The following is a 57,501-nucleotide window of genomic DNA, read 5'->3' on the forward strand; positions in this document are numbered from 1 at the left end:
GATTTTTTTGGATTTTTGCCATCTCCTTGCTGTAACGAAGCCCATTATTTAATGCTTATGATGAGACCTACCGTGTCTCGCGCGAATTACACGCGCAGCGCGAGATCGCGCGTGTTATATTTACGCGAGCGGACACAGTTGTAATATATATTATTTATATTTATATACTTCCGTCTTGTGAAAGCTGGCAAAGTCGTCAGACTTGTTGCAGCCGCTGGAATTGTCGCAGCCGCAACACCCGTAGTTGTCATGGCCGCAGCACCCGTAGTTGTCGCAGCCGCAGCACCCGTAGTTTTCGCAGCCGCAGCACCCGTAGTTGTCGCTGCTGCAGTACCCGTTAGGTCCCGATCCCGTAGTTGTCGCGCCGCAGCACCCTTAGCTTTCGCAGCCGCAGCCTCCTTAACTTTCGCAGCCGCAGCATCCTTAGCTTTCGCAGCCGCATCCACATCTAGCTGAATCTTATCTGCCGCCAGGGCCAACTCCCTGTCCTCGTCCTCCTGTAAATAAAAAGGATTATATACAAAATTATTATATTTCGAACCCAATAGACACTGTTAATGTCTCGCACCAAGTATACGCGAAGCGAGATCGCACCATGGATCTTTTACGCGATACGACGAGTTGCGAGTACCCGAGATTTTAAGATTTTAAGATAATACTACATTCATTGTCTCCATTGGTTGCATCATCGTCGGTAGCCACCACGCGGATAATATAACCGTGAAGGTGAAACACTCGCACGCTCGTCCGCGTGAGAAACAAAACGCGAGAACCGAGGGCGCCCAGGCTTGACTGGGATCTTCGTCGCGCACTAGGTCGTACTGTCGGCGTCGGCAACGCTCGCCGCTCATCCGCGCGAGAATCCGCGCGAGAAACAAAACGCGAGGACCCAGGATCGCCCAGGCTGACTGGGATCCTCGTCGCGCACTAGGAAACGCACGCAGGGACGCGTATATGTACGTACGTACGTACGCGCGCGTGCACTAACGTCGGGGAGAAAAGGAGATTACGCGGACTTTTACGCGGACTTCGAGACGAATCTCCGGCGGGTTCCCGGACGTCAACAAATTTGAACAAATACGACGGCGCGATTGCAGCGGCTAAGTAACAATAGAGATTGTGTTCGGGGAGCGCGCTTTTAGCGCTAATAGCTTTTTCGAACGCACACAGAATGTGATTGTTCTTATCTTGGATCCAACCAATCATATTAATTTTAAGCGGGGAGCACAGACTTTTGCATAATGCATAATGCGTAAAGGCCATCGCACACAAAATTGCATAGCTTAGCTTAGCACAAGCGTAACATAAGACCCGCTAAACCATGAGCATCGCATAAAGTCGCCATATATTTATTGATTTACATAAGATGCTCATTGGTCCAGCGGTCTTATGCTATATTTATGCAGCCTATGCAAGTTTGTGTGCGATGACCTTAAGCGTAAAAAATTGATTGGTCCATATACATGTGCATAAAGAAATAGACCAATCAATTTTCTTATGCTTACGCATTATGCGTTATGTAAAAGTCTGTTTCCGCTTTACTTAGCTGCTCATCCACGGTTTATGTATTATACACAATTTCTTTTCTTATACGATCGGTAACATTATCGACGATACGCGAAATGGAATTACGATGGGATCCCTGGTGGAAATAATTTACAACAATTTACGTATTTCTATGAAAAATTACAATCTTCTACAACAAATCACAAATTTCTACAAATTTGTGAAAATTGTAGAAATTCATGGTGAATTGTAGTAAATTGTAGTAAGTTGTAAAAAGTAATAGAAAATTGTAACAACTTTTTTACGAACATTTTATGAGACGTAGTAAATCGTAGAAGTTGTAGATTATTGTAAAAATCATAACTATTTAAACTATCTACAACATTCTGCGAATATTTTTATGAGAACGTAGTAAATTGTAGAAGTGTAGATTATTGTAAAAATCACAACTATTTACAACTTTCTACAACGTTCTAACAAAATTTTTTATAAAAATTTAGTAATTAGTAGAAGTTGCAAATTATTGTAAAAATTACAACTATTACAACTTTCTACAATATTCTAAAAATATTTTTATGATTAAATGTAAGATATAAACAAAGTATACTTGTCCCACTCTAACTTATACTGCATCAGTGTGCACTAGTTTAGCAGTGCAGGAATAGAAACAGATCTTATTGAAAGTTGTAGATTTCAGCATAGCCTGATGTAAAAATGTCGAACATGTCGCATATTTAGTATGTTTTCCAGTGAGAAGGTTGATGTCGAATCGACGTCAATTCAACGTCGATTCACCGGAAACTCATTGACATCGAAATTAACATAAAAAAATCAGCTGATTTCAATCAAATTGTTTTGGCATCAAGAGTTGCTTCTTTCTAAGTCCTGTGTTCAAAACTCTAAAAATTTTGTCTAAAATTAAGAGACTAATGGCCGGTATTCATAGTCGGATCTTATTTCAAGACCGTCTTAAGTTATGTCTTAAGACGCTAAAGCCCTTACACAATGTCAGGCAACAGGCAATAGGAACAGGGAATAGAAATCAGAAATCATGTATAAATACATGTATAAATACAGAATAAACAGTGACACAGGCAATAGACACAGAGTTTCCGTCACGTTGGAAATTCTGTGCCTATTGCTGTTGCAACCAATCATAGTATTCGAATTTTTAGGTTGTAATTAACGATTTTTTGTTATTTCCTGTTCCTATTGCCTGTTGCCTGCATTGGCAAGAGGCTTAATACGGCTATGCGATTGGTTTCATGACATTTTAAGATTCAACTTAAGACGGACTTGAATATAAGACCGACTATGAATATCGGCCTGTCACCATATGAGAGTATGCATAGTCATCGGTTCGATATCGATCGACATCGAATCGATGACTATCTGCATACTATATGGTGATAGTCTCTTAATTTTAGACAAAATTTTTAGAGTTTTGAACACAAGTAACTAGAAAGAAGCAACTTAATGCCAAAACAATTTGATTAAAATCGGCTGATTTTCAATGTCAAATTCGATGTCGATAAGTCATCGATTCGATATCGAATAGATGACCGACATCATTTTGTAAGAAATATATATATATATAAGAGCCGACCCTATTAAGAGCTGACACCTTCCGTACATCTGCTAACAATAAGTGTAACATATATAGACAATACGAAACGTCTTCATCAATCAATGTTGTAGCACAGTGCGGAAGGTGACTAACTCAAGAGCCAGGGTTTCAGGTTCAATCCAGCGTGGTAACAAATTTTCTAATACAAATAAATTTATTTAATTAAGCTTGCACGTAATCAAGATTTTCAGCATAAAATAATGTTCAACGAGAGAATTTAAGTAAATTTTATATTTTTTTTTAGTATATTCAAAAAGTTGTAGTTATTCATAAAAATTTCTACGTAAATTTATGAAAAATTACAACATGGCTCAAATCGCGTACTTTTGACGTAAAAATTACGTGAAAATAGCGTGAAAAGTTGTAATTATATTATAAGAAATTGTAGTTTTCGCATAATTTTTGCGTGAAAATTTGTAAAATTATTTCCACCAGGTTGTTTATGGTAATATCATGATTTATTTGTTTATGGTGGTATAGATTTACATAGATAGAACTTCATGTCAGTGAAGCGATAACCGTGTTTCTTGAAAGAAATATATATAAAAAAAAAGGGAAGTAACGTATACAGTAATTTGGTAAGTATTAACGATAATTTACAAGTAAAGTATTTGCTGTTTCTTTTAGCTTATAGATTTATGTGTTTAATAGGATTCTTGATTCGGGCACCGCCGCGTGGATTCATACGCATTCTGTGTTTGTGTGCCTCGAGGTAGGTTATATACATATTAAATTATTATTATATATAACAAAATGTTTACTTTTTTTTCACAAACATTGGTTACTTTTAATTTAGGTTAATTCACATCTTCGTCCTCTTTCTAAGGGGGACGTTAGAAAGAGATAAAGATTAACCAATGTTTGTGAAATTGGGTCTTACTTTTCACGTTGACGCTCGATCGGCTCGACGCTCATCTTCAGTGAGCAAAAATTTTTAGAAATAATATTTTTTATTTATATATATATTCGTAAAATATTATTACTTGAAGATATTACTTGAAAATAATTAATATTTACATATTTCGAAGCCTATTTTTGATTGTACTGAGACGATCAACGACGATTCAGCGTCAACGCTGGATGTTGAATAAATTCAGCTTTATTTCTTGACGCTAGCGTCAAAGCGAAACCACGTGACCCTAGAAATAATATTTTTTACTTATTTATATTATATAAGTAAATTTATATATATATATATATAAATAAAATATATTATATTTGAAGATTTTGCTCGCTGAAAATGAGCGTCGAGCGTCAACGTGAAATGGCAGGGAACTACTTTATAATAATTTATTTTGTAACAATAGTCTCTATCGTGTCATGAGTCATAGTCCTCAACTCCTATTAATGTAGACAAATTAATTCATAACATCTGTAACGTGCACAAATGCGTTGAGTATTACAAACGAGGAATATATTTAGCGTATAAGATATTGGAAGTGCTTGTGTAATTATGCGTTGCGGGTAATCTTATAATATGTATTAATAATTTTTAGGTTGCAATTTTATTTATGGTGTTATATTTATTATTCTATTCTACTTACAAATTATAATATTAATATGAATTTCTTATTACAGATGTACTTGTCTTTTGGAAGTTGTTGTACAGGATGTTCTAAGAACTAAATTTTGTGACAACAGTAAATGAGTCTCCTCAAATCATTTTGTGATAAAATTATTATATGAAGTTAAGAAGCTTATATATATATTAGGTATATACAGGGTGAGTTTGTTAATGCGTTACAAACTTATATCTCGGAAACAAAGCATTTTAGACAAAAGTGTTTTATTGAGGGGGACATAAGATTCTAGCTGACTTCAATACCTTTCAAAAACATTATAATATAGCTATCTTTTGTTAAGATATTTTAAATTTTGTCTTCACCTCTTTATGAAATATATTGTTAAGTAATCATTTTTTTCGACAACTTTACTTTAATTTTACTTTTATATGTAGAATAAGAAATCGATTGTTGTGAAAAAAAAGAAGAAATTATTTCAACATGTAAATGCACTCTATTTTGCAAAATTACGTAAAATGTATTAAGGTAAAGTTATCGAAAAGTGAAACTTTATAAGATATTTCATATTTTTTATTAAAAATATCAAAACAAAATTTAAAATATCTCAGGAAATTCTTAACGAAAGATAGCTGTATTATAATGTTTTGAAAAGGTCTTCAAGTCAGCTACAAGAATTTGATTTAAAAGAAATTGGAGGATACCTTCATGTAATCTTCATCTTCAAACGACTATCCAAGATCAATCAAATCAATGACACTATTTTATGTTCCCCTTCAAGTCACATTTTTCTTTAAAATGTTTTGTTTCTGAGATATAAGTTTTTAACACTTTAACAAATTCAGCCTGTATATACCTAATATATGTATATAAAAGCTTTTTAACTTTATATAATGGTGTGTGTGTATATGTGTGTGTGTATGTGTGCGTATATATGTGTGTGTGTATGTATATATATGCATAATTCTACATATATCTTTAGTTATTATTGTCACACAAAGCTTACAATATTCTGTATAACGATTCAGTTTCTAAAAAACAAATACATTTGTAATAAACAATTATAATTTACATTTTTATTAGCAAGTGGAATAGAATAATATTTATAATATTTATTGAGTAACATTATATTTTATTAAATAATAAATAGTCGCGATACGTTGGAATTACAATATTTTTCTGAAAACGTTTGAGTTGGTAATTAATTTTATTGTCATGCGATATTTAAGATATCTTTATAATCATTGAGATATATTTGAAGTTACCAATATTTATTATTTTACTTGAAAACGAATATAAATATTAAATATAATTTAAAGTTTATCAATCAAGATACACATTTGTAAATATTAAACTTATTTTCTTACAATTCTATTTCAGATATTAATATTAATATAATATTTATTATAATATATATATATATATATATATAATTTATTATTATAAAGGTTTCATCACAAAATGATCTCACGATATTATTATTATTATATATTATAATAGATTATAATAGATTCTGAAAAAAATACATCTGTAATAAAAATATTTAATATTTTACACCAAAATATATATCAACTAGCTGGTTACCCAGGCTTCGCCCGGGAGTCGTTTTTCTTAAAATGACTTTATTTATGTTTTAATATCTTTATTGTGGACAAAGATAAGGAATGTTCATGGATTAAACATGTCGTAACCAATCTTTTTCTACTCGGTCAATTATTTCCAGAAAAATTGGAAAAATTTCTGATACCGGTTTCCCAAAAGATCAGTAATGAAAAATTATACACTTTATGGCACTCCCCGGAAAATTCTACCCGTTTTATATATAATTCTTTAAAATTCGGTTATTTCCCGAAAAATTGGGAAAATTTCGGATACTGGTTCCCAAAAAGATCGGTAACGAAAAACTATACACTCTATAACACTCTCCGGAAAATTCTACCCCTATTTTATATACTTTTGGTAAAAATTCGGTTGAATAGTTTAAGAGTGTATAAAGAACATACATACATACATATATACATGCAGACATTCGATTAGATATATATAGATATTATAAAGGTGTTCCAAATATCGCGTGATAATAAAAAATTCTGAATATCAATTATTCTTACAAGATAAAATTATGTCTCGTTATCTTAATATTCCAGTATCTTTTTAAAAAACGCGGAGTTACTACAATTAATTATTGTGGCCAAGGTGGTGGTAGTGGCTGCGATTATATTAATAAAACTATAATTGTGCATATACATTGATGTTGCTTTTTAAATAAATCCTGTAAACTTTTTAATTAAATTATACAAATGGTGTATATTAATTTTCTTAAAAAGGCCATGAATTGAATCGAATTTATTGTTTCTTTTTTACGATGCAAAACAAACAAAATTAGTCTATCTGTAATATCAGTCAAAATACAGGAAGTAAAATAATTCTTGTTTTAAAATGTTTCTTGATTAATGTGTTCTCGAAATATGCACAATGAAATTTTCATTATCCTCTTCGATCGACCAGAACGTGAGCACCTCATACGTACAAGAGTAAAGTACCAGTTAAAATATAGGTAGCAAATTGGTTTTAGTCTTAAAATATTCCTCAATTTATGTGCTTTCGAAATATGCACAATGAGATTTCCGTGCTCATCCCCTTCAGCCTACCCGAACATGAGCATCTCATATGTACAAGAGTAAAGTACCAGTTAAAATATAGATAGCGAATTGGTTTTAGTTTTAAAATGTTCCTCAATTTATGTGCTTTTAAAATATGCACAATGAGATTTCCGTGCTTATCCCCTTTGGCCAAGCTGAACGTGAATACCCCATACGTACAAGAGTAAAGTATCACTTCAATACAGATAGCGAATTGGTTTCAGTCTTAAAATGTTCCATAATTTATGTGCTTTTAAAATATGCACAATGAGATTTCCGTGCTTATTCCCTTTCGCGACCTGACGTGAATACCCCATACGTACAAGAGTAAAGTACCAGTTCAATACAGATAGCGAATTGGTTTTAGTCTTAAAATGTTCCACAATTTAGATGCTTTTAAAATATGCACAATGAGATTTCTGTGCTCATCTCCTTCAGGCGACCCAAAACGTAAGCACCCTATACATACAAGAGTAAAGTACCAATTCAAATACAGATAGCAAATTGGTTTTAGTCTTAAAATGTTCCACAATTTATATGCTTTTAAAATATGCACAATGAGATTTCCGTGCTTATCCCCTTTGGCCGAGCTGAACGTGAGTACCCCGTACGTACAAGAGTAAAGTACCAGTTCAAATACAGATAGCGAATTGGTTTTAGTTTTAAAATGTTCCTCAATTTATATGTTTCCGAAATATGTACAATGAGATTTCCATGCTTATTCCCTTTCACCGACCTGAACGTGAATACCCCATATGTACAAGAGTAAAGTACCAGTTCAAATACAGATAGCAAATTGGTTTCAGTCTTAAAATGTTCCATAATTTATGTGCTTTTAAAATATGCACAATGAGATTTCCATGCTTATTCCCTTTCGCCGACCTGAACGTGAATACCCCATACGTACAAGAGTAAAGTACCAGTTTAAATACAGATAGCGAATTGTTTTTAGTCTTAAAATGTTCCACAATTTATATGCTTTTTAAAATATGCACAATGAGATTTCTGTGCTCATCCCCTTTGGCTGGTATTCTTGTAAGTATAGTGGTGCGTTCGGGGAAATTTATCGATCAAAAGAGATGAACACAAAAATATCATTTGTGCAATATTTCAAAAGCATATGAATTAAGGAACATTTTAAGACAAAAACCAAATCGCTATCTGTAATTTAACTAGTACGTTACTCTTGTACATATGGGGTGTTCATGTTTCAAGTTTATCGAAGGGGATAAGCACGAACATTTCATTGTGCATATTTCGAGAACATATTAATCGAGAACATTTAAGATAAGAATTATTTTGCTTTCTATATTTTAATATACTTACTCTTATATCAGTAGTATTATAGAGACTAATTTTGTTTGATATGTAATTTTAATGATGGGGTACTAGCTTACATTAAGCCAGCATATCCAATTTTAATTGTGATTTTCTGTGAAACCGCTCAAGCATAACAAATCGTGGAATAGAGCACATAATTGGCAGATAAAGAGCACTTAATTTCTGCATATGTGTTTATCTATTTACTAGTCGATTTACTAGTCTACTTATCAGTTTGGTCATAGGTAGTGATGCCAACGTTACATCACCTTGAATTTTTAAATGGAAACTTCTACTTTTTATTGCGTATTTTAAATTTTGTATTTTTAATAAAAAATATGAAATATTTTGTAAAGTATTTACTTTTCAATTTACTTTAATACTTTTATACGCAGAATAATGTAAGAAATCGATTGTTGAAAAAGAAATAGATAACATTATTCACAAAATTTGATTGCATTTTGTAGACGTATTAATATTATATCGATTTCTTTTTTTATTCCATGTATAAAATTTTAGTTATTGTCCATTTTGAAAAAATTACAAAATGGATTTTTTGTTTTGTATACAATAGGATTTACAAGGATTCCAGAAGAATTCTCTGTAAGAGAATTTTAGTAAGGTAAGTATTTTTTTTTTATTTTTTACTTTTAGATAAGACTGCTGTATCTGCATAGAACGAGTGTTGTGTGCGGATACAAAGGTGCTGTGTGCCTACAAAGAACGGGTGCTGTGCGTCTAAAAAAAACGGGTACTGTGCGCTTTTTAAAAAACGGGTGTTGTGTGCCTGCAAAGAACGGGTGCTGTGCGTCTACAAGAAACGGGTGCTGTGCGCCTCCAAAGAACGGGTGCTGTGCGTCTACAAGAAACGGGTACTGTGCGCCTAGAAGAAACGGGTGCTGTGCGCCTCCGAAGAACGGGTGCTGTGCGCTTGCGAAGAACGGGTGCTGTGCGCCTGCGAGGAACGGGTGCTGTGCGCCTGCGAGGAACGGGTGCTGTGCGCCTGCAAGGAATAGGTGCTGTGCGCCTGCAAGGAACAGGTGCTGTGCGCCTACAAGAAACGGTGCTGTGCGCCTCCAAAGAACGGGTGCTGTGCGCCTACAAGAAACGGGTGCTGTGCGCCTGAGGGGAGCGGCTGCTGTGCGCTTGCAAGGAACGGGTGCTGTGCGCCTGCGAGGAACGGGTGCTGTGCGCCTGCAAGGAACGGGTGCTGTGCGCCTGCAAGGAATAGGTGCTGTGCGCCTGCAAGGAACAGGTGCTGTGCGCCTACAAAGAACGGGTGCTGTGCGCTTGCGAAAAAGGCTGTTAGACATTTTTCAATCCGCTTATTTTTAATAAAATGTCGGTGAAAAAAAATATTATTTTACGGCCTGTTGAAAGAGATATAATTAACAGTGGCGAATGGCTTACGGATCCTCATATAGATCACTTCCACCAACTTTTAATTAATTGTTCGGACTATAGACCTGTCGTAACATGGGAAATACAATTGCCTGATATGATTCAACCTGTATCACAAGATAAAAAACACATTCAAATATTGTATAGTTCGTCACATTGGGTGTGTAGCTATTATGATACAAAAAATATATTTATATATGATTCTTCAAGTAATAAAACATTGTGTAAAGATCATGAGCAATTCTTGGAAAAATTATTTCCAACACATGACTTTAAAAAACATCCCGTCAAATTTCCTACTGTGCAACATCAATTGAACAGTAGAGATTGTGGTGTTTTTGCTATAGCTTTTGCTACTTCGTTGTTATTCAATATTAAACCTGACAAAGTAAAGTATGAACATAAGTTTATGCGTTCACATTTGATACAAATTTTGGAAAATAATGTTATTGAACATTTTCCTCAGGATTGCAATGTGCTAATCCTCAAAGGTACTTCCATTAGCAGTGATAAAGATAGAGAGGCTAAAGCGACTGCTCAACGTATGAAAAGACATTTTAAAAGTAATTATGCTATAAACGTCGTGCAGAGGAACAGGATTTAGAAAATCGGCTACAGAGCGGCAACGATGCAAACAGATTTTACCAAATAATCGTGCTCAAGATTCACAATGTGCTATTTCTCAAAGAGTACTTCCATTAGCGACAATAAAAGCGACAGAAACTGAAGCAATTGCTAAAGTGCAAAGACACATCTGAAACTAATATGCTACAAAATCTCGTGCAGAGCAACAGGATTTAAACAATCGCGCTATTATAAAGCGACAGCGATCCAAACAGAATTTCGAAAAGAAAATAATTTTAAAGCCTGAAGAAAAAGATATAATTATTCAAGGCAAATGGATTATGGACGTTCATATGGATCATTTCCATACACTTTTGCGAAGTTGTTCAGATTATGAACCTGTCGGAACATGGCGAATCCAAATGCCTCAATTTATTCAACGTATACCAGAACATAGAAAACATATACAAATATTGCACAGTTCGTCAGCTCCATTCAATTGTGCAGATCCAAAACTTATAGATAGAAATGCACATTGGGTATGTAGTTATTACGATACAACAAAAATATATATCTATGATTCACAAAATAACAAGAATTGCATGAACATCACGAGATATTCTTGAGAAAATTATTTCCAAAATACGACTTTGAGATTAATCCTGTCGAATTTCCTACTGCTACAATATCAACCAAACTGTAATGATTGCGGAGTTTTTGCTATAGCTTTTGCGATTTCATTATTGTTTGATATTAAACCTGACGAAGTTAGATATGATCATAGAGTAATGCGTTCACATTTGTTGAAGATTTTTGAATCGAATACAATTGAACATTTTCCTCAAGATCCACAAAGTGATGCTCAGACAGTGCTTCCATTAGCAGTAATAAGAGATAGAGAAGCTAAAGCGACAGATCTACGTATAAATAGACATTTATCTCAGAAAGATTCCTGTGAAAACATTAGTAATACTGGAAATAATTGCGCTGAGAAACGTTGTCGAGAGGAACAGGACTCGTCAGAAAATGATCGTGCTAAAAAAAGGCGTCGATATCAGAATTCAGAAAACAATTGTGTTAATAATACTAAAATTAATCGCGCTAAGAAACGTTGTCGAGAGGAACAAGACTCGTCAGAAAATGATTGTGCTAAAAAACGGCGTCGATATCAGAATTTAGAAGACAATCGTGCTAAGAAACGACGTCAGTATAAAGACAACTTAGCAAATAATCGTCTTAATAAGCGAAAACGATATCTTATACATTCTCAGCAAGAACAAGATAGACAAAGAAAATATTATAAAGACAACTTACAAAAGTGTCGTCTTAATAAGCAAAAACATTATAAAGACAACTTACAAAAGTGTCGTCTTAATAAGCGAAAACATTATAAAGACAACTTACAAAAGTGTCGTCTTAATAAGCGAAAACATTATAAAGACAACTTACAAAAGTATCGTCTTAATAAGCGAAAACGATATCTTATACATTCTCAGCAAGAAAAAGATAGACAAAGAAAATATTCTGATCGTAAATGGCTTTATAATAAGCGATATTACGAGAGAAAGAATTCTAAATACGTACCTGCAAACAAAAATCACGATATTGCCAAAAATATTACTAGAAAATATGCAAAGTTTTGGTCACAAAATTACATACAATATCTTATTCCTATGGCAATTGAAGACATCGAAAACAAACTTAATATTAAAAATCCTACTGAAAGACGATTAGAAGCAGAAAGAATCTTACGTTGGTGTATGCGTATTCGAGATAGTTTTGTCAGCAAGATCTCTAAAATATTAGCTTTACTTAAAAAGAAATCAGACGTGTGCTTGACTCTTGCCGCTGAATGCTCTATAAATGACGATAAAATACGTGCATTATGTGGCACATCGGGACATACAGCTTCATCCGAAAATTATTTTATCGACACATATCGTAACATTACTTCATTACAACTGTTGGTAATTAACGAGAAAGGTAAAACTATGAATGTATTACCTTTGCAACAAGCACGAGTCAAAAAATCATGGTTATGCAATGCTTTGTGTAAAATTTATGATGATCCGTTGATGAAGATTCTAATCGATCGTTATGAAAAATTCCTCAAAACGATATTTACCTGTACTTTAAAGAAAATACCACAATTGTTAACAGATATTCATACATGTACAATAAAGAATTCTGATAGAAAGGGTCACACACATGCCTGTTACATTGATGCAACTCTTTGCAAAGCTCTATTTCTTCCTGTTTTATTATTATCACCTCATTTTCCAATGGTGAGATATATTAAACGTTTAATTTATCAAATGACAAGTTTATACGACAAAATGTTAAATCTGGAGAAGGCTTTAACTTCTGTTGATTTAGACACGTTAAACGAAATTATAATTTCGGCACAACAAAAAGCATATATGTACAAACATCAGCAGAATCGTACTACTTTGAGTGAAGATGAAATCGTGTCTCGCTTTAAAAACGCATTTAAGGCTTTTACTAAACGCTCCATGGACACACCTCAATATGTTTGTGCATCATGTGAGAGACTTTTATATAAAAGAAGTGTCTATGAATTTAATAAGCTTAAAGCACGACTAGATATTCCAATTTGGAGAGATTTAATGGCGCATTTAGAAAAACATAATATTACTCCGCAATACATATGTCATTACTGTGAAAAAAAATTCCGTGACGGATTAATGACTGCGTATTGCGTTTTAAATGATCGTTTTGTACATGATTCACCTGAAGTAATATCATGTTTTAACCAGTTTGAAAAAATTCTCATACAAAGAGCTAAAGCTTTTCAAACTGTCGTTTCAATGAAACCTATTAGTAACAAGAAATTGCCTCACAGACAAATAGCACAAAAAGTAAAAGGTAGAACGTTTCATTTACCATTACCTTTACAAGAAACATTGAACAAAATATGTCCTGATACTGATCCAATTAATACCAATCACGAACTGTACTTTGTACGTGTTAGAGGTATTCCGATAAAATAAAAAATGATCTGGGAAGAAATGGTAGATGTTAACAAAGTTTTTGACGCTTTAGTGTGGTTAAAAGAACATAATCCTTTATATTCTCATATTGTATTGCCAAATACTTGTAAAGGAGTTTTATTTACAAACGTCATTATTATTCGATCCAGAGTTTGAAGTACAGGAGACAGAAAATGCTACTGAATCTGATTTGGATGACAACGCGAATCGAGCCCAAAAAGTCCAACGCAAGAAAACAATGTAGACGCTACTTTAAATAATGAGCGTAAGGCAATGTTAACTTAGGTTCTTGACGAAAATAATGATTATTACGAGCAATATACTATTTATCCTTTATATGAAAAAAATTATGTAAAACTGATACCGCCTTATATCAAATGTTAAAAATAGCCGATTTGCCCTTGGACAATCGTGAGGCATCTTTAGATCTATTGTGTTTTCCAGATTTATTTCCTCTTGGTATTAATGGACGACACCAAGCTAGACGGGTTAAACTTCACGACCATGAATTTGATGAATGTTGTTTGATGTCCAAACATTCACAATTCAGATTAAATATACAATTCGTATTTTTTCTGTATAATCTATACACTTTTCGTCAAATAAATCGTGGTATTTATAGCAAACTATGTACAACTAAGCGGTATACGGCTTCAGAATATTTAGAAGCACTACATACAGATGTATTAGAATCTGACTTAAGTACAATATTCGCCACTATAAGAAATACGGAACAATACTGGCGTATACCAAGGAGTAATTTAAGATGTATGACGCAAGAATACGGACCTGCGACATGGTTCGTAACATGGAGTCCTGCTGAATGGCTGATGCCTGACTTAGCTGCGTATCTTCGTGAAGTAAATGGATGGCCTGACGACTCGACGCCCATTAGTGTACTCGTTGCTAAGGATCCCGTGTCAACGTCAAGGTTTCTTGATAATAAATTTAAAGCATTCCTTGATTTTATTTGTTCCAAAGATAACCCGATCGGAAAAGTAGCGCATTACTTCTGGCGACGAGAATACCAAGGTAGAGGTATACAACATTTTCATTTATTAATTTGGATTGAAGGTGCGCCAATTATCGGGAAATCTTCTGTTGAAGAAGTTTCTCAATTTATTTTGCAACACATAACTTGTGAAATGCCAGATCCAAAGATTTCACCATTGTTATACAGGCGAGTCAATACGCATCAACGACACAAACATAACGATTATTGTCTTCGTTCTAAAAAAGTAGGACGCAAAACGATTCGTGTGTGTCGTTTCGGGTTTCCTCGTCCTGTCACGGAAACGTTGATTTTGAAAGATGTCATAAGTTTGATAGCAGGTAGGAAACGATTGAAACATAGAAGTAGGCTTTATCATGTTCCTCGAAAACATGATGAGATCAATATAAATGATTATCATCCTGTTCTTCTTACGGTATTAGAAGGAAATGTCGATATACAATACGTAAGTGAAACATCCACGTTGCTTACTTGGTATATTACTAAGTACGTAAATAAACCAGGAAAATGTGAAATATCTGATGCTGTCCTTGATAGTAAAAATAAGAAAAAGAAATCATTGCGTCAAGAACTTTGGAATTTTACTTTGCGAGCCACAAGTAATAGGGAATGTGGATCTCTTGAAGCCTGTGATGGAATGTGTGGTATTCCTTTATAGGGGACTGATTCAAAAACGACTATAAAATGGTTAGATGTTAATCAGATAAGACGTAGAAAAGTTAAAACTTATAAGGAAATTGAAGCTCTTGACGGAGATTCTACAAATATATTTTGTCCATCTATAATAGATGAACATTATCCACGGAGACCGAAAGAATTGGAATCTATGTTTTTATATGAGTTTGTACAGTGGTATGATATTTTGAAAAATAAACCACGAGGTAAAAATATTGAATACTACACGATGGAGAATGGTTATTATCTAAAACGGCGACAGCGTGGATGTCTTATTAATCACTATAAATATAATGTCAATACGCAGCCGGAAAATTATTTCTTTTCATTACTGCTCATGTTTAAACCGTGGCGGAAAATAGAAGATCTTAAAGATGGATGTGATACATATACAGAAGCATTTCACAAGGGAAAGTTATATCTTACGGAAGCATTGCAATATCATGAAAAATTAGAGGAAGTGCAAAAAGCATTTGAAACTGCGAAGCAATTAGTTGACCAATATTTAAATGATTTGGAAAAACAGCATGAGTCTCAAGATGATCCCGATAATCCAATAGGTGTTCAAAATATTGAGGCTGGTGAAGCGATGCAAGATTTTAAGGATCTTGGTGACAAATTAGATCAGGAAATCGATGTATCTGAAATGATTTCAAATATGAACGCAGATCAAAGAAGAATATTTGACAGAGTGATCAACGCCGTAACGATATTGCCGGATGATGAACAATTTAAACAATTACTATTATACGTTAGCGGAGAAGGAGGTACTGGTAAAAGTTTCTTAATTAAAACAATTAAATGCTGGATAAAACAAAATCTCAACAAGGATACTGCTGTAACAGCACCTACTGGTATAGCGGCGTTTAATATCGCTGCTTTAACAAATCACAGGCAATACCAGTTACCTGTTGAACATGGTGATCAGTCTCCTAAGTATACACTATTATTTGATCACGTTTTGAAAGTTTTACGGGCAGATCTTAAAGATGTTAGTCTTATTATAATTGATGAAGTGTCAATGATATCTAATTTAACTTTCATGTATATACATTTACGACTATGTCAAATATTTGATACCATGGATGACGATTTCTTTGGTGGAAAGCATGTTCTTTTATTTGGAGATCTGCTTCAATTACCTCCTGTACGTGAAAATTTTATCTTTGTTCCACTATTAAAAGCAGAATTTGATAAATATATTGGCAGTGTGGGGACTACTCCTGAGGAATGGTTGTGGCAAAAATTTCAATATGATGAATTGACGATCAATATGTGTCAGCAAGGAGATAGATCTTATCGTGAATTACTCTCGAGAGTTCGTATTGGTTTATTGACAACTTCTGATTCTGAGATTCTCGAGAAAAGAAAAATATCATTGAAAGGTCAGTCTTTCGATGCAAGATTATACAAATTGTGTAATTTTATTGATAATTTGCCGCCTGATACTGTTTGTTTACTGCCTACTCGTTATTTGTGCGATGTTCTTAACACTGCAATGCTAAGTCGTATTGCTTCGAAAGAAATATTATTAATTGCTGAAGATACGGTTGACTGTGATAAATATATTAAACGAACAGTACAAAAGCGATTGACGGATAATGAAGACGATGATACTAATACAGCTGGGCTTTTGAAACAAATTACAATTAAAATTGGAGCAAAAGTTATGATAAGACGCAATATTGATGTCACTTTGGGCCTCGTAAATGGTACAATTGCTACAGTTATTTCTGTTGTGCAGGATATATCTACCGATTCTGTAGAAAAGATTAAACTTCTCTTACCGTCTGGTTTGGAGTATTCTATTGAAAGAGTAAGTGTCAAGTTTAAAGTAATGGAGAAAGCATATGTTATCAGAAAACAATTTCCCATAACTCTCAGTTATGGCATAACCGTTCATAAAAGTCAAGGATTAATCTTGCGAAACGCTGTTATGGATATAGGCAATTCTATATTTAGTTGTGGTCAGGTATATGTTGCGTTATCCCGAGTAACCTCTTTGGATGGATTGCATTTAATTAACTTTGATCCTTCATCTGTAACGGCAAGTGAAAGAGCTATTACCGAATATAATCGGCTAAAACGAAAATTTCTACCGCAAGCACAAACGATTACTATTTCGAAAAAACGTTTTCGAAAAGTAAAAGATGTTCCGTGGACATTGTCGAAAATAATCAATGCCGGTCAAGAGTCAGACCAACAAGCTGGAAAAAGTACTGCTGAGCCGATACCTGCTTTGCAAAATAAAGATGGAGTTTCATGTTACGCAAATTCAGTAATACAATGTTTCTTGCAGTCAAGTATTATTAGGAAAGTGTTGCTTAAAGTTGATAAAGATGATTTAAGTATATTAGCGCATAAATATGACAAACGATTACCTAATTTGAATGCTGATGCGATACGGACAGATTTAGGAGAGCGCTTTACGAGTCGTGATGAAAAACCGGCAAAACGAGACGCTCTTGAATTTCTTATTGCCATTTGCACAAAATATAATTACATAAGAAATTTGGTCGGACATCAAGTTACTTGTACTACTAAGTGCATTAGCAACTCATGTGGTTATACGACAAAAATTATTACTGATAACAACATAGTTGTTCCAATTTCTATTAATAATTTGAAGAAGAAAAGTTATAATCTTAATAATTTATTAAAGGATACATTTTTAAATTGGGGTCCATTATACGGAAAAACATGCCAATCTTGTGCAAAAAATCTAGTATTTAGAAATGAATTAACGTTGACGAAAGAAATAGTTATCATTCATTTAATTTTGTTCTCGTCACAGGATAATAAATTAGTGAAAATACCACAGACATTTAATTTAACTGCCATACCAACGACTAAGATATCGATAGCTAAACAGCAGTATAAAGTAATAAATACTATATTTCATCAGGGTACATCTATTGAAGATGGTCATTATACAAGTATGTGTAGAGAAAAGACATTTTGGATTGAATTTGATGATGGAAAAATTATAGAAAGGAAACGATGGCCTACAGGTGCTAAAGGTATTTATATATTATTTTTGGAAAAAGTTGATAAGAAATAATTTATACAAGCAACATAATATAGATGCATATTTTACATAAAAGCAATGTCCGGCAATGTATATATATATATATATATATTAACAACTTCAGACACATTTCTTTATAAGGTGTAATTTTTTTCTGTTAAGATTAAGATGCGTAACACTACAAAAAGGCGTGATATCCGTACAAAATTACCTTTTTCAAAAAAAGGTAAAAAAATGCGCCAAGTACACGCATAGTAGTATATATGTATTATGTTGTTACCTCGAAAAAAACATAGTGCTAGTATTATACCTCGAAATAACACCCTGTACATACTGTTTATAAAATGCGTAATACTACAAAAAGGCGTGATATCTGTACAAAATTACCTTTTTTAAAAAAAAGGTAAAGAAAGGCGCCAAGTACACGCATAGTAGTGTATATGTTGTTACCTCGAAAAAAAACAGTGGTAATATTATACCTCAAAAAAATCTAAGTAACAAGTGGTAGACGTATGATCTTTGTATCTCGAAAAATCTCGAAAAAACCTAAGCAGTAGTATCTTTACCTCGAAAAAACCGAAGTAACAAGTGGTAGACGTAATTTTTGTACCTCGAAAAATCTCGAAAAAACCTAAGCAGTAGCATTTTTATTTCCAAATAATTATAACTCAAGTGATACACATCACAAAATTACGTTACCTTATCAAAGATGAGTCGCGCTTCAAGTGATCTATTTTACAATTACAAAAAAGAAATGATCTCTTTTTAAATTATATGTTGTTACCTCGAAAAAAAACAGTGGTAATATTATACCTCAAAAAAATCTAAGTAACAAGTGGTAGACGTAATCTTTGTATCTCGAAAAATCTCGAAAAAACCTAAGCAGTAGTATCTTTACTTCGAAAAAACCGAAGTAACAAGTGGTAGACGTAATCTTTGTATCTCGAAAAATCTCGAAAAAACCTAAGCAGTAGCATTTTTATTTCCAAAAAATTATAACTCAAATGATACACATGACAAAATAATTACGTTACTTTATCAAAGATGAGTCGCGCTTCAAGTGATCTATTACAATTACAAAAAAGAAATGATATCTCTTTTTAAATTACAGCGCCAATTACAGAGAACATACACTGAGAAAAAAAATGTGTCAATCCCAAGAAATATTTAGTCCGATACGTTCAACTAAACATTTTAGTTACTTAACTAAACATTAGGTGAATTAATTAATTCTTGATTAAGGAAACGAAATAAATTGTTGAAACAACTAATATTTAGTTAACTAACTAAAATGTTTAGTTGAACGTATCGGACTAAATATTTCTTGGGATTAACAATTTTTTTTTCTCAGTGTATTTTTCGAGATACAAAGATTACGTCTACCTCTTGTTACTTAGGTTTTTTCGAGGTATAACATTACCACTGTTTTTTTTCGAGTTTAAATACAAAGTTTATTTTCAATAGAATAAAAGATTGAATCATGAAGAATTACAGAGGTAACAGTACAAAATACAAATATTTTATTAAAATATTTAAACCCAACGAGGGAATACAAGGTATTTAAATACAAAGTTTATATATGTATTTTAAAAGATTTAATCGCATCGCAAAGAATTACAGAGGTAACAGTACAAAATAAAAATATTTTATTAAAATACATAACTTTTTCTTGTCAAAAAACTTGGCGCTGCTAGACCTGAAAATTAGGTCAGTGTGGTGTGTATATGCGACCGAGTGATGTGGGTGTGGGTGTGGATGTGTGTGTGTGTGTGTGTGTGTGTGTGTGTGTGTGTGTGTGTGTGTGTGTGTGTGTGTGTGTGTGTGTGTGTGTGTGTGTGTGTGTGTGTGTGTGACGGTGAATAATGCGGCTTATGATTAAGTATAGGATAAGTTTAGATTCTTAAAGCGATTAGAATTAAGTATAGAATAAGTATAGAATAATATTTTTACATTTGTAAAAGGTCTCTCTCTCTCTCTCTCTCTCTCTCTCTCTCTCTCTCTCGAATAATGCGGCTTATGATTAAGTATAGGATAAGTTTAGATTCTTAAAGCGATTATAGGAATAGTAAAGTATAGGATAAGGTCTCTCTCTCTCTCTCTCTCTCTCTCTCTCTCTCTCTCTCTCTCTCTCTCTCTCTCTCTCTCTCTCTCTCTCTAGCAGCGCCAAGTTTTTTGACAAGAAAAAGTTATGTATTTTAATAAAATATTTTTATTTTGTACTGTTACCTCTGTAATTCTTTGCGATGCGATTAAATCTTTTAAAATACATATATAAACTTTGTATTTAAATACCTTGTATTCCCTCGTTGGGTTTAAATATTTTAATAAAATATTTGTATTTTGTACTGTTACCTCTGTAATTCTTCATGATTCAATCTTTTATTCTATTGAAAATAAACTTTGTATTTAAACTCGAAAAAAAACAGTGGTAATATTATACCTCGAAAAAACCTAAGTAACAAGAGGTAGACGTAATCTTTGTATCTCGAAAAATACACTGAGAAAAAAAAATTGTTAATCCCAAGAAATATTTAGTCCGATACGTTCAACTAAACATTTTAGTTAGTTAACTAAATATTAGTTGTTTCAACAATTTATTTCGTTTCCTTAATCAAGAATTAATTAATTCACCTAATGTTTAGTTAAGTAACTAAAATGTTTAGTTGAACGTATCGGACTAAATATTTCTTGGGATTGACACTTTTTTTTTCTCAGTGTATGTTCTCTGTAATTGGCGCTGTAATTTAAAAAGAGATATCATTTCTTTTTTGTAATTGTAATAGATCACTTGAAGGGCGACTCATCTTTGATAAGGTAACGTAATTATTTTGTCATGTGTATCATTTGAGTTATAATTTTTTGGAAATAAAAATGCTACTGCTTAGGTTTTTTCGAGATTTTTCGAGATACAAAGATTACGTCTACCACTTGTTACTTCGGTTTTTTCGAAGTAAAGATACTACTGCTTAGGTTTTTTCGAGATTTTTCGAGATACAAAGATTACGTCTACCACTTGTTACTTAGATTTTTTTGAGGTATAATATTACCACTGTTTTTTTTTCGAGGTAACAACATATAATTTAAAAAGAGATCATTTCTTTTTTGTAATTGTAAAATAGATCACTTGAAGCGCGACTCATCTTTGATAAGGTAACGTAATTTTGTGATGTGTATCACTTGAGTTATAATTATTTGGAAATAAAAATGCTACTGCTTAGGTTTTTTCGAGATTTTTCGAGGTACAAAAATTACGTCTACCACTTGTTACTTCGGTTTTTTCGAGGTAAAGATACTACTGCTTAGGTTTTTTCGAGATTTTTCGAGATACAAAGATCATACGTCTACCACTTGTTACTTAGATTTTTTTGAGGTATAATATTACCACTGTTTTTTTTTTCGAGGTAACAACATATACACTACTATGCGTGTACTTGGCGCCTTTCTTTACCTTTTTTTTAAAAAAGGTAATTTTGTACAGATATCACGCCTTTTTGTAGTATTACGCATTTTATAAACAGTATGTACAGGGTGTTATTTCGAGGTATAATACTAGCACTATGTTTTTTTCGAGGTAACAACATAATACATATATACTACTATGCGTGTACTTGGCGCATTTTTTTACCTTTTTTTGAAGAAGGTAATTTTGTACGTCTTAGGCAACAACAAACATCTTAGGCAACATAATTGCACTTTGAACTAAACACATCTGTAATTTATAATATTATATAACATATAATATTGCATACATAAACTTACATTATATTATATACATACATATACACACGTACATATATGTATACAAAGTACAGAACATAAGATAAATAATCTATTAGTAGACATATCATTGTTAATGCAACAAAAAAATTAAAATATAACTCGTTTAAAAAAATTCATAATCCACTGCATAAAGTCGTGAGTGTGTCATCCTTCAGAAAAAAAGTGGATCTGTAAAACACAAACATAACATATATTTTTTACATATGCATATATATCATTTGTTTATATACATACTTGTGTTTGTATGTCCATTATTAGATTTATTTCTTTCCAGATCTGAGTTGTGTTTCTTTTATTTCTATTTCTAGAGTCTGGATTCGTCTCAAATGTTGCAATTCTAAATTTTGAATTTCTTTCAAATAATTTTCTTTCATATTATTCATATTCTCTTCATGTTTTTGTTTAATATGCGCTAATCGTTTTTCTTGAGCCATTACTCTTTTTATGCGTTTCATTCGTATTGTTTCTTCTGTGTTTGACAATTGACTGTAACTTATTGTATCCTTCTTTCGTTTGAAAGAACGTGTGTGTTTTAATTTTTCATTTTCCAATTTGTTTGATAATTCTTCTTTTCGTACATCTTTTTCTTGTTCCTCTCCACTGCATAAAGTCATTAACGTATCATCTTTCTCCGTAGAAATACATGGATCTGTAAAGCATAAACACAATACATGTTTTTACATATACATATGTAGCATTTATTTATATACGTTATAAAAAATTTTGTTAACATATAAATATACAACATGAATAAGTACTACCTTGAAAAATATGTTTGCTGTGTGTGTTTTTGTAATCTTCATTATCAGTATCCAATAATTCTACAGTTTGGTCAGTAGATATTACTTCGAAAACATAGTCTCGTTTATCTGAAATATATTTATTATACAAATAACGTGACTGTATTAATATTAGAAATAGTTTAGTACATAAAATTATTTTCGTAGAATATATTAATACATACCATTAATTTCTATATCAGACATATTGAATGTAAATGCAACAGGTGCTGTCTTCATAAGATGTGGTGCGATTCTGGCAATATCAGGATCAATATCAATTTTTACTTCTGGTGGTCCTCCACCAGTTGCCATGCATGCTTGTTTTTTTTTAGTTAAGGCTTCCCTTTGCCCTTGTTTCAGATTTGTCCATAATTTCTTTAGTTGTTGTACTGTCCTCTAATAATAAAAGAGTTTTCAATTATACATGCTTTGTTAAAACGCTTTATTATTTTAGTAATAATTATAACCTTTTGTGCAATTAATGAAGACTGATTATAGGCAGTACATATTTCAATCCATGCCACATCCTTATCTTTTAAAGTGGCTCCATCACTTTTTTTTAATTCAACAATATGTTTATACCGTTCGAGTATTTGTAAGAAAACTTTTCTTTCCATTGTTGTGTAATGTTTATTTTTACTAGTAGGCTTTACATTTTCTTTGGACGACATTCTGTGAATAAATTGTAATTATATTTGTGAGAAATAATCTCCGGTAATTTTAATCTATCAGTAATTTTGAATTGATATCAATTCGACATCGAAACTGTTTGTCGAAATTATATCAATTTAAAGATCGATTTCGATTCCAATATTTATTAATATAATTTAAAAGAAATAGTGCAGAAATTTATGTTTTAATCATAACATTTATTATAACAGCTATACATAACATTATTAGATAATCTCAAATCGAATTTACATCAAATCGATATCAATTCGATATAGATTCAATTTGAGGTAGTGTAAAACTTTGATACAGGTTGCGGAAGACTGATGCTACAAATGCTTTGAAGTAGTTTTCTTCTCCTTTCTTTCAATAAAGGTATATAAGATATAGAGAAAAAAGAAAAACGCTTCAAAGCATTTGTAACATTAAATCGACTGCAACCACAGTTACCTATAGCTTTCATAATAAATGTAATGGATAAAATATAAATTTCTACACTATTTTTGATACACTTTACCTCTTTCTCTTATGCAGTACATAATATGAGTCTGTTACAAAAATCGTTTAACCTGAGATACTTACGTGTATACAAACGACAAGGACTCGCAAGTTTCCAATGCCTACAGGCCAGCACTCGCTACAGCCGCTCCCGAAGTAAGACAAACAGGAAGCGTGGACAGACCGGTACGGGCACACAAGATTTCTGAAAAAATAACAAAATGTTTAATAAGGCATATAATATGGCAATCTGTTACAAAAATCGTTTAACCTGAGATACTTACGTGTATACAAACGACGAAGGACTCGCAAGTTTCCAATGCCTACAGGCCAGCACTCGCTACAGCCGCTCCCGAAGCAAGACAAACAGGAAGCGTGGACAGACCGGTACGGGCACACAAGATTTCTGAAAAAATAACAAAATGTTTAATAAGGCATATAATATGGCAATCTGTTACAAAAATCGTTTAACCTGAGATACTTACATGTATAGAAACGTCACATCCGCCTCCGATACAGCACAAAGAGAAACAGGAGGGCGGTCAGAACGGTCACAAGATTTCTGTAAAAATAAAATATTTTGTATTAATGATTACACATGCACTGACTGTATTCTTTTATTAAAATCTAACTACTACGCACAAACTCTTCCGTAACGTATATTACGCAGTAGGCCTATTCTGTAACTCTTAACGACACTTCGTTATCGTTGCAATGTCTTTGCGCAGCTTTTTCACGTAGTAAAACATTATAACGATAACAAATTGTCGTTATGAGTTAAAGAATAAGCCTGCGTTGATTAAAGTTTAAAGTTACATACATATCTAAGTTTAATATCAATAAACTTAGCATAAAGCTAAGCTTGTGCGGTAGCCCAAAGTTATATTTGTTTGAAAATTAATATTACTTACATATCTTAACGCCTTGGATTGCACCGTGCTGGTCTGCGCTGTCCCACGTTTGTATCGATCGAAAGAGTTTATCGGTTAACCTCACTTCAAAACTATCTCACTTGTCCATTGATTGCATACATGAAAGTGCGGATAATAATAAATCCAAAGTTCCTATTGGAGGAACCAACGGAAAGAGTACGGAAACAGCCGATCGAGAATAAGCATGGTTTTAAGTACGGTCTTCGCCAAGGCGATCTCAAATCAAATAAGACTTCCTTGAGCGAAATCTTCTTCGTGAAGATCGCCTTGTTTCACGACTATGAAATCTACCAATCTTAAGACGATTTTGATTGAATAAGGCCGCCTTGACCAAGATCGTCTTAAGAGCAAATTTGAGATTCGACTATGAATACGGCTCTAAATGTTGTTGCCCTCCCTCGTGTATTACCAAGCGCGTCACGTCGAGGTATATCTCTGAGCACGTGGAACACCCCGTGGGTCCCCGGATCTCGCCGATTATAACGTCGCACGCGTCACACTCCTCCAATTTGTACCGGAACCCGATGTGCAAGTAATGTCGAACCAAGAGGTTGTAGTGGTTGCGCTGTTGCGCAGTTAAGTCGCGGTAACACGATTCTGTTACTGTTACTGTTTTGATTCTGGTAACACAACGCGAAAACGCAGATCACGCGGGACAGCCAATTCCTGCCCCAATTCCCCATTATCCTGGGGTTTTACCTCCTTAACCGCGGAAGAAGAACCCATCAACGGAGACGTTCTGCCGAATCGAGCCACCTCGCATCACCCAGGACGTCACATTACTTTTGCTGACCATGGCTGTTCGCGGGTTGCTACTTTTATATTGCTTGACGAGTCGCTTCAGTCTGAGTCCGTTATTGTTCTCGTACAGTCTCAGTATACGTTTTTTGAATTCGCTGTCATGTCTCCCCTCGAGCATTTTGTGTCGGTTCGGGCCGTGGTGAATCCAGAGGAGCTTCGGCCTGGCGAGGAGGAGGAAGAAACTACCCTCCCAGTCTTAGTTATACCGGAACCAGTGGTTCCCGATCCTCTGGTCCATGAACGTGACCCATTTCGGGGTCGCGGTCGCTTTCTTGCCGCGATGCGAGACCGGATGATTGAGCTTGGTCGACCTCTGCCTGCTTATTTGGCCGATGCTCGTGTTTTGCTCGGTCGGGGTTAGGGTCTGGCCATGCGTGAGGTAGACCGTGGACAAGCCCTTGACGATGATCCCCTGGTTTTGTACCTGCGCTCTTTGGCTATTGGCACCGTTCGGGCTCGTGGCGCGCAGCTTATGGCCGCGGTGCGGGCATTTCGGATGGCAGGTCGGGGGCATGTTGCTCCCTTTCGTGATTAAGGTAAGTGTGGTGTATTTTCGTCTATTTGATAAGTGCTTGAAGTGTAGGTGCTTTCGCTTTTCTTTATCTAGTTTTCTTTATAACATTGCGTAATTTTATTTTTCTTGAAACGTCAGGTTTTTTAATTACTTTTTCTCTATGCTTCTCGGGTAGGCGGACGTTCACCGGCGCGCTATCCACTCGCGTCGTGATCTCATGTTTCACCGCCGTGGTGCGTGTCAGCTCATCGTTTTCCAAATGAAATACATCGCGAAAATTGTCGCATCTTTGCTCTAACGCCTTTCTTTTCTTATTATTTAAAATGTTTCTGCGTTTTTTACGTAATTTCTCGCGTCGTTTATGAATTGATTTGCGCTCTTCAGTCGCGGGTAATGTGAGTATGTCTGTGTCAGTCACCGGTGCCTCTTCTAGAGTTACCTGCGGCGTGATTATTTCGACGGGCTTCTCCGTTACGTTTACTACGCTTATTGGACAGAGAAAATCTATTGGTTTTACCGTGCAACTTCCGATAAAGACTCCAGAAATAGGTTTTACACGTTTTACAATACCTATCCTATTTTGATCTGCAGCTATCGTTTGTATGATTGTTTTACTGCGGGGCAATAGAATTAGCGTTTTACACGGTTGGAGCTTATACTTGGCAGTACCGATTTTCAATCGATTTTCGGCGTGGTTGGGAACGGCTCGATGCTTTTTCAGAAAATCGATTCCTAGAATGCCTTCGTAGTCCATCGGGAAATCGTCTTGTACTACGTACATCGTATGCCGTAGGGTTTCCTTGCCTACGAGTATGATGGCTCGTATTTTTCCGAGGGTGTATATTTGATGTCCAGTAACGCCGGTCAGCGCTATTTTCTTTTCTTGTATTTTCGTCTTATCTTTTAATTTTTCTACCTTTATGAAGGCGATGGCGGCTCCGGAATCAAGCAGAAATTTTAGTTTTCCCTTAGTTGCTTCTCGCATCGGGAGTGTTACGAGATCGAGATGATAATTTTTATTAGTTTTGCTCGTCACTTGGGTAACTTTATACTCGCGCGCGTGTCGCGTCTTATGCTTTCTCGGTCTCTCTTCCTCTTCACTGCTACTGCTGCCGCTGCTGCTATTCGATATTTCATCGTCCTTGTCTGACGTATTCTTAACCGCTTTGGCTGTTGTATATATACCTGTGGTTTTTTATTTCCATCAGTTGTAGATCGGCGTGTTCTTTCCTTTTCGGGTCGGCCGTTTAGCTGCCAACAATCTTCTCGTTTATGCCCTTCCTTCTTGCAATACTTGCAATATTGTTCGACGGTATTTATTCCGCTGGGCTTTTCTGCTCTCGGGAGAGAATATCTGTTTGCGTACCAGCTTGTACGGCATTCTTGTCCAATATGGCCTAGCTTTCCGCATTTATTGCATTCAACACCAACGCTTCGAGCTTGTCGCGTTTGCTCCTGACCGTTTTTGTTTCGGTCGGTATTATATGTCGCTCGCGGAGGAGGTCCTTTCAATTTCTCCTCTGACGTGGCGCCCAAAATCGCTGCTGTGAGATTAGCATAATTCCGTGATCGCACGATAGTTTGAATGTCATCTCGGAGTCCTAGCTGGAAATTTTCTAGCGCTAGCTCCTGTATCGTATCTAATATCGCTTTTCTCTGTTCTAAAGAATGTTCACGGCCTTCGATCATTGATCGATAAAGTTCCATAGATAATTTATCTACGCGGAGTCTGTATTCTCTCGCGCTTTCGCCTGGCTTTTGCCGGAGCATATTAAATTCTCGTTGAATGTGCGTAGTGCTTCGCTTTGCTTATCGCGCTTTGCGTATCGCGATACGCGCGTATCGAGCGTATCGAGCGTATCGAACTCTGCGACCAATCACAGACAATTCGCCGGTTTTGGTACGCCACCAAACGGGGCCCGGTGTCCCATGGAGCGGATTAAGCGTAAGCGGACCAGCGGATCGCAAATCACGGAATCTTTCCGATAGAGCTCTTTCAAAGATTTCGTAGAAACGGATCCGTGATTGGCGATCCGCTGGTTACGCTTCCGCTTAATCCGCTCCATGGGACACCGGGACCCGTTTGGCGGCGTACTGAACACACGCACACAAGCACGCATGCACGCATGCACGCACCTAAAATGGTAAACGCGCAATAACCTAAAAAGTGAAACAAAGTTCATATATGTCGGGAGAGCAACTGTAATCCGGAGCGCGAAAGAATTTCCTGAAGGAAGCAAAGCTGTCCGATCAATTGCCTTTGATAATCGTGTGTGCGATCGATTCGACTTCGTTCACGATTTCGTTCTTTATCTTTATCGCACTAACTTACAAAAGTACATCGAGATATACGTCCAGAAGGTAAATCCGTCGCGTCTCTCGGTGGTCGTGGGTGGTCTACTGGACGTTGACTGCTCGGAAGATATTATTAAGAATCTGATCCTGGTGGTGCGCGGACAATTCTCCACCGACGAACTGGTCGAGGAAGTGGAAAAGAGAAATCGGCTGAAGCTGTTGCTACCGTGGTTGGAATCTCGCGTTCACGAGGGCTGCGTGGAGCCGGCTACGCACAACGCGCTGGCCAAGATTTACATCGACAGCAACAATAATCCCGAAAGATTTCTCCAGGAAAATCAATTCCACGACAGTAGAGTTTACACAAGTTCGAGTTTATTTAAGCTACGGTAAGCATAGTTTATAAGTTTTAATAATCGAGAGCGATTATGCTAATAAAATAAAATAAAATTATCTATTATGTTATTAATATTATAAAAATAAGATTATTCTTTCTTTGTTGCAGAAAAAATGTCTCGTCCTCTGCCTTTATCGCACTAACTTACAAAAGTACATCGAGATATACGTCCAGAAGGTAAATCCGTCGCGTCTCTCGGTGGTCGTGGGTGGTCTACTGGACGTTGACTGCTCGGAAGATATTATTAAGAATCTGATCCTGGTGGTGCGCGGACAATTCTCCACCGACGAACTGGTCGAGGAGGTGGAAAAGAGAAATCGGCTGAAGCTGTTGCTACCGTGGTTGGAATCTCGCGTTCACGAGGGCTGCGTGGGGCCGGCTACGCACAACGCGCTGGCCAAGATTTACATCGACAGCAACAATAATCCCGAAAGATTTCTCCAGGAAAATCAATTCCACGACAGTAGAGTTTACACAAGTTCGAGTTCATTTAAGCTACGGTAAGCATAGTTTATAAGTTTTAATAATCGAGAGCGATTATGCTAATAAAATAAAATAAAATTATCTATTATGTTATTAATATTATAAAAATAAGATTATTCTTTCTTTGTTGCAGAAAAAATGTCTCGTCCTCTGCCTTTATCGCACTAACTTACAAAAGTACATCGAGATATACGTCCAGAAGGTAAATCCGTCGCGTCTCTCGGTGGTCGTGGGTGGTCTACTGGACGTTGACTGCTTGGAAGATATTATTAAGAATCTGATCCTGGTGGTGCGCGGACAATTCTCCACCGACGAACTGGTCGAGAAGGTGGAAAAGAGAAATCGGCTAAAGCTGTTGCTACCGTGGTTGGAATCTCGCGTTCACGAGGGCTGCGTGGAGCCGGCTACGCACAACGCGCTGGCCGAGATTTTCATCGACAGCAACAATAAACCCGAAAGATTTCTCAAGAAAAATCAATTCTACGACAGTAGAGTTTACACAAGTTCGAGTTCATTTAAGCTACGGTAAGCATAGTTAAGTTTTAAAGCTCTACAGTAGCATAATCGTAAATGTATAATCGAGAGCGAATATGCCAATAAAATAAAATAAAATTATTTATTATGTTATTAATAGATATTATAAAAATAAAGTTATTCTTTCTTTGTTGTAGAAAAAATGGATTCCGAAACAGTGTTACTAGCCATTTTCTGTTTTGTAAATAAATTTAAACGAAGTTACAGTAGTTTTCGTCGACAAGAATTGCGACGTAAAATATTACTATTGTACGCACTGTACGTAATTGCGGTAAACGAAGAATCTGAAAAAAACGACAATATTGGGTGCGTCCTTTATTTTCCGTACAACGGCGATTATTACAAGGAGCGAGTGATAATCTCGTAATAGAAATGGAGACTGAAGACAATAAAAAATTTGTCAATTATTTCCGAATGGATCCTATCTTATTTCAAGAATTACTCAAATTAGTCGGCCCATCCATTGTTAAACAATATGTTGTTCGAGAGCCAATTCCTCCTGAAACACGTCTGCATATTACGCTTCGCTATTTAGCATCAGGAGATAGCATGACATCGATCTCATATGCCTATCGAATTGGCCATAATACTGTATCAAAGATAGTATCAGAGACCTGCGAGGCAATATGGAATGCTTTGAAGGAGACAGTTTTTATTGATGACAGTCCAGAAAGTTGGCAAGAAATTGCCAACGAATTTCAGCGACTTTGGAACTATCCAAACTGTATAGGATGTATTGATGGAAAGCACGTTACATTGCAGGTATTTAGAAAAAAATTTTTTTTATTATGAATTATGGTACAGAGAAACTTCAATACTATACATTTATCATATCACCAATTTGTCATAACAAATGTTAGTCGATGATTGTGGGTACTTATTGTGGACTATCTCTTATTATTAATGTTCGACGAGTAATAAAATAAATGTAATTTGTCTTACAGGCTCCGGCAAATAGTGGCTCGACGCATTTCAATTACAAAGGACACCACAGCATCAATCTGTTAGCGATTAGCGATGCGAAATATTGCTTTGCTATGGTCGATATCGGTGCGGAAGGTAGACATAGTGATGGAGGAGTCTTTAAAAATAGTGAAATTGGAAAACGTTTCGAAGAAGGTACATTCAAGCTGCCAAATATGAAGCCTATCGAAATTGATGGACCAGCACTGCCTTATGTGTTGCTAGCGGATGAGGCTTTTTCACTGACAACGTACATGATGAGACCGTATCCGCGAAGTGACAAGCTAGATCTCAGGAAGAAAGTTTTTAATTACAGGCTCAGTCGAGCAAGACGTGTTGTAGAGAGCGCTTTCGGGATTTTAGCAGCAAGATGGAGGATTTATAGAAGACCCATAATTACAAGTGTTGCAAATGCGAGAAAAATTGTTCAAGCAACAGTAGCACTTCATAACTTCATTATCAGCAATGAGGAAAAATTACTTTCCAAGAGTACATATGTGCATATGACTCCTGAAGATCGCACTATAATTTCTGAAGGATTTAACTCGTTGCCAGTTACTAGAGGCAGACAAATGAACAATGGCATCGAAATTCGAAATGCTTATTCAAATTTCTTTATAGGTACTGGTGCATTATCATTTCAGTGGGAGAGGACAATGAATAATGATTTTTAATCTACTTGATATTACATTTTTTAAATATATAAATAAAAAAGGATTTTCTACTTAATATTACATTTTCTTTATTATATATACCTTACATGTACCTTACATATAACCCAAAAAATTAAGTTTTATTTTTGCAAACATAATACTACATAATAGTAAATAAAATAGAATTGTCTTGACAAAAAATAAGACTAAAAAAGAGAAACTTTTTGTTTAAACTCAAATAGTAACGCTAGGACTTGCATCTCAAACTGAGCCCTCTCACGTGCTGGAAGGGCTCGTACTCTATCTCCTATTTGAAGAAAAAATCCATCGACGGCGTCTGGATTTCTCTTAGACTCGCTTTCCAGGGCTGATAAAATTACCTCTTTTACATCGGAGATATTATTACAGTTTCTTGATTCTAAAAAACAGGAAATAAAACATTAACGTCAGTATGTAGATAGTAGTTTAATAAAAGTTTTTTTATATCCCAAAAATCATTTAATTACAATCACATGTTTTTATTTATTACTGAACTATACTATCTGACAATTTTAGCAGGAATTATTACATAAATAAGTAAAACAAACTTTTTGCTTTTGGTTGCTGCTGACTCGGCGATAGGAAAACATTTGGTTGCTGCTGACTCGGCGATAGGGAAACATCGCTAGCTGACTGTTCAATTACAGTAGAAGTGTTCGATGTTTGAGGTTGCGTGACCTGTAGAGGTTCCTCAATTGCTGAATCTATATCATCAATATTTTTATCCGGCAAGCTGGAGATAGTCCTGTACAACAAAAAGTCCATTACGTTATATCATTTGCCACATATACAAAACAATAAATATAACAGGTAAACAAAGATAATACAATACGTACGATGATTTCACTACAACGTCGTCAAGAAACTTTATCTGGTCATAGAAACCGAAACCTTTTTTCGAGATATTTGAACTTGCAGCTGATCCGCTTGGAATGTACTGTCTACGTTTTGCTTTAATATAGGAATCGCGCAGTTGCTTCCACCTTTTTCGCACCTGTTCCAAATTGTTTTCTTGTTCTGTATTTAAAGAAAATTAAAACTTTACTTCTTTAGATAATAACTTCACACGAGATTTTATTAATTTGTTTCAATTCTTGATAAAAAACAAGAAATAATTTTGTATCCGAGTTTATTCGATCATTACATTTAATGTTAATTATTATGTACGAATAATAAGAAATAAAAATGTAAAGAAAAAAACAAATTGTAACCCAAACAGAAAAAAGTGTCTATTTCGTCAATTCAATTAAATTTATTTTTGTTTGTTGTGGGTATACAGAACATTTAAATCAGAAGTTTTAATTGGATGACATTATAAGTAATAAACTTACCTCCCAATACATTAAGAACTTCTTTCCATAAAGCTTTTTTTTAAACTTGTTCTTTCTTTCACCGGAATTCGAGGATCGTATAATCCTGGTCTTGCTTGGATTGCAGCAATGAGGCATTCATTATAATCCTCTGAATCAGTCACCGACTGACTGATGACTGACTGATGACTGACTAATGACTGAACTTTTTCAACTGTTAAAAAAATGTATATATATATAATAAAACTCTAGTATTGATAACAGAACTGTTACACATTGTAAGTAATGCACTTGTTATTAGGCTATACTTACCCATCGTAACTTTGTTATTGTCGTCTATATGTATCAATTGTGTCTCATCATTATACAATTCGAAACATTTATGTCTCGATAAACTTGTGTTCAGTAAGGCCCCAATGAACCAACCACAATATCCACACTGTATAAGCTGTAAGCAAAAAAAAATTTTATATTTAATCCAATAGCTACTCATTTTCATAGCTGTCAGGTTTCAAGTAAAACCCATGATATATTTGACATTATAATTAGCGTAATATTTTATATTAAACACATGGAACTTGATCCTTCAATTCATTTGCACAAATGTTGCTCTTAAAGAAAAGTTGCAAAAATCATTTATCACAAAGCTTTTAATTAACCAATCAACTTGCAACGTTTCTGTAAGAGCAGAACTGTCGCATAAATAAATTCAAGAATCGAGCCCCTGAATTAGTACACGAAATTATATATATATATATGAAAATAAGGAAAATGTTCATATTGATTTGTGAACAATACTAACCTCAAAATTATATGTTTTGTGATTTATTCTCCCGACTAGATCATAAAAAGCGTAAATAGTATTATTAAAAATATACTCACAGGTCCTGTATTCTCCATGTCCTCCATCATAATATATTAACAGGGCTCGGACGCACAGGCTGGGAACCGCTGCGTTCGGCGATCGCACTCAATGGTAGGGGCGGTGGGGCGAGACTGCGAGTTTTGCGCGACGCTCGGCGATCGGACCCGATGTCCGACGGGCGCAGTGGTTCTCGGTTCTCTTATTAAAGATTTGCTTTTGAGATTATTAAAATTAACTTTTAGTATCAATTTATTAATATTTTTATATATAAATAGCATATAAATAAAATATCAATAAATAAAATTTAATAGCTATAATAAGATATAAAGATCACATGCACTTCAATTTGTTAGAAATTTAACATTAGTCGTTTAACATTGATCGTTAAAAACAAACTAATTTTTATATTCTTAATAATATAACAATGAATATTTAATAATTGAAAACTAGATCATTATTTTAACACAATATAACACATTTTAATGTTAACTTAAATGATATTTGTTATAATGTCTTTGAATACTAACGTGCAAATATCAGGAATAAATAGAGATACTGTGTGTGTCGTATTATCTACTAAAGGTGGCCAAAAATCTCCCAATGATCCATGTATACTACCACATAAACCCTGGTAATTATTTGTTTGATTACTGTAATTCAACTCTTTTAGCATTCCCATGTCGTACAAGTTGTCTACACCAGTCAACATGTTGAATGTGCCATCGTAGCTATCCGAGTTATTTCTCTGTAACAAAAAAGAAATAACGATTGACCATATTACGTGACCATATTTGAGATTATGTCAAACTGCTTGACGCATGATGTTCGATTCATTGCACTCACCCCGTAGACCCAGGCGAATTGAGAATAAGGTAAGGTAACTTTAATCTTCCGCGCTATGTCTAACGACGTGTCATTTAACCCTTCGAATATCAGCGCATTCACGCTTTTAGTTAATACTAACTTTTCTCCTAAACGCACCATAAACCCATTGACTAGCTTACGTAAAAATGGAGGCTTATATTTTAATAAAGATGCGACCATCTAGAATTGAACATTACAGTGTAAATGTATAGAAAATTGTGCAGTTTAGTCGCCAAATAATTGTCACAAAATAATTGCACCTTACCGCGACTATTGGATTTAAGTTGGTAATCTCGTCAGTTAGACTCCTATTGGACAAGGACTCCTCAAACATCCAAATCTTATTCCTTTGAAACGTGACAGTCCCATTGTCATTACATACCTGATGTTTTTTTTCATCAATTTCTCTGTGAAAGAAACACTTAACATACCTTAATATCATGCTCTGGCTTTCGAAAAGTAGCAGAAATTTTGTGGAAATGACATTACCGAAAAACGTAAGGCCCCAATTCCTCAAAATGTGGCTTTACACGTGACTTTTTTTGAAGGAACTCCTGTGCATTAGTCCAATTAAACATGTAGAATTTGAAGTCCATCGGAATAGGAGTCTTTACCCAAAAATCATAGGTGAGAGATGATTGCGTTAACGTCAATAGCTGCATGAAAAAATTCATGAATTATAAATTTTGTACGTGATCCTTATGTATGTAATTATACATCGATTGAGGTAAAGTTCCTCTGGTTCTTGAAAATACCTTTGTAAATGTCAAATCATATAGTATAGTGACTCAAAGTGATCCTACGATTATGCCAAGCAGCAGAATCACTAAACCGACGATTGAGATGATGAATACTTTTTTATAGGACCGCGCCATTTTTACAGGGACTACAGGTCTGAAAAGTAAACAAATAATAATCAGTATTTCTTTCAACTTTTATTCACGAAAACTTTGCCGTTGTACGGTAAATATAGGACGCACCCAATATTGTCGTTTTTTTTTTAGATTCTTCGTTTACCGCAATTACGTACAGTGCATACAATAGAAATATTTTATGTCGCAATTCTTGTCGACGAAAACTACTGTAACTTCGTTTAAATTTATTTACAAAACAGAAAATGGCTAGTAACACTGTTTTGGAATCCATTTTTTCTGCAACAAAGAAAGAATAATCTTATTTTTATAATATTAATAACATGATAGATAATTTAATTTAATTTTATTAGCATATTTGCTCTCGATTATACGTTTACGATTATGCTACTGTAGAGCTTTAAAACTCAACTATGCTTACCGTAGCTTAAATGAACTCGAACTTGTGTAAACTCTACTGTCGTACAATTGATTTTCCTTGAGAAATCTTTCGGAATTATTGTTGCTGTCATATTCACTGTACATGAAGATTAATTAGTATGGCATTTCTTAGCTAAGTAATTACAAAATTAAAATTGTTTGGAGTAAATAGAAGTTCCAGCATCATATAATGAATGTCTTATCATAAGATAGATAAATCCTAGAGTTTTAGATAAGTGTATATATTTTTTTCGACTTTGCTTCTCTGGTAAGAGACTTTAGGTGCCTTCAATCCAGAATAGTGTATGTTTGCAATAGGTTATAATAATACTTTAAAAAGTCTATTGTAAACATAAGCAAAAAGAGAATTTCATATCAGAAAGCTTGAGTTTTGACTGCAAGAGTGGGCAAACTGTATAAGTTTTGCTACAAAAATATTTTAATTACAGTTAGAATAGAATATACATTTGCGACAAAGAGAGAAAGATAATACATTTAGACATATTTTTATAACAAATATATTTATTGAAAATTATAATATTTTCAGTTTTTACGATATCACTGACTATTGTCTGCACAAAAGCAAGCAAATTGTATACAGTTTGTCAAATGTAAGCTCAAATGTAATTGAAGAATGTAAGCTCCGAAGCTTCTGACAGATAATTTTTAATTATTAGAAACTGAAGGAAAAGCTTCTTACAAATAATGCATATTATTACGCAGTCATGTAGTCACGTGCAAAATCCTTAAAAACGAACAGCGAATACGTCTGACAACACGCAAAAAAATTATCTGAGAAAATGGAATGTATCGGGTGGTCAAGGCAAACGTCTCTGACGTGAGACATTTGCGTGTTGATTGAAATCGTCACAAAGTAAAAGTCAACTCCGTCACGACCTGATTAATGTATTAATTAAAATTAAATAACTCCAGAAGCACCGTCGGTCCCGCTCGTGTGTGAGCGCTCTCTGGTACTTCGCGGACACTGTACATTGCACGTCACTCACAGCCGAACGGAACGTAAACAAGGCGATTTCAACAATTTCATCGACAGTAGGTTTGTTCGCGTCGCATACTCCAATAAACACCAAGAGCACTTGGATGACGGATCAAAGGTGGCGATTGGAGCAGATAAGTTTTTGGAGTGCGTTGGAGTGATTAGGAGCATGGTGGGGGCATGCGACGCGAATAAACATAGTATCTCCGTGCGGAAAAGCGACGCTCGCGACTCGTATTTAGCTGGTATTACCCGCGAGGGGTTTCATTGCCTCATATACCGGGGGTACGCTAACCTATCTTACCGCTGTTTATCACGATGACAATCGAGCACGGGCGAGATACGAGTCATCGAATGTCGTCGCGTTAAACCGCCTGTAGCGGCGCACCTCGATCGCTGAAGATCGCAATTTTTTTCACATCCTTGCCAAAAATTTTCCATAATAATATCGGAACTATCGGAAGACAAAACGCAAACCTCTACTATTCTCTTTTCTCTACTGCTAGTGCACTTTCTACACTCAATATGGCACCTGAGCCCAAGAAGGAGGGCTCGACCCACACGTACGTTACGATGGAACTGTGTGAGTGTGCGATCCGCTCAAACAATGTTCAAAAGATTGTTAAGCGTATCAAAAACGGCGGATCGTCTGTGATTGGTCGCAGAGTCGATACGCCCGATACGCGCGTATCTCGATACGCGCCATGGGACGCCACCCTTAGACTGCCCGCCGTTCCTTGGAAGGGCGGGCTTTTTATCGCGCTCGGTATGGCTGACTTAGCAGTCAGCGGTTTTGACTTCGAGATCAAAGTCCTAGCGGGCTGGTAATGTCCAGAATGCCCATATATGGGCATGACCGCGACGCGTGCTGGCTTTCGCGTCAGCGGTCCTCATCGCTAGGGTCGGATTACCAAGTAATCCGGCCCTCGGTGTTGCCAGGTGCCATAATTGATCGCGAATACGTTGTGCGCTCACAACAAAATAAAGACTGCCAGTTTGGTTGAAGTAAAGGATTTTGTTAGAATACAACTATTTAAAATCTGGATAATAATCTATATGTATTATTGATAATTAAATAATACTTGCCTGTGGTCTTTTAGGCGATTGATTGCAGTATTCTGAAAATCTTTATTGCAAACTTTGCACTGTGCAATTAATTTTCCCTTATAGTTTCTTTTTTGAATAAAACCCCCTTCCGTCCAATACGAATGTTTAGGTTTTTCGCCTTTGTTCATTTTTGTACGTATAACAACTCTGCATATTAAATATTAACCCTTAGCCCGTATACCTGGGTCGTTTTCGTCCGGGCGAAAATCAAATGTAGTTGTAACTTTTGAAAACGAGTAGAGAGGGCGCCACTGCGCATCCGCAAAAAAGTTATGCTCCCCGAGAACCCGCCTACCGAGTTTCAAGGCGCCAGTCCCCCTCCGGCCGTCACAGGAGACACGTCAATCTTGAAAGGACGAAAACGACCCAGGTTGGCGGCGAACGTTGCCCAAAAACGTAAGTAATTTTTTTGTGTTTTTCGTTTTAAAGTATTCATTGTGTCCGTAGAAGTCTCATAAAAACATCTGACCGCGAAAAAAAAATTACAAAAATGTTTTTGTTCAGTTCTTCGACAAAAATGGCGCAGCGGTCGTCGAGGAAGTGTCAAGAATATTGCGTCATCACGAGGAAGTCGAATATTTCGGTGGCAGCGACTCCGAAGATGAAATCGACGATGTCGAGGACCAGGGAAGTGACGGTTCCGAGATAAGTGTCTCAGATTTGGAATCTGAACAAAGCGATGGAGTGGAAGAGGAAGAGATCGAGTCCGAGCAACCGGTTGTGTCAACGAGCAGGCGCCGAAAATTTGTTTATGGAAAAGACAAGCACAAGTGGTGTCTGCAGGCTCCCGAAGTTCGAAGTCGGAGATCATCCATAACGGCAATTTTGCCCAAAGCTGTGAATGCAGCTGTCTCATCGCGTACGCCGCTGGATTTCTGGAGCGTCTTATTTTCAAATGATATTTTAGAACTTATTTTGAAATATACGAACGCAGAAATTGAAAGATTTGGGGCTGATGGCAGAGAAGCGGCTTTTCGACCGCTTTCAATGAATGAACTGAAAGCATTCATTGGACTGTTGTACTTTTTAGGCGCGAATAAAAGTAATCGCGTGCATATAAAGGAATTGTGGGCGCACGATTTCGGAACAATGTTATGCAAGGTGACGATGTCACAACATCGCTTTGAATTTATTAGCTGTAGGATTCGATTCGATGACAAGAACACACGAGCCGACAGACGCGCTACAGATGTTTTAGCGCCAATTCGCGAAATCTGGGATACTTTTATAACGAATTGCCAATGCAATTATTCGCCAAGTGCATTTTTAACGATCGATGAACAGTTGTTAGGATTTCGCGGTCGTTTTTCAGCGCGAGTTTACATCAAATCGAAACCGGCACAATACGGCATAAAAATTGTTTCTATGAATGACGCGAAAACATTCTATATGTACAATGCTATACCATATATCGGACAAGTACCAGCAGAGCGCGGCGAAAGTGTACCGTCATACTATGTGCGTAAATTGAGTGAGCCAATTCATAACACTGGTCGAAATATCACCTGTGATAATTGGTTTACTTCGGTCGAAATTTGCAATAAGATGAAAAAAGATTATGGCTTGACCATGGTAGGTACCCTCAGGAAAAACAAGCGCCAGATTCCGGAGTCGTTCAAAAGAAATGCTTCGATCGGTACAACTAGATACGGTTACGACGGGGATAATATCCTACTTTCCTTTTGTCCGAAAAAAAAACAAGGTTGTTTTGCTACTATCATCTAAGCATAAATACGGAAAACAGTGCGAAGACAGCGATAAACCGGAGATAATTGATTTTTATAATCAGACAAAATGTGGAACGGATGTATTCGACCAACTGTGCGGTAACTACACTTGCGTTCGAAGAACTAACCGATGGCCGATGCGCTTATTTTTCGGAATGCTCGATCAGGCCAGCGTAAATGCTTGTATTTTGTACAACTTTTTGCCTTACAATGAGATTCGAAACAGACGCGATTTTTTGAAAGCCCTCGCGTTATCTCTAATCAAACCACTTCTCGAAGATCGCGCAAAAAGGCCCGGAATCCACAAAGTTTTGTTACAAAATATTCGCGAGGTACTGTCTTCGAGCGACGTTGAAAATTCTTCTGTCGTTCTCGTTCCACATAAAATGTCTAAAAGAAAGCGATGTTACTATTGTCCGAGTGATAAAGAACACAAAACTAACTATTGCTGCGTGAAATGCAAGAAACCAACTTGCGATGATCATCGCGTTGTGTGCTGCGTGCCGTGCTTTGTGTAGCGTGTTTTTTACGACATATATTTGTTTTTTTCTAGATAAACAATAAAGTAATGTTGGGATACTTAACTATTGAGTTATTACTTATTTTATTACTAATTTTTTTATTATTAAATATTTATTACTATTTTTACTATGAAATTTGGGGCTAATTTATTGGCAATTTTAAGGTTGCAAACTTAAGCATTTAATTTCAAAATAATTGCATGCAATATTTTTTTTATGAAAGGTACGTTTTTCCCCTTCAATTTCCGTTTTGATTCATTTCGATATCTTTATTTGTCTTAAAGTTATGATTTTTTGAGAAAACAAATGATTTTACCCGTAGTTACTCCATTTTTTTAATACAAATTATGTGAAAAAATTAAATTGTTTATAATTTTATGATTGATACTTCAAATTGAAGGTTTGAATTACCTCCATGAATTTTTTCAGATTTTTTGTAACACTTTAACACTTAAAAAAACGTCAGGACGAAAACGACCCAGGTTGGCGGCGTAAAAGTGCCAAAAAAACGTATGCGGGCTAAGGGTTAATTATATCAGTATATTTTGTAATATAACAACTTTACATATTAAATAATAAATATTAAGTAATTGACAATGAGTGCATTTCGTTTCACGCATGAATCGCATGATGATATTGATAAATTGATGATGCGCATTACGCATAAATGCATCATTTATCCTTGTTCATCGAATGTTACACAAGAATAAATGATGTATTATGCGTGAAACGGACTGCATCCAAATCCAATATCATAATAAAACACATTACGTTTCGCCGATATAAATTTGAGTCGAAATCTATAAATCGTCTAAGAAGAAACATTGGACATTGGACTGGACTGACTGGACTAAAATGAGGTTATGTGACGTATGATACGTACACATATGTATGAAACTAAAGCGCGGATCATACTTGGTATCATACGTAAGATACCTATGTATGATACATAGGGTATGATACGTTCCCAACCCTGATGTTGTTAACGGACTAAATATGGCGCACAAAACAAAGAAAACAAAACTAAATCCAGTCATCGCGCAACTTAACCTAATATATTGCGCGTCTTAAACTATATATTATATATCGCATCTTAACCTAAATGTCTTTCTGGATTAGGTCGCTCTGGTGTGCGCCGTCCTCCATGTTGTGGGCAGGCAGCGCCACGATGCGCATCTTAAGGCATGTGTGCTCCATGCGCACAATCGTAATGCGGTCGTCCCGGTTGAGGACGACCCTTGGCTGCTTCGCACCATGGAACTGCAATGGCGGCTCCTCGAAGTCACGGACGGCTTCAAGGTTAAGTTGGTGTGTGTTGTCAGCATGTGGAGGGGAAGCGTTATGCCAACGTATCCCCTCCACATAATCGAGCGTCCAAATGTTTCCGAGCTAACCGAAGTTTGTCGAGTTTAGTCGTCATTTCTCATCCCGCGTTTTCACCTATCCTGTAGGCTTACGCTCCGTCTATCTTCCTAACTCTTTTTTACAATCTTGTCGTGTATTTAAAACGCTGAAGTTTTATCTGCTTTGTTAAAAAGAAACGTCTGCAGAAAAAACATTCTTCTTAGTATATATGTAGTTAGTATATATATATAGAAGATAAATAGTTGATGTAATGAGCGATGGATGATATATATAGATTGTTTTCTTTTTCTGTATACGTAGGAATTAACTTACAGGAGATACGAAGGATCCCCTCTCGTGGTGGACCATCTTGTGGTGAAAGGGCTCCCCGTTCGGATCCGACGGGCTACGTCCGGCGTCCTCTGTTCGCAGAGGATGCCGTGGTGGCTCGTTGGTGAGGTGCGGGGTCTAAGAGTCCACCCTTCCTGCCGCCGGTCCTCGGACCGGAGAGGCGGGAAGAATGGGAGCCCGGCGACTCCCTTAGGGATTGGCCTATGGGTCAGTCCCAATCGCCGGTAGGGGATGGCGACCCTGACTTCAAACGCCCGGTCGGCCGGGACCGTTAGGGGCTTCTTTCATGCTTCCACCGGCAATCGGGGCGGGGTGGGCCTTCCTCCATCCATTGCACGCCGGTGCTCCGGCAGGATGGGGGACAATCCTGGGGATCATTGCACGCCGGTGCTCCGGCAGATCCCTGGGATTGCGGGCTCACCGGGGGCTGTCCGGGCCGCTCGGAATTGATCCGAGGTCGGGGCCGTGCAGCTCCGAGAGGGAGGACCCGTCGGGCCGCTCGGGCATATTCCGAGGCCAGGGCCGGCGGGTCTGGTTGTCGGACGTAAGGGCCGACAGCGCGGACGGAGACTCGAAGGCAGACGACCGCATCACCTGGAGGAGCTTCCTGTGCCCTGGCCTCTCGCGGGCGGCTGGACGGGGGACTGGGATCGAGCTCGCTCGGCCGGTTCCTCCGCTTAGCTTTGCGCGCGGAAGGTGTATGGTGGGGGCTTCCCCTACCCTAAGTCTGCCGACGAGTGGTTCGAGGGTCGTCGGTGCGGAGGTTACCTCGGCCGGCGACCCAGGATTGTAAGCTGGTCCTCCCGTCGGGAGGGGTGATGGAGGGGTTGCGGCCTCCTACACCCTGAACGACAGGAGGATCTTTCCCGGCGTGGCGGCGCCCTCCGCGGTACCCCTGCTGTCGGAGGCAGGGGACCCCTGAAAGCTCGCGGTGCGTTTGCCCCTTGATGGGCTGCGGGTGAGTAAGGGGCTGGGACCCGCCTCGGATGCTAATTCCCGGGGCATGGGTGTAGCCTTCCCTCCGGGGGAACTCGGGGCCCGGCCGACTCCTTGCTGGGGCCCGGTCGGTGAGGGCACGCCCTGGAAGGCAGAGCCGCGGAGGGTCAGGGAAAATACATTTTATGGAGCCTTTAAAGCCTTTAAACCCGACGACCTTAGGGAGTGCGGGGGATCGGGATCGAGGTATCTCGGCCGACTCCTCGCGGGACAACGACGGAGCACCTGACGGGTCAAGAGCGAGCCTGCCCGGTGAGGACAGGATCGCTCAGGGGGAGGAGGGATTTGTTAGACCAACCGTCCCACCTGCTCCTCTACCTCCCGATCCGAAGTGTGTTAAGGAGAAGTGGAGAGCAATGGAGATTAGGGATGAGATGGAGAGAAAGAGCCGTGATAGGATCAGGAAGAAAGGGACGGGGCGTTCCTGTTCCGCAAGCGGCTCAGGGAAGAGTAGGTCAAGATCGAAGACCAGGGCGGATCGCGATAAGAGGCCTAACATTCGCGAACGCAACGGTTTGCCATGGGAGACGAAAGTGGGGACGGCAACACGTCGACTCGGAAGAGCGAGGAGTCTGATGTGGAAATGGTGGGGGAGACGGGTAACAAGGAAATTCCCCCTTCCCCTCCCTCCGCCTCCTCTTCTTCGGACCCACAGAATCCTGGGTTTGACCCAGAATTAGTCAGAGGGGTCATGGAGGAAGCCCAAAACGTGCTTACGGACACGCTGGGTAAGAATGGACCATCCATCATGATGGCTTGGAAGGAAGGTGGTCAGGGAAGAACACCCAACACAGGCGAATATTATGTAAAACGCCTGTTGGAGGCGAGAGACGCTTTGGTTAAAGAGGCACAAGAGATAAGGCTCTTAAGGGAAGAGGCTCCGACGCCGACTGACCTGTCGAATAGCAGGAGAGCGGAGGAGAAGAGATATGAGAAGGAGGCGAGGAATCTGCCTACGGCGGCGCTCTCAGGGGCGATCCTGGAAGTCGTCAACGGGGTGGATATGGTTGCCCAGAAGTCTAGCAAGTTGAAGAGCGACTATCTGGGCAGACTCAACAAATCCGCAGCAAGGATCAAGGTCGCGCTCTCGGAATTGGTAAAAAGGGGAGTGGGATCGAAAGATGAGGATGAGAGGGAAGCCGAACTAGAAAGGCTGCGGCATAAGATCGCCGAACAAGAAAGGGAGATGGAAGCCCTTACGGAATTAAGGGTACAACACGAGCGCATGCAAAGCGAAATACAGCAACAACGATCAGATTTGGATCGTTTACGCGCGACGATGGAGGAAAAGGAAGGGACAGAGAAGTCGCTTTGGGAGAGCGAAGCAAAAAGAGCAAAGAAGAGGAGACATTGCAACCGACGCCTAAAGGCCAGCCGGCTGCATTGTCATCCTTGGAACTTTTGCTGAAGGGCAAGGCAGCTGCACAGATGTCAGCCAAGAAGGAGGTGACACCAGCTAAGGAGGCGACCAGAACCAAGGCCGAGAGAAAGTTATCTGAGCCTAAAATCCACACGTCCACTCCTATCCCTAATAATCCTGATAATAATAAAGAGAATGTCAGCTCTGACGCTGATACGACGATACCTATTAACAACAGTGAGTCTGACGAAGCAGAGGAACAGCTGATGGAGTCGAGCCAGATGATACATCCAGAGGACGAGGACAAGCCAGCTGATTCCCAGACAGCATAGAGGTTGGTCGAAACCTGTAACAAATAGTAAAAGACATTAATGTGTATCAGTCAAATGAGAATGTTGAACCAAAGCGAGATTGAAACAGAGTTTTTTATTATTTATATGATACTTACCATAGTATTGATAATGAACAGCATATTAATGACATACCTGATTTTAACGTCTAGAAATAATAGTCATAGAGACATTAATATTAACGTAGCTCTTCCAAACGAGCTAGTTTGATATAATAACCTTTGATATATATATATATATATGACAGCGGTCATATTTTTGATACTTAATTTTAATATTCATATAACACTAGAGTTAGATACGCGTTGACAGCGTTAAATATATATTAGATATGTGGCGATACACAGTATTAGTAGATATTAGTTATCGTGTGCCCAAGCGCATACACATTAGTATATTTGTGATAAAGAGGCACAGAATTTCAAACCGTATCATTTCAGTCGAAAGACGGGAGATAATATTACGAGATAATAATTTCGAGTAAATTCATTGTTCGTGAGTTTGAAACGAGTTCAGAGATATCCAGATTGACTTAGCTGAGCCATCTAGTAAGAACGAAGCCTGATCAGCTAATTTTGACATGAAAAGATAACACAGGCACACAAAAAAAAGTGTCTTGGCCGAGACACTACACTAGTGTATTCCCATGTACTTTTTCCAGCTGAATCCGAATCCGAAGTCAGAATTGTCAGATTGGCTAAAATTTATGAGATAACCACAAAAAAACAATTTTTTTGCCTTTAATTCGTGTTTTTGAGCATTTTTTTGTGGTTATCTCGTAAATTTTAGCCAATCTGACAATTCTGACTTCGGATTCGGATTCAGCGGAAAAAAGTACATGGGAATACACTAGTGTAGTGTCTCGGCCAAGACACTTTTTTTTGTGTGCCTGTGTAATCGGAGGCTTTTGACGATGGATCTCGGTTACTTGTGTTCTCTCGAAGGGAAACATATGCCCATAATCGATTTCAGATCGATAGATCAGATTTGGACACTTTTGAGTGCACTTCTGTATTTGGGGTAAATTCAGCATACGAAGGGTACGAACACATTCGTGAAGACTCACAGAACACGTTCATATAGTTTTTTGATGATAAAAATTGATAATTTCGATTTTTGATAATTTTCGTGAATTTGTTTATTTACGGTTTAATTTTGAGTTTATTAGTCTCAAACGTTTTGTTTTATCCTAAAGAACACGGATATATAGTAAAATTACGAAATTTCTTATTTGAAAGAGATTTCACCTTTTCAAGGCGACCTTCAAATGACCTTCGTCAATATTGATGCGATTTGATTCTAATTCATATTAAACGTTTTCTATTCACCTAGTGAAGCTACTCATATGGTTTGATTTTCGAATTTTCAATTATTTTAAGATTTTACAAATTTAGGGTAACTTTGTTAATAATAATGCGATCGACTTCCAAGAGGTCTTAAAATGTTCGTAGTGACTCCCCGAAGCGAGCCACATACTTTGATTTTGATATTTTCAATTGATTCGAGAAATGACCTTTTCAAGGTGACCTTCGTCAAGGTCATACATAGAAATAACGATGCGATTGAGTTCTAATTAGTCTTGAAATGTTTCTAGTGACTCCCTGAAGCGAGCCACAGTGTTTAATTTTCATATTTTTATTTATTTAAGAATTTTGCAAAATGTTGAGAAAACTGAGAATAAGCCTAAATGTGATATTTTTATGATATATACGTGTTCCTAGTGACACTTAGAGAGAGAATATATGATTTGTTATTCAGTTTTCGCAATATCTACAGAGGTCACGTTTCAAGGTCAAAAGTTTAAATAATTGATTTTTTAAGTTGCGAACGCAATAATATTGTTTAGTTTGACTATCTAAAGACACCCATGGCGGAAAAACGCTAATTTTCTTAAAGTTAAGAAAGTACACATTTCAAGGTCAACTTTCTTAATTTGCACAAATCTTGACTTTTAACGTTGGGATAAGTTAGTTTGACGTAAGAGGAATCCAACGAACCCTCGTTTATTCAAATCTAAGCATTTTTAAAAATTTTCATAAATTTTACGAATTTGTTGCTTATCGATAATTATACGTATATTATTGCATGAAGTGTATTGTAATAAAGCAAGAAACATATCCCTAATGTCAGATATGCATAATTATACGTATATGAAGATGTCATTGACCGAGGTCAGTTAAGCGAATTTCGCAGATTGAGATTACCATATTAAATATAACGATGGATTTGTTTATTCGAAGCGTTGGATACGTTTTACGAACGCTCGATGCGTTTTGTTATTATTTTACCTGAAATTTCCTAAAAGGGGAAAAGCGATTAATTAATATTATTATAATATTCATTACGTACCGGATACTTACCTTTACTTACCTGATGAGTCCTTGAGATCCTAGAATGCTGATGTACCTGAAAATAAAGAGAGAATGATTACGCGACATTAGAAACACATGTAATGAGCAGGGAAAAACTCGTTAATTAATGTATAGAATCAAGAGTGTGAAAGATATTGCGTTAGGGACGAGAAATGCATTTTGGGGCAAATGCGTAGGATTCATCATTGATTTTAATATTATTTTTATTATACGCTTAAAATGATAATAGAAAACATGTAGTCGCATGTCGAGAGATATTTCGTCGTAGTTTCGGTTAATTAAACGTCGGCAAGCGCCTTTGACGTAACATGATACCTTCGAGGTTGTTTACTTCGCGAGGAAGTTCCAGGAAACGTGTTCAGACCAGTCGACTACATGAGAGAGTGAGATAGCGAGAAATATAGAACTGGCTGCTCATTGGCCACAAGAGTGATGGTGGAAATGAACAGACAGCCAGGATATATAAGGAAGCCCGAGCATCCGCTCGAGGCCTTTCCCGTCATTTCCCGACGGGATTTTCTGAGAGTCACATCGAAGCCTTTCCCGAAAAGATTTTCTAAGAGTTATATCAAAAAAGTCTTAGTCGTGTAAATCGAGATTTGAGTGTTATCCAAGCATTAATTATAATTAACGATCGTGATAATCGGATCTGGGAAAGATTAGTTCGCGCGATAGCTTACTTGTAATTATCTTTCTTACTGCGAACGATAGTTAAGCGGCAGTTTTGTCAGATATATCCGACTCGTAACGCGGGATCGCACCCGGCAACGCCCGATAGCCGTTGGAAATATTGTTATTTCAAGCGAAAACGTACTCATGTACCAAAGTCTAAATATATTACCTCTTGTTATTGTTAAATCAATGCAAAGTGAATAGTTATTCAAGATTCCTTTCCTACTATCCGAATATCTTTAACGCGACGCGAACGCGAGTGCGGGACTCTGAAACAGACATTGTCCGATAAACGCTGACGAGCTACGCAGCTTGACGATTGAAACTGGAAGGAAGGAAGGAAGGAAGCCGTTCATCAAAGCGATCGAAAGGCAGATACGTTCTGTGTCAACGTCTAAAACACAGTGGCGACCATAATATTCAACTTCAAAGTAAGTCCTTCACATCCATGATCAAATGTTCGGTCACAACATAACCCTCTCTCCTCCACGGACGAAGAGGCGGACCCCCCAAGACGGGAGGTTAATCCTCCAGAATGGGGAGAGACGTATGAACCTTGATCACCGAAAGAAATAGAAGAACAGGGAATGAAGGTGGACGAGGAAGAGGAGAGCACTAGGATCAGGATAATGGAAGAAATCCAAAAGGAGGGCATGCCGCCGGCGATCCGTCCGGCAGTTTTGGGCAAACGTAGAGTGCTGGATCCAGCGGTCCCTCCCAAGGGGGACGGTGAGGGAGTGATGGATCCGACGATCCCCCCCAGGGGAAATAACGAAGGCTTGTCTATGGAGGATAGGCTAGCACGTATGCTGGTTACATGCATAGACGAAAGGATGAATAAACTAGAGAAGAAACTTCTCCAGGAAATAACAAATAGGGTCCCCCGGACTCCCGGGGGCGGGAGGGGGGGGGACGGTCGAGGGTGGATCTCCTTCCCTCGCTCCTTTGACCGGCGGAAGGGGACCTGCAGGGCCGACTAATGAGCCCCCTTTGACGAGTAGGGCTCAGAAGAGATCTCCGACGGAGCCCGAGAAACAACAGACGGCAAGAAAACCTGTCGCAGGTAAAGGAGGGAAAAGCGCTACGGCAGCACCCAAGAATGTGAGGGTGGCAGGGGGCTGGAACGCCGACCGGGGGGCACAATCCACCTCGTCCCCGGCACCCCTGGCATCCTCTCAAAAAACTGTAGCCGGCGAAACTTGGTCGACCGTAGTAGGGAGAGGTAAGAAGGGAGGGACGGATAAGATTCCCCCTAAAATTGGCCCGGGCGGTACCGCGCCCCCGGGGCCGGATCCCACCCCCCGAGGGGCGGGTATTGCGGCCAAGGGGGCGGCTCCTAAGCCCGGGCAAAGAGGTGGGGGTCAAACCGGGGGCGCGGGGGCCGCGGCCGTGCAACCCCCTAGGAATAAAAATAAGAAGAGGAGGGTGCCGCGCACGGCCGCGGTTACCCTTACGTGCCCAGAGGAAGGTTACGCAGAGGCCATGCTTCTGGCGCGCCAAGACATCGGCGGACTGCCGAGCTTAGGCATCGACGGGGGGCTCAGCGTCAGGCGCACAGCGACCGGCGCGCTGAACCTGGAGGTTTCGGGCCCGGACTACTCCGCTAAGGCCGATGCGTTAGCGAATCGTATGAAGGAAGTTCTGGGCGGGAAAGAGGGAGTAAACGCCCAGAAATGATGGGGGAGCTTAGGCTGAGCAGGCTCGAAGATTCCGTTTGCACGGAAGACATTAAGGCCGCCTTTGCCGAAAAGGGGGGAATTCCCCCCTTCAATATTCAAGTGGGTCCGCCCAAGAGGGCGGCGAACGGATTAAACACGGTCTTCATTCGCTGCCCTTGGGATTCCGTCTTGGGACACCGTCTGAGACAGACGTGAGTCATATGTACTCTCTTCAGGCGGAATCTATCCGAATGTCGGGAAAGTGACGATCTCAACATTTATCAAATATTTATTGCTGAATATCTGTGATGCGATAGCCAGCCGACGTTTACTGTGTTCCATAACAAATCTGGAAGTCGTCACGTGTGCGATGGAGGGCTTTATACGCAACAAGGAAAAACTGAGTTGTGGGAGAACCTGGAAAAATACATAATTTGAAGCCACACGTACAAATTCCATTGAGAAGATTAACTGAAAACTACAAGGATCATACAGCTGAACTCTGTGAGAATATCCGTGTGCTAATTGAGTGAGATAACCACATCCTACCGATTTTGCTCTTTTCACGCTTATGCCTTACCTTTCTCTATATTTGTGTTTTTTCATTTGGTTTGTGCCGTTACCAAACTTTCTATTATACCCGCGTATAATTACCAGATTAATTGATATTTTGTAATATTACATTTTCGTTCGCTACCTAAGTATTTTCTGGTTTTAGTGAACTTTCATTATTGTATACGTTATTTAATAAAATTTCACGATCTTATAATATAGTTCGCACGTGTTATTATTATATAGAGACATTTATGATTAATTTATTTCCTTTATAACATTATTTACGGAGAACATTTTACCCGAAGGCTGAATAATGTAAAATTAACGAGTACGTTACTTTGAGAGACCGTTCGTCTTGTACATACATAACGGTTTTTGCTTTCTCCTACGGGTAGCTCTCCTCTATCTTGTTTTGCATGTTTATTTTTCACCGTCCTTCAGATAACATTCCAGAATTTATTTGTCTAAGGAAATTTCAGCACTAAATGGGTACCTATTTATTATATGCTCAACTTTGAATGGGTTACCTATTTAGCACATGATATTTCGTGTGTTGCGTTAGAACTTAAGGTTTAAAAATTTATTATTTTTCCCTTAAACTGAGGGGCTTTATACTATAAGACTATTTGTTGGAAGGAGTTTGGTTGGTCGGATTGTGCCCTTGGGATCGCGGGTTGTGTACGCATATTCGGGCACGCTCACGGGAACACTCATAATCCTATAATATTATATTTATACGCAGATAGTCTTATTTAATTATTACATGCGTTGTCTTTCGTGTTGTATTGGAATTTAAGGACAAAATTTATTCCCCCTACATTTGGGGGGGGGGGTTTAATATCATAATATTAGTTGTCGGTATGAGTTCGTCTGATCTGTTCACGCTCTCGAGTTCGCCTTGAAAGTCGGTTCGGCTTGTTTACAATTTGGTCTCTGAGTGCCTCTATGTATGGACGGCGGTGATATTGTGTACATTCATTGCTCGAGAACACTCGGAAGCATAATACTCCTGAATGTGTTCAGTTGGAATTATAGTGTATAATATAATCCTCGTATAATATTCAGTATTGCTTACACTTGAATTTAGGTGTCTTTCATCTGTTTCATGATGACTAAAGGAGGGAACAAGGGGAATCGCTCTTCGTCCTCTCCTAAAGGTGATAGAAACGGAAATTCACCCAAGAGATTAAGGAAGAATGACAATGTGGAATTACAAGCTGCGAACGAGAAAGTTCCAGATAACGAGCCCAACTCCCCTAGGCTCCGTTTTATTCGATCTCAATCGGAGAATAGATATACAGATGGATCTCTCTCTCCTTTCTTGGTACATATTGAGAGCGTTTCCAACTTTGGTGATAATGTCGATAACATTGGTAACGCTCACCCAATGAAAATCGGTAAATTATTATGCAGTAAATACAACATCAATACTATGCAAAGACTTGGGAAAAATCTAATAAAGGTTGAATTTGAGGAATATTTAGAGGCGAATGCGTTTGTAGAAAATAAGAATCTTTTGCCTCCGGATTTAAGTGTTTATATACCTAATTATAGGATATTTAGGACTGGTGTCATTAGGAACGTGGATGCTAGTCTCTCCTGCGAGGAGATTCTGGATGGGATTTCATGGCCCGATGGCTCGGTCAAAATTCTCTCTCTAGAGAGGATGAAATATAAAGACAAGACAAGCGGCGAAATTAAAGACTCACTATCAATTAAAGCCACTTTTGCATCCAATCTCCTCCCGGAATTCGTTTATATACGGAGAGTCAAATGTAGAGTTTTTCCATTTGTTAACAAAGTTCGTAATTGTGCTAATTGTCACAGATGGGGACACTCTGGGGCTGCTTGCAGAGGGAAATCTCTGTGTGCTGGCTGTGGTATGTCGCATCCTGCGACCGAACCATGTACTACAACCCCCTGTTGTATCAATTGCAGGGGCAATCATGCTTCATCTGATCCGTCCTGTCTCTCTTATACATCACATTTGATTATCAACACTGTTATGGCTTACACGAACTCTTCTTTTTCTCAGGCTAAGAGATTGGTTAGATCCAGAGGATTGGAATCTTGCCAGCAGGCCATTAACGAACTTAAATCCCAGGCTTATTACGCCTGGATTAAAGTGGTTCCTAATAGCATCGTCGAGGGTATTAGGTCTCATCGTAGGAGTAAGAGGTCGAACCGATCGGTGAGTGTTAGCAACAGATCCGACTTATCCCCTCCTCCTCCTGATCTGGAGTCTACTATTCGCCCATCCGGCGAGGGGCTTACGCCTGGAGAAAATATGGATTACCAGATTGATTCTGCTTCTTCGGACCTGATATCCGATTACGTATTACCCTCGTTGTCTGGCTTATACCCGGCTCCTGAAATTATTTTAAATGATATTAGAATGTTATATAAAAGCAAAAACTCCGAACATGTAAGGGCTCATACTGTATCACAGTATTTGCGCGTTTTGTTTAGCAAACTCGGTTAAGCTTTCAGTATGAGGATTCTGCAGTGGAACAGTAGGGGCATTACGGGTAAATTCCACGAATTTTCTAATATGATCATCGAATTCGATATAGTGTGTCTTCAGGAAACTTGGCTTCATGGAAAATCCTATTTTTCCTTCAAAGACTTTTACTCTTTCAGAAACGATAGACCTGATGCTTTTATTGGTGGCGGTACAGCCATTTTATGTAGACCTAAACTGGATCCTATTCTTATAAATATTGATTATCATAATAATCTGGGCATTGAATTTACATGCATTTCGATTCTGAAAAGCAAGTTATCCGATCAAAGAATCTTAGTCGTTTCGGTCTATAAACCTCCGGACGTGCATATCAATCAAGCCGGTTGGAAGGAATTCATACAATGTTTCATGGACGCCTCTTCGGGATCAGTTATATTTTGTGGAGACTTTAATTCACAGCATGAGACATGGGGCTCTTCTAAGAACAATAGGGATGGAATTTCTCTTTTGGAAGCGATTTCAGAATTCGATTTAGTTCTTCTTAACAACGGAGACCCCACTAGAGTTTCTGAGAATTCGCATTCTCGGAGTTGCCCTGATATTTCCTTCGTTTCTAGTTCTTTATGCCATGATTGCTTGTGGTCTATTTCCGAGGAACCCTTTGGTAGTGATCATTTCCAAATATATATTCAATTTTCTTCTGATTACAACTCTACAAATCCCAATAAAAGACCTAGAATGAGCTTGATTAAAATAAACAAGGATTACTTCAGCGAACTGATTGACGAATCTATGAAAGACCTAACTTTGTCTGACATATCTGGTGCACATGCTTACGACCGATGGTCTTCATCGGTCCTGGATTGTGCCCTTAAAGCTGGCGCATCAATCTCTGATGCTTCTGGACACATCCAATATTTCGACCAGAAATCTAAAACTTATAAATCCTACAAGTCCAAATTCAAGGTAAAGAATTGTAAACCATGGTGGGACTCGGAATGTGAAGAGGCCATTGCCCGTAGAAAAAGATCTTTCCAGAACTGCCGAGCACATTTTACCAGAGAAAACATGGAAATATACAGGAAAAGTTCTGATGAGGTTAGAAAGATAATTCGTCGCAAAAAGAAAGAGAACTTTGTCAACTTTGTTAATGACCTGAACGAAAATTTTAACATTAAGACTTTCTGGAAAACGATCAATTCTTTTAAAAATTCCATTTTTTTTAAACCAAACACTCCACCTTCAAGTAGTAAATTGCAAAATATTCACAGATACATTGATACCATTTCACCTCCTTGGGTGAATAATCAATTTGAAAACATATCGGATACTCCGCCCTGTTCTCTTTTTGATGATGAATTTTCTTTACTTGAACTTGATGCTGTTATTGCCTCTTCTAAAAGCTCTAGCTCCCCCGGTCCGGACCTTATCGGTTATCACCTTATGAAGCTACTACCTGTCTTTGCTAAATCAATTCTCTTGGAAATTTTTAATTTAATTATACGGAATGGATCTTATCCTTCTCAATGGCAGATTTATGATGTGGTGCTTATACCTAAACCTAATAAAGTGGATTTTAGACCTATCTCCTTGGCCTCTAATGTCCTTAAAATATTTGAAAAATTGATCAAGGGCCGATTCGAGAAATATATAGAATTGGAGATGCTTTTACCTAACTGCCAATTCGGATTTAGGAGGGGAAAATCATGTGACGACTGTTTGGCTCTTATCAATCTGGTGATCTATAAGGCTTTTGCTCAACGTAATATGACGGGGGCTCTCTTCTTGGACATTAAAGCGGCTTATGACAATGTCAACCCTTGCATTTTGTTTAGTATGATAAACAAACTCAACATCCCTTCCGGATATAAAAGATTCTTTAAAAGCTTTCTCTCCCCTAGGACAGCTTGTTTCTATGAATCAGGCTGCTCGTATGGTAGCAGGTTTTTGAAAAGGGGCTTGCCTCAGGGATCAGTTCTGAGCCCGGTATTATTCAATTTATATGTTAGGGCTATCCTACTTCATGTTCCCCATAACGCGATTATAGTACAGTACGCTGATGATATCGCGATCTTGTGCTCGGACGAACAATTGGATAATATTATCTCTTGTTTGAGATTGACTTTTATCAGGGTGGAGGAATGGCTGAACGACTTAGATCTGTCTGTCTCTCTCCCGAAGACTCAGTTCATTGTTTTTCACCGAAAAAGATCTCTGACCCTCCCTGAGGATCTGGATTTGCCTGGTGGCAGCATACCTCTGAGCCTTTACATTAAATATTTGGGCTTAGTTCTGGATGGTGGTCTTAGATGGAAGGAGCACATAACTTCTCTGCGAACAAAAACTTTTACATTCGTGAATATCTTGAGATGGCTTGCCGGAAGAACATGGGGTATTAGTCCCATCTTAGCTATTAACTTTATAAATGCTACTATCCGAGCGATCTGTGAGTGGGGCTCTATGTGGTACATAAGTGCCGCTCGGTCTCATCTCAAGACTGTCGAAAGCTTATTATGTTCAGCTTATAAAGTGGCTGTGAATATCCCCAAGTCCTCATCCAATAGGGTGTGCTGGGCGTTCTCGGGACAGAAATCGCTTATTAGGAGAATATCGTACAAATGTGATCAGTTTCTGGGTAGATCTATTCAGTTACGTAATAATAGGTTGATAAACAAGGTTTCCAATTTACATTGGCTGAGTAATTGACAAAACATAGCTCCTAGTAATATTCCTTTCATAGTGTCTCGATGGCCTATGATCGCCCCGTTTCGCAGTCATTTATACACCTGGGATATACATCCGGTTTTCTCCTTTCCTCAACATATTTTTGCTGTTGATCCTTCCATTGATAGCTCCTCTGGGCAATTCGCTAAAGATAATGGTAACCCTAATCTCGCCTTCACGAATCTAATTTCGTTGAAGAGAGCTTCCCCTTCGGAGATAGATATTTTCACTGACGGCTCTAAATCGGAGAGGAATGGAGTACCGATTGCGGGTTGCTCGATAAGGATCCCTCAACAGGACATCACTTTACGGTTCAAGTTGAACAAATTTACGAGCTCCTTTTCCGCCGAAGCCTTGGCAATCATTACCGCCTTAGACCTAACGCTTTCTAAGTTTTGGGACTATGTAAATATATGTACGGACTCGTTGAGCGTGTTACAGACCATAGCTAATGTTAAACCTTTCAGTAACGGTAAGCTTAGCCCTTTAATTCCGAATATCAAGACGAAGCTTAGTCTTGCCGCATCATGCGGATGTTCGATCAGATTCTCTTGGTGCCCTGCACATCGGGGTATATTGGGTAACGAGCAGGCCGACTCGGCTGCCAAGGAGGCCTCAATAAACGGCACCTTACTTAATAATAAAGTCTCTCATAAAGACATGTCCTCGCATCTTTTGCAAGCATACATCGATATAGATGCTAAGTTTATGGACCATATTGATAACGGTTCGGGCAGGTTTTATATGGATAATCTGGCTGATTTAAACTTGAACTTGATATTTCTTTCTAAATTTAGAATCTCCAGAAGCGATTTTGGCATAATGGCCCGTCTGCTTGCTGGTTAACCTTATACTAATGTTATTAAATATAAGTTTGGTATCGGCGAAACCCCCTCATGCCCGTGCGGTTCTGATTTTCAGGACACTGAGCATGTTTTTTGGTTATGTAGTTTACTTGAAGATAATAGAAAAAAGTTTTTGCAATCTCTATTTGAACTTAAGCTTTTGGCCCCTTTTTCATGTTTGTACTTATTTAGCAATTTAAATTATAAGATAGTTAAGGCTATTCTTTCTTTCATAAAAGAATGTAAAATTAAGCTATAGATTTTTACACGCGTTTATATTGGTTATCGATCTCAGCGAGGATATAATGGCTTGAAGCCTTCTGCAAAATACACAAGAGGGCCCCAGCGTCCCCCTGCGCTGGTCCCGTTGTCTTGTTGAGAAAGCATGGTACTACGGTTCTCATAACCGGAGATCCATAAGGGAGACAAGAAGAAGAAGAAGAAGTTCGCTGCCCTTTGGTAGCGGTAAATAAGCTATGTAGCGAGAACAAGCTGCAAGTGGGATGGGTGCAGGCAAGGGTGGACGTACTTGATAGGCGTCCACTTCAATGCTTCCGTTGCCTAGAGGTCGGCCACGCACGGGCCAAGTGCCAGAGCGCAACAGATCGCACTGGCTACTGCTACCGCTGTGGCGAGGCCGGCCACCTGGTGTGACGTCCTGGGTGATGCGAGGTGGCTCGATTCGGCAGAACGTCTCCGTTGATGGGTTCTTCTTCTGCGGTTAAGGAGGTAAAACCCCAGGATATTTAACTGTCCTCGGCGATGTGAATTATGGCTCCTCGGATCCGTCGAAGGTAGGTATTCAATGATTTTTATCTTTCTTTTGTAGTATAAAAGTATGGTATTTATTATAGAACTTCACGATACAAGTGTCTTAATGTGAGAGGATGGAACAAGTATAAGATATGTCGGTTTTCCTGGCTCGTTCCACTCTCTCCGTCGTGGAGGTGAAAGATTGCGCTTTTATACAATTTTGGAAATGGTAGTGGGAGGTGACCGCACCTCGTTACAGTGAGTCATGGGGCGGTGGCTTCGAATTCGTTACCTTATATGATATGGCTACGTTCTGACTTTCTCTCCTTGTATGGTCATGCGGCTCGCTCGCCTCGACATGCCCATATATGGTTCTATTCTATTGCGTGGCTAGATTCCACTCGAATGAGTCATACAGGTGACTCGATTGAATCCTATTTCTATTTTCTATTCTAATAACGATTTTGTAGCGAGAGCGATACCTTTGTCATGAAATCTCATTATGATTTTTATTGTAAGGAATATAAGAAATCTTTAATAATTCAAATTTAAAATATGCAAGTGTATGTTGAATATTATTTAATTTACCTTTAGACATACTTTACATAAAATAGAATATTCAATTATACAATTAAAATCACTATTAGTATGTCTAAAGTATGAAATGTATTGCTCTCTTCGTCTAGCGGCTATTACGGTATATACGTCTCTCTCTCTCTCTCTCTCTC

At 37.7% G+C, this 57,501-nt stretch overlaps 4 protein-coding genes across 4 annotated transcripts; 2 read left to right on the forward strand and 2 right to left on the reverse strand.

Moving 5' to 3' along the window:
* Positions 1–20,982: 20,982 nt before the first annotated feature.
* Positions 20,983–25,326, reverse strand: LOC139785780 (uncharacterized). Its single transcript, XM_071724960.1, has 9 exons — positions 24,947–25,326; positions 24,521–24,597; positions 24,320–24,441; positions 24,120–24,240; positions 23,336–23,540; positions 23,051–23,264; positions 22,848–22,955; positions 22,321–22,735; positions 20,983–22,254 (listed from the first exon to the last, which is right to left on the reverse strand). Exons 5-8 carry the CDS (start codon positions 23,537–23,539, stop codon positions 22,347–22,349), a joined length of 915 nt encoding a protein of 304 aa, XP_071581061.1. The 5' UTR covers position 23,540; positions 24,120–24,240; positions 24,320–24,441; positions 24,521–24,597; positions 24,947–25,326; the 3' UTR covers positions 20,983–22,254; positions 22,321–22,346.
* A 3,012-nt stretch (positions 25,327–28,338) lies between these two features.
* Positions 28,339–31,683, forward strand: LOC139785776 (putative nuclease HARBI1). Its single transcript, XM_071724957.1, has 5 exons — positions 28,339–28,966; positions 29,083–29,474; positions 29,591–29,982; positions 30,129–30,753; positions 30,936–31,683. The coding sequence occupies exons 4-5, from the start codon at positions 30,364–30,366 to the stop codon at positions 31,626–31,628; spliced, it is 1,083 nt and encodes a 360-aa protein (XP_071581058.1). The 5' UTR covers positions 28,339–28,966; positions 29,083–29,474; positions 29,591–29,982; positions 30,129–30,363; the 3' UTR covers positions 31,629–31,683.
* LOC139785777 (protein croquemort-like) lies at positions 31,680–37,696 on the reverse strand. The gene is made up of 14 exons (XM_071724958.1): positions 37,279–37,696; positions 35,979–36,074; positions 35,666–35,836; positions 35,441–35,579; positions 35,175–35,341; positions 34,951–35,092; positions 34,665–34,865; positions 34,349–34,566; positions 33,839–34,034; positions 33,269–33,404; positions 32,978–33,170; positions 32,483–32,663; positions 32,195–32,391; positions 31,680–32,025 (listed from the first exon to the last, which is right to left on the reverse strand). Exons 5-9 carry the CDS (start codon positions 35,279–35,281, stop codon positions 33,875–33,877), a joined length of 828 nt encoding a protein of 275 aa, XP_071581059.1. The 5' UTR covers positions 35,282–35,341; positions 35,441–35,579; positions 35,666–35,836; positions 35,979–36,074; positions 37,279–37,696; the 3' UTR covers positions 31,680–32,025; positions 32,195–32,391; positions 32,483–32,663; positions 32,978–33,170; positions 33,269–33,404; positions 33,839–33,874.
* A 14,118-nt stretch (positions 37,697–51,814) lies between these two features.
* On the forward strand, positions 51,815–56,021 carry LOC139785779 (uncharacterized). Its single transcript, XM_071724959.1, has 7 exons — positions 51,815–51,867; positions 52,023–52,178; positions 52,478–53,549; positions 53,985–54,285; positions 54,499–54,897; positions 54,973–55,086; positions 55,192–56,021. Exons 1-7 carry the CDS (start codon positions 51,815–51,817, stop codon positions 56,019–56,021), a joined length of 2,925 nt encoding a protein of 974 aa, XP_071581060.1.
* Positions 56,022–57,501: the final 1,480 nt, after the last annotated feature.

This window comes from Temnothorax nylanderi, unplaced genomic scaffold (genome assembly GCF_030848795.1).
Source record: "Temnothorax nylanderi isolate EJ_2023f unplaced genomic scaffold, tnyl_v1.0 TNYL_tig0883_pilon, whole genome shotgun sequence".
Taxonomy (NCBI): domain Eukaryota; kingdom Metazoa; phylum Arthropoda; class Insecta; order Hymenoptera; family Formicidae; genus Temnothorax; species Temnothorax nylanderi.

Bases quoted from the DNA above. Each gene is read 5' to 3' on its own strand.
- LOC139785779 (XM_071724959.1), top strand. From the start codon at position 51,815: ATGGGGACACTCTGGGGCTGCTTGCAGAGGGAAATCTCTGTGTGCTGG. The intron at 52,179-52,477 runs GTGAGTGTTAGC...TTAAGCTTTCAG, and splicing joins GTAAGAGGTCGAACCGATCG to TATGAGGATTCTGCAGTGGA. The intron at 53,550-53,984 runs GTTAGAAAGATA...TCTCAATGGCAG, and splicing joins ACAGGAAAAGTTCTGATGAG to ATTTATGATGTGGTGCTTAT.
- LOC139785777 (XM_071724958.1), bottom strand. From the start codon at position 35,281: ATGGACTTCAAATTCTACATGTTTAATTGGACTAATGCACAGGAGTTC. The intron at 35,093-35,174 runs GTAATGTCATTT...TTTCTTTCACAG, and splicing joins TTGGGGCCTTACGTTTTTCG to AGAAATTGATGAAAAAAAAC. The intron at 34,866-34,950 runs GTAAGGTGCAAT...GTTCAATTCTAG, and splicing joins ACTTAAATCCAATAGTCGCG to ATGGTCGCATCTTTATTAAA.
- LOC139785776 (XM_071724957.1), top strand. From the start codon at position 30,364: ATGGAGACTGAAGACAATAAAAAATTTGTCAATTATTTCCGAATGGAT. The intron at 30,754-30,935 runs GTATTTAGAAAA...TTTGTCTTACAG, and splicing joins GAAAGCACGTTACATTGCAG to GCTCCGGCAAATAGTGGCTC.
- LOC139785780 (XM_071724960.1), bottom strand. From the start codon at position 23,539: ATGTCGTCCAAAGAAAATGTAAAGCCTACTAGTAAAAATAAACATTAC. The intron at 23,265-23,335 runs GTTATAATTATT...TTTTATTATTAG, and splicing joins CTTCATTAATTGCACAAAAG to AGGACAGTACAACAACTAAA. The intron at 22,956-23,050 runs GTATGTATTAAT...AATATATTTCAG, and splicing joins GTCTGATATAGAAATTAATG to ATAAACGAGACTATGTTTTC.